General features: G+C 38.3%; 1 pseudogene; it reads left to right on the top strand.

Annotated features, from left to right (window-relative positions):
* Positions 1-31,815: 31,815 nt before the first annotated feature.
* On the top strand, positions 31,816-52,806 carry LOC138848737 (transcription factor IIIA-like; annotated as a pseudogene).
* Positions 52,807-72,089: the final 19,283 nt, after the last annotated feature.

The raw sequence follows: 72,089 nt of genomic DNA, 5'->3' as shown, positions 1-72,089 counted from the left end.
AATGCTATTCAAAAGACAAGCGAAATGAGGAAGTGGCTTTTTGGAAAATAAACAGCATTGATAAATCATTGTCCCAACTAACCCAAAAAAGGGGAGACAGGAAGAATACTCAAATTAATAAAATCAGAGGTTAAAAAAAGGAAATGTTATAATTGATTCCATAGAAATACCAAGAATCATTAGATATTATGACAAAAGGCTATATGCCAGAAAATTCAAAATCTAGAGCAAATGACTGGATTTCTGGATGCATAGATCTTCCAAAATGAAAGCACGAAGACATAAAAAACCTAACCAGATCAATAACAATGCTGAGATGAATCAATAGCAAACCAAGGATACCCAGAACCGATGGCTTCACTGCTGAGTTTTACAAACTGTTAAGAAATGCTGTTGAGGGAAACAAGTGTTTGGGGAATTCTCTCTGTCGTAAGTCTGAAGATGGGTCTTAGGAGGAAAGCTACAGAGATTTTATTTCCTGAGAGTATAATATGAGTACCCCAGAGGCTCAGCATCCTAAACAACAGAATTCTAAAACAACGGCAGAAGGTAAAGAAAAGGTCAAAATTAATTAAAGTGTTGGCCTTTCTACAAGATGATATTTTTAAGACACTACTGTTTAAATGGAAATAGTTTTCTGGAGCTGTTTTTCTAGGAGAAAGGTGCATTTATTGAATAACACATACATATCAGAGGTCTATAGTGAACAAACTATGCCCATGGAAAGAGATGAAATTTTATAAATACATGTATGACCATATAGGAAAAGGGATTTTGCAGCCAAAAAACTAGGTCCTGGAGGATATGGATTTCCACTTGCTGAGTGGCCTGATGTTTCAAGTAGCAGATTTTCCCACTGAGTCTGGGACTGTCATTCGTTCTCAGTGATGTATAGACATGACCTTTATTAGTGAGACAGAGTGAAGGGAGGGGCCTCAGGTAATCTAAGACAGACAAGTGGAAGCTCTGGTGCAAATTTTATAACTTCAACTTATTTATAAAATTGTCTTTTTAAGTTATTTGAATTCAAGAAGAGTGAAGCAATTATTATTTCTGTCATATGAGGAACCAAAGAATTCTTCATTAAGGTTCCAAGAGAACTTTGGTTCACATTATCAAGATGTTTTTAAAATGAAATGTATACTTCATTTTTCATTGAAAAATATTTTATTAAAGATTTTTTAAAAGATTTATTTATCATTTATTTGAAAGGCAGAGTTACAGAGAGGCAGAGGACGTCCATCTGCTGGCCCACTCCCCAGAGGGCTTCAATGGCCGGAGTTTGTGTCAATCCAAAGCCAGGAGCAGGAGTTTCTTCAGGGTCTCCCACATGGGTGCAGGGGCACATGGACTTGGGCCATCTTCTACTGCTTTCCTAGGCCATAGCAGAGAGCTGAATCAGAAGGGGAGCAGCCAGGACTCGAACCAGCGCCCAAAAGAAATGCCAGCACTGCAGGCAGCGGCTTTAGCCACTACACTACAGTGATGGCCCCTAAACAGATTATTAACATGAAGCACAAATAAAGGAAATTAAAGTAATATATATTACAATATGCTCAAAAGCTTGTGCATGTCCATTGGAAGACATAATGAAGAACTGTCAAATGTTTAAATTTTCTTTAATTACTTCAAATTTTTAAAAAGAAAAGCAGAAACTATTCTGTATATTGAAAAAATGGAAGAGTGAATAGATAATGGTATAAAAAGGAAAACAAAATCTAGTGATAGAATAAGTCATAACAGACAAAACTTTGCATTTTAATTTGAGAGGCAAACTAACAGAGGAAGAGCTCCTTTCTGCTTGTTCACTCCCCTAAATGTTTACAAGGGCTAGAGAGCCAAAGCTAGGAGCCAAGAACTCAATCCAGGTCTCCCACATGGTAGCAGGACCCAAATATATTTCAACCATCACCACTAACTAAACTAGCAGGAAGCTGGAGTCAAGATCAGGAGCCAGGACTTTAACCAAAATACTCTCATGTGCAACAAAGGTGTTCTAACCCATGTCTTAAATGATAAACCATATACCCACTTCAAGATGTATTTACATACAATAAAATAAAGGGCAAAATAACATTAATTGAAATAAGGTGGGGGTGAAGCCAAGATGGCGGAATAGTGAGGGCGCGCACTGATAGTCCGGGAAAATTTAGTTTAATAAAAGTGGAGTTACGGTAGCCTCAGAAAAAGGATCAGGAAAAAATTGCAGAGGAAACTCTTCCGGATCTAGTGGCTGTGACTCGGAGGACCTACTGGCAGAGCAAGTTCGCCCACCACGCGGAAGCCGAGCCGCGGGAGCCGCAGGTCTATGCACCAGTGCGGGAAGGGAAGTGGATGTCACACAGACACCAGCGGGGAGAGCAGGGATGCCCAGGGCTTCGAGTCCACACATCGGCGCTGAAAGGGGAGGTGAGCTCAGTAACCGGAGACATTGGCAGGGAACCGGCAGACAGAATTTAGAGGAAAGCGGGCTTTGAGGCGGGAAAGTTCACCAGACTGACTACAGGAGAGAAGGAAAAAAACAAAAAAAAAGGAGGGGAGGTACTGGTACAAACAAGTTTCTCTCTCTCCGCCAACCTTGCAAAGGCAGGCAAGAGACAAAGAGCAGGCCCCGCTCAGGATATACATAACAACAGGGGAGAGCTAAGGCTACAATTCAGTAGCCTAGGCAATCCAGTGGGAGTCCAAAGGAGAAACTGAGCTGGCACAGACTCTTTGGGTAGAAGCCAGAGATCAGAAGCTAAATACCATCAATTCTGCTCAGCTGTGTGGTATTACTTACCTCCTGAATAAAAAAATAAAATAAATAAATAAATAGAGAGAGAGAGATTTACCACGCATAACCTGAGGGTGTCGCCTTTGCACACTTGTAACCTGGAAGAACCAAGCAGAGCTCTCAGGCCACACCCATCTCAAGCCTCCAAGGCTCCCCCAACAGCAGGCAGTCCACTTAACACAGACAAAGTATATATATTAAAAAAAACACTCACAGTGAGGGAAGAAGAATTAACTATGCCAAGCAACAAACACAAAAATCGAGGGAACAAGATCAACGATGACACTATGATGCCTCCAAATAAACAAAACACCCCAAGCCAAGATTATGAAGATGATGAGATAGAAGAAATGCAAGATACGGATTTCAAAAAATTTAGGATAAGAACATTTAGAAGTATTCAAAAGCAAATCTTTGAACTACAGAAATCCTTATTGGACAGGATTGAAAATCTCTCTCGTGAAAATGAAATTTTAAGGAAGAATCAAAATGAAATGCAGAAACTAGTAGAACAGGAAAGTGTGATAGTGAAGAGAAATCAAAATGAAATGAAGAGCTCAATAGATCAAATGACAAACACATTAGAGAACCTTAAAAACAGAACGGGTGAAGCAGAAGAGAGAATATCGGACTTAGAAGACAGAGCACAGGAAAACATACAGTCAAACCAAAGAAAAGAAGAGGAAATGAGAAATCTAAAAAATATTGTTGGGAATCTACAGGATACTGTTAAAAAAAAAACCAACATTCGAGTTCTAGGAGTTCCTGAAGGCATGGAGAGAGAGAAAGGATTAGAAGGCCTTTTTAGTGAGATACTAGCAGAGAACTTTCCAGGTTTGGAGAAGGACAGAGACATCCTAGTACAGGAAGCTCATAGAACCCCCAGTAAACATGACCAAAAGAGATCCTCAACACGGCACGTTGTAATTAAACTCACCACAGTGAAACATAAAGAAAAGATCCTAAAATGTGCAAGAGAGAAATGTTAGATTACTCTCAGAGGATCTCCAATCAGACTCACAGCAGACTTCTCATCAGAAACACTATAGGCTAGGAGGGAATGGCGAGACATAGCACAGGTGCTAAGAGAGAAAAATTGCCAGCCCAGAATATTATATCCTGCTAAGCTCTCATTTGTGAATGAAGGTGAAATAAACACCTTTCATAGCAAACAGAAATTGAAAGACTTTGCGGCCACTCGTCCAGTCCTGCTAAAGATACTTAAAGATGTGCTATACTCAGAAACACAGAAACACAGCCATCAATATGAAAGAAGGTAAAGGAAGAAAAACCACCAGTAAAAGAGCATGGAAAGATCAAAGCATATACTAGAAAATATCTCTGGGAAAATGGCAGGGCAAAGTCACTATGTATCAATAGTCACATAAAACATTAATGGACTTAACCATTCAGTTAAAACACCAATTGGCTGATTGGCTTAAGGAACAAAAGCCAACTATTTGTTGCCTACAAGAAACACATCTCTCTAACAAAGATGCATGCAGACTGAAAGTGAAAGGTTGGAAAAAGATATTCCATGCCAACAGAAACCAAAAAAAAGCAGGTGTAGCCATATTAATATCAGAAAAAATAAACTTTAAAACAAAAAATGTTAAGAGAGACAAAGAGGGGCACTCCGGCGCCGCGGCTCACTAGGCTAATCCTCCGCCTTACGGCGCCGGCGCACCAGGTTCTAGTCCCGGTCAGGGCGCTGAATTCATTCCCTGTTGCCCTTCTTAAAGGCCAGCTCTCTGCTGTGGCCAGGGAGTGCAGTGGAGGATGGCCCTGCACCCCATGGGAAACCAGGAGAAGCACCTGGTTCTTGCCATCGGATCAGTGCAGTGTGCTGGCTGCAGCATGCCAGCCGTGGCGGCCACTGGAGGGTGAACCAACGGCAAAAGAAGACCTTTCTCTCTGTCTCTCTCTCTCTCTCTCACTGTCCAATCTACCTGTCAAAAAAAAAAGAGACAAAGAGGGGCATTATATAATGATTAAGGGTTCAATTCAACAGGAAGATGTAACTATTATAAATGTATATGCACCTAATTACAGGGCACAGGTCTATTTAAAAGATATGTTAAGGGACTTAAAGGGAGACTTAGATTCCAATACAATAGTACTGGGGGACTTCAATACTCCACTCTCAGAAATAGACAGATCATCCAGACATAAGATCAACAAGGAAACATCAGATTTAATCGACACTATTGCCCAAATGGATCTAACAGATATCTACAGAACTTTCAATCCTACATCTAAAGACTTTACATTCTTCTCAGCAGTGCATGGAACATTCTCTAGGATTAATCACATACTAGGCCATAAAGCAAGTCTCAGAAAATTTAAAAGAATTAGAATCATACCATGCAGCTTCTCAGACCACAGTGGAATGAAGCTGGAAATTAGCAACTCAGGAAACCCTAGAAAGTATGCAAACACATGGAGACTGAACAACATGCTCCTGAATGAACACTGGGTCATTCATGAAATCAAAAGAGAAATCAAAAACTTTCTAGAAGTAAATGAGGATAACAACACAACATATCAAAACTTATGGGATACAGCAAAAGCAGTATTGAGAGGCAAGTTATAGCAATAGGTGCCTATATCAAGAAATTGGAAAGGTACCAAATAAATGAGCTTTCAGCACATCTCAAGGACCTAGAAAACTGCAGCAAACCAGACCCAAATCTAGTAGGAGAAGAGAAATAATTAAAATCAGAGAAGAAATCTACATGATTGAATCCAAAAAACATTACAAAAAATCAGCCAAACGAGGGGCTGTTTTTTTGAAAAAATAAACAAAATTGACACCCCATTGGCCCAACTAACTAAAAAAAGAAGAGAAAAGATCCAAATCAATAAAATCAGAGATGAAAAAGGAAATGTAACAACAGACACCACAGAAATAAAAAGAATCATCAGAAATTATTACAAGGACTTGTATGCCAGCAAACAGGGAAACCTTTCAGAAATAGATAGATTCCTGGACACAGGCAACCTACCTAAATTGAACCAGGAAGACATTGAAAACCTAAATAGACCCATAACTGAGGCAGAAATTGAAACAGTAATAAAGGCCCTCCCAACAAAGAAAAGCCCAGGACCAGATGGATTCACTGCTGAATTCTACCAGACATTTAAGGAAGAACTAATCCCATTTCTTCTCAAACTATTCAGAACAATCGAAAAAGATGGAATCCTCCCAAATTCTTTCTATGAAGCCAGCATCACCTTAATCCCTAAGCCAGAGAAAGATGCAGCACTGAAAGAAAATTATAGACCAATAACCCTGATGAATATAGACACAAAAATCCTCAATTAAATTCTTGCCAATAGAATACAACAACACATCAGAAAAATCATCCACCCAGACCAAGTGGGATTTATCCCTGCTGTGCAGGGATGGTTCAACATTTGCAAATCAATCCATGACTGCAGAAGAAAAACCATATGATTATCTCAATAGATGCAGAGAAAGCATTTGATAAAATTCAATACCCTTTCATGAAGAAAACTCTAAGCAAATTGGGTATAGAAGGAGCATTCCTCAATATAATCAAAGCAATATATGAAAAACCCACAGCCAGCGTCCTATTGAATGGGGAAAAGTTGGAAGCATTTCCACTGAGATCTGACACCAGACAGGGATGCCCACCCTCACCACTGCTATTTAGCATAGTTCTGGAAGGTTTAGCCAGAGCCATCAGACAAGAAAAAGAAATTAAAGGAATACAAATTGAGAAGGAAGAAGTCAAACTATCCCTCTTTGCAGACGATATGATTCTTTACTTAGAGGATCCAAGGAACTCTACTAAGAGACTACTGGAACTCATAGAGGAGTTTGGCAAAGTAGCAGGATATAAAATCAATGCACAAAAATCAACAGCTTTGTATACACAAGCAATGCCATGGCTGAGAAAGAACTGCTAAGATCAATCCCATTCACAATAGCTACAAAAACAATCAAATACCTTGGAATAAACTTAACTAAGGACGTTAAAGATCTCTACGATGAGAATTACAAAATCTTAAAGAAAGAAGTAGAAGACGATACCAAAAAATGGAAAAATCTTCCATGCTCATGGATTGGAAGAATCAACATCATCAAAATGTCCATTCTCCCAAAAGCCATTTATAGATTCAATGCAATCCCAATCAAGATACCAAAGACATTCTTCTCAGATCTAGAAAAATGATGCTGAAATTCATATGGAGGCACAAGAGACCTCGAATAGCTAAAGCAATCTTGTACAACAAAAACAAAGCCGGAGGCATCACAATACCAGATTTCAGGACATACTACAGGGCAGTTGTAATCAAAACAGCATGGTACTGGTACAGAAACAGATGGATAGACCAATGGAACAGAATTGAAACACCAGAAATCAATCCAAACATCTACAGCCAACTTATATTTGATCAAAGATCTAAAACCAATTCCTGGAGCAAGGATAGTCTATTGAATAAATGGTGCTGGGAAAGCTGGATTTCCATGTGCAGAAGCATGAAGCAAGACCCCTACCTTACACCTTACACAAAAATCCACTCAACATGGATTAAAGACCTAAATCTACGACCTGACACCATCAAATTATTAGAGAACATTGGAGAAACCCTTCAAGATATAGGTACCGGCAATGACTTCTTGGAAAACACCCCAGAAGCACAGGCAGTCAAAGCCAAAATCAACTATTGGGATTGCATCAAATTGAGAAGTTTCTGTACTGCAAAAGAAACAGTCAGGAGAGTGAAGAGGCAACCGACAGAATGGGAAAAAATATTTGCGAACTATGCAACAGATAAAGGGTTAATAACCAGAATCTACAAAGAGATCAAGAAACTCCACAACATCAAAACAAACAACCCACTTAAGAGATGGGCCAAGGACCTCAATAGACATTTTTCAAAAGAGGAAATCCAAATGGCCAACAGGCACATGAAAAAATGTTCAAGATCACTAGCAATCAGGGAAATGCAAATCAAAACCACAATGAGGTTTCACGTCACCCCGGTTAGAATGGCTCACATTCAGAAATCTACCAACAACAGATGCTGGCAAGGATGTGGGGAAAAAGGGACACTAACCCACTGTTGGTGGGAATGCAAACTGGTCAAGCCACTATGGAAGTCAGTCTGGAGATTCCTCAGAAACTTGAAGATAACCCTACCGTTCGACCCAGCCATCCCACTCCTTGGAATTTACCCAAAGGAATTTAAATTGGCAAACAAAAAAGCGGTCTGCACCCTCATGTTTATTGCAGCTCAATTCACAATAGCCAAGACCTGGAACCAACCCAAATGCCCATCAACGGTAGACTGGATAAAGAAATTATGCAAAATTTACTCTTTAGAATACTATACCGCAGTAAGAAACAATGAAATCCAGTCATTTGCAACAAAATGGAGGAATCTGGAACACATAATGCTGAGTGAATTGAGCCAGTCCCAAAGGGACAAATATCATATGTTCTCCCTGATCGGTGACAACTGACTGAACACCAAAAAGGAAACCTGTTGAAGTGAAATGGACACTATGAGAAATGGTGACTTGGTCAGCATAGCCCTGACTGTTAATGAACAACTTAATACATTATCCCTCTTAGTAGTTTTTTTTGTCTGTTCTACTTAATACTACTGGTTTAATTCTGTAATTAATACACAGTTATTCTTAAGTGTTGAAATTTAACTGAAATGTGATCCCTGTTAAATATAAGAGTGGGAATAAGAGAGGGAAGAGATGTACAATTTGGGACATGCTCAAGCTGACTTGCCCTAAATGGTAGAGTTAGAAACATACCAGGGGATTCCAATTCAATCCCATCAAGGTGGCATGTACCAATGCCATCTCACTAGTCCAAGTGATCAATTTCAGTTCACAATTGATCATAATGAAAGGACTAAGAGTCAAAGGAAGCACATAAACAAGTCTAGTGCCTGCTAATACTAACCGATAGAATAAATAAATTGGAGAGCAATCCAACATGGGAAGTGAGATACACAGCAGACTCATAGAATGGCAGATGTCCTAAACAGCACTCTGGCCTCAGAATCAGCCCTAAAGGCATTCGGATTTGGCTGAAAATCTCATGAGAGTATTTCAGGCATGGAAAGCCAAGACACTCTGGCAAAAAAAAAAAAAAAGAAAAAGAAAAAGGACCTAAATGCAAGATCTCTTTAAGTGAGATCCCAGTGGAAAGAACAGTTCTTCAAAGAAGGAGGTATCTTTCTCTGAAGGGAGGAGAGAACTTCCACTTTGACTATGACCTTGTCTAAATAAGGTAAGAGTCAAGAACTCAAAAGGCTTCCATAGCCTTGGAAACTCATGACTGGAGCATAGGGAGATTACTGATGCCATAAACAGGAGTGTCAATTGGTAAAGTCAACAACAGGAGTCACTGTGTACTTACTCCTCATGTAGGATCTCTGTCCTTAATGTGCTCTACATTGAGATTTAATGCTATAACGAGTACTCAAACAGTATTTTTCACTTTGTGTTTCTATGTGGGTGCAAACTGTTGAAATCTTTACTTAATGTATACTAAACTGATCTTCTGTATATATAGTAAATTGAAAATGAATCATGATATGAATGGAAGGGGAGAGAGAGCGGGAAAGGGGAGGGTTGCAGGTGGGAGGGAAGTCATCGGGGGTTGGGGGGAAGCCAATGTAGTTCATAAGCTATACTTTGGAAATCTATATTCATTAAATAAAAGTTAAAAAAAAGAAAGATCACAGAAAACCTTGCAGATTTCAATTCTGCAAGCGTGAGGTGGAAGCAAAGAGGACCTATACTGGATCTGAAGGGATTTCTCAAGAGTGATCCCTTTGCACAGGGGAAGAAAGTGCAATGGAAAGCCACACTTCAAACTCTGAGGAACTGTGTAAGACATGAATCTTTCATGTCATCAGTGGAGTGAAGGGACTCTCCTCCACAATAAGGCAACTGTGATTTATTTACTATGAGGTTGTATGGGATTAAGTCAGATATTAAGTTGTGTTACAGAAATAAAGATATAAATGTAAAAAAAAGAAATAAGGTTCATATGACAAATTATACATTGCCAGAGAACAGAGTGATGGAGTATGACATTCCTTCAGAGAAACCAAAGGGCCTGCATGAAAGCCCATGGAATGTTTTCAATCTGTGTTGCATGCTGGATTATTCTTTGTTGTGCAAAGGTATCTGTGCATTGCAAGATATGCAGTGTCCTTAGCTCCACACTCAAAATGCTAGCGCGCCCCTGAAAATAGTAACAGTCTCAATCTAGACTTTTAATCTTTCCTTTTTATAATATTTTTAATGTCTCCATTGCTACTTGGAACCAAAGTCATTGACCATATACAAACTCTTACACATATGAGTTTTTAAAATTCAATAATACAGCATTTGTGTAGAATGTCTACCATATAGGAGAAATAACACAGAAGTGGTTTGTAATAAAATACTACAGGTTTTTCTGTATGTAAATGCTTCAGAACAGCTGGCTGGAAGCTGTCATGACCTAATCTGATATTTACTCCAGCATTAATGAGTCAACTTGAATTTATTTTTTTTTTTTTTTATTTTTGACAGGCAGAGTGGACAGTGAGAGAGAGAGACAGAGAGAGAAAGGTCTTCCTTTGCCGTTGGTTCACCCTCCAATGGCCGCCGCTGCAGCCGGCACACCGCGCTGATCCGATGGCAGGAGCCAGGAGCCAGGTGCTTTTCCTGGTCTCCCATGGGGTGCAGGGCCCAAGCACCTGGGCCATCCTCCACTGCACTCCCTGGCCATAGCAGAGAGCTGGCCTGGAAGAGGGGCAACCGGGACAGAATCCGGCGCCCCGACCGGGACTAGAACCCAGTGTGCCGGCGCCGCAAGGTGGAGGATTAGCCTATTGAGCCACGGCGCCGGCCTGAGTCAACTTGAATTTAAAAAGTCACTTGGAGGGGGAGTAGAGGAAAATGAAAGAGCAAAGATAAGGGTATGCACTCAAATAAAACCTAATTTGGGATAAGTCATAACAGAATGCACTTATTTGTACATGATGAAAGAGCAAAATGATCTTACTGAAAAATTAGATAACAGGCTAAGATAAATTACAGATGGTTCAGTAATAAAATATGAGTAGTATGGTTTTCTGACAGACAAATTGTACAACCAATAAAAATGTTTTACAGGGATTTAGAAAGTTATACAGAATAGGATCTAAGTTTTGATTGTGTGGAATTGTCCATGTATTGTAGCACAATTGTAATCCTCAGTTCCAAACACCAAGTGGTGGAAGCAATTCTGAAACACAGTAAAACAGCCTTGATGAGAAGCACTGACCTGGTCAATGCTTACCATCCTCAGATTAAACGTAATCACTCACCACCATAAGGAAGGTTAGTGTACTGGCTTAAATTCCTTCCAAATCCCTACCACTCTTCACTTCAGCTCGCTTGAAACCCAAGCTTTCTCACCGTGATGCTTGACTAAATTGAAATTAGCTTTTCAAAGTCTAATACTCAAGATTAAGAACAGAAGCTCCATGAGGAAAAGGACTATTTTGTTCACTGTGCTACATCTGCTGCCAGTACAGTACCTAATGCCTTCCATGAGTGTGATAAATACACTTGCACTTTATTCAGATTATTTACTTCAATGGAATAGTTGCAATCTTTCTTGCTCTTCTTTAACCTATATATAGACAAATTAGAATATAAAATATTTTAAATAATGCCAACACAGGGCATACCATGAAGAATAAGATGGGGTATGCATTTGGCACACACTGACTATAACAGGACTTACTGTGTAGCTTTAGTAGTGTTCTGTATTATCAGAGGACAGATGCATAGATCAGTAGACTAGAAGAGAGAATCCAAATAACTAAATAGCAATGAAAAGGAATCCATGATTGAGCTGCACAACAATTTAGATCTCAGAGTTAAAATATTCCATTTGTTTACTCAAGGCCAATCTGCAAAATAGATCAGTATCAATGACTAATAATGGTGGGACAGAAGGAGATGGGTGTGACTATAAAGGAATAATATGAAAGATGTGCATGGTGATGGAATAATTCTAAGCCTGATAATATCTAGAAATTCTGAATCATTTTGTACATTTGTGACAAATTGTGTATAAATACATATGAGTACCTATTTTAATTTCTTGTATTTAATGCTGTACTGTAGTTACATAATATGTCTCTACTGAGGAGAAAGGAGAATGCTCATGAATACAAGAGTTCACTGGAACTGCTGCAACCTCCTACACATCTATATTTTTCTCACAAAAACAAAACAACAACAAAAAAACATCGATTGGGACACCAGTGTCACAACTTGAGAAAACATATAACTCTAAAGAAAACAGTTACTAAAATGTTCACAGTGTATGAGGATATTTGTTTTTCAGTCACCTTACAGAAATAAAAGTTCAAGAAAACACTGTTGGACAAGGGGATAATTGTGACTTTTTTTAAACTATATAAAACTGAAAAGAACAAAGATACGGCACTTGAAAAGATGAAAAATTCTAAAGGCCATCAAAGATACTTTAAGAAAAATTTAAATTTCCTCATAAAGTTTAAAGTTATCAACTCAAGTTTACAAGGTAAACTTTCCACCTGACAGTAATTTGGCTCTGACACATGATTATTAATTAAGTCCACATATATCACTAACTAAAAGCCATACTTTACTCAAATTGCCTGAGCTTTTGCCTAATATCCCTTTTGTGTTCCAGGACTCCATCTAGGACAGCACAGCACATTCAGTCATGATGTGTCCTGAGGCACCTTTATACCAGGACAGGTGTCTGTGACAGTGTTGAGGAGCACTGACAAGTATTTCATAGAAGGTATCCGTATTTGGATGTGTCTGATGCTTTCCTCTTGATTAGACTGAACTGTGTGTTTAAAAATCAAGACCACAAAAGGAATGTGCCATTCATATCACATTATATCAAGATTACAAACTATGAACATGATTCATAACTGTGGGTGTCGACCTTTTGCACCTAGCTGGGGCGTGTTTGTCACACTTGTCCACTGTGTAGTTACTCTCCCTCCACTCTGCCTTTCTTTACTTGACAATTTGTAAGGAAGTTGCTAGGCAACACCCACATCTATATGGTGGGGAATTATTCTCCACATCCTTACGTACAAAGTTATCTACATAAATTACCTGAATTTCTTCTACAAAGTAGAGTTATCAATTCTCCCCAATTTATTTATTAAATCACTTATTTAAATCAGTATGGACTCCAAGATATTTGTATTTTATACTTTGTGATATAATCAAATATTATCTTGATGCTCAGCTCTTTCAGTTTTAGACATTAGAAGGTCTTTAAATTGCCTACTGTGACCTTTTGAGAAGCTTAAATTTTTCTTTTGTTTCTTGCATTTTTTATTCATATATTTGAAAAGGAGATGGGAGAGAGAGAAACTCCCACTTGACAGTTTTTTCCTAAATGCCCACAGTGGTCAAGGCTGAGCTGGGTCAAATCAAGGAGCCTGGAACTGAATCCATGTCTTCCACATGGATGGTAGGGATCCAACATCAACATCTACTGCCTTCCCAGGGTATGCATAAGGAGGAAGCTGGAATCAGGAGCCAGAGGCAGATTGTGGACACAATCATTCATTGTGATGTGTGAGTCATAATCAGCATCTTTATCTCCAGGTCACATGCCAACACATTTCTGGTACTTTCTTACTTCCTGGTACTGCAAGTTGCTTTAAGCTTATCTTGTACAGTCCTCTTTCAGTCCTAGAATCAGCCAATTATCCAAGACCTGGTTCATTTTATTGGACAATGGTATTAAAAATCCAGATCTGGGTATGTTCATTACTTACTACTGGGGTACATTGCTTCTAGGACATCTCACCTGGCAAGGAAATATGTGCACACTAAGTCATGTATAAAAATACATCTACAAATGTGTCTATATATGTCTGTATTAAGAAAAACATGAGTTCTTTATAATGTTTCCATCACTAATCCATTACCACTTGTTTTGTTAACAGCTTTCCCTCATTGTTTATCCACAGCCTCCTACTCCAACAGTGAGAATCCATTCACCAGCTCCTTTGTTGAGTTTAGTTCCAGGATATATGTATCGTCTTTCCAAAATTATTAACATGTACACAAAATGTATGTCAAAGAGCTATAACACAAGCAACAACAATTATATAAAAGTTCAAATAACCAATCAATACATTAATTAATATACAATTTATACTTTTATCATCAAAGTTAATCATTTACTTTAAAAAACATTCACATACTTTTGATTCAATCTTCAGTAGTTACCAATTTAGATTAATGCACTACAACTTTATGTATCAGCCAGGACCTAGAACCAGGCAATATTTTCATATAATAACAATTGTAATCACTACACCTTTAACTTAAATTTACAAGTTGCTGTTTCCAACAACAGATGTATAGATGACATTCTGATACATAAAGTCACTAATTATTCTCATCTTAAGATATTGGCTATTTTTCACATCTGAGTAGTACTCCAAAGTGTGAATATATCATAATTTCTTTATCCAGTCATCAGCTGATGGATATCTGGGTTGATTCCATATCTTAGCTATTGTGAATTCTGCGGCAATGAACATGGGGGTATAGATAACTCTTTCCTATGCTGATTTCTTTTAGTTTGGATAAATTCCCAGATGTGGGGTGGCTGGATCATATGGTAGGTCTATATTCAGTTTTCTGAGGTATTTTCATATTGTCTTCCACAGTGACTGCACCAGTTTACATTACTGTGAATTAAGGTATCTTTTTCCCCACATCATTGCCAGCATTTGTTGTTTCTTAATTTCTGCATGAGAGCCATTCTAACTGGGGTGGATTAAAACTTAATTGGAGTTTTGATTTGCATTTCCCTGATGGTTAGTGATCCTGAGCATTTTTTCATGTGTCTGTTGGCCATTTGAATTTCCTATCTTGCAAAATGCCTGTTTAAGTCCTTTGACCATTTCTTAACTGGATTGTTTGTTTTGTTCTTGATGAATTTCTTGAGCTTTTTATATATTCTGGATATTAACCTTTTATCAGTTGCACAGTTTGCCAACATTTTCTCCCATTCTGTTGGTTGCCTTTTCAACTTGCTGAGTACTTCCTTTGCAGTGCAGAAGCTTTTCAACTTGATATAATTCCATTTGTCAATTTTGGCTTTGGTTGCCTGTGTTTCTGAGGTCTTTTCCAAGAATCTTTGCCTGTGCCAATGTCTTACAGCATTTCCTCTATATTATCTAATAATTTGATGCTATCAGTTCCCTTTTCTTGCAACAAAATGGATGCAACTGGATACCATTATACTTGGTGAAATAAGCCAGTCCCCAAAAGACAGATATAATATGTTTTTCTGATCTGGGGTAACTAATAGAGTACCTAAAATGTAATGTATTAGAGTAAATGGACATTTTGAGATTTGATGATTGTAGCCCTTGTCTCTACTGTTGAGGAAGTGTTTTTTTCTTTATACTATTTGTTGAACTCATTACTTAGTGAAGGGTTAAACTTATGAGTATAAAGTAAACTGAAAATAGATCTTCGTAAAAAGTAAGAGTGGGACTAGGAGACAGAGGAGGAAGAAGAATTTGAGTGTGGGCAGGAGGGATGGTATCACTATGTTCCTAAATCTGTATATGTGAAATACATGAAACTTGTGGGCCTTAAATAAAATTTTTAAAAAAAGATATTTCTGTGCCGGCGCAGTGGCTCAATAGGCTAATCCTCAGCCTTGCGGTGCCGGTACACCGGGTTCTAGTCCTGGTCGGGGTGCCAGATTCTGTCCCAGTTACCCCTCTTCCAGGCCAGCTCTCTGCTATGGACTGGGAGTGCAGTGGAGGATGGCCCAAGTGCTTGGGCCCTACACCCCATGGGAGACCAGGAGAAGTACCTGGCTCCTGCCTTCGGATCAGCACGGTGCACTGGCTGTAGCATGCCAGCCGCGGCAGCCATTGGAAGGTGAACCAACGGCAAAGGAAGACCTTTCTCCTGTCTCTCTTTCGCACTGTCCACTCTGCCTGTCAAAAAAAAAAAAAAAAAAAGATATTTCTGGGGCCATTCAAGATGGTGGAATAGGGAGCTTACTGATAGTCCAGTAGAAGATTGTTTAAAAAAAGTGGAGATGGTGTAATAGTCCCAGGGAAGAGTTACTGAAAAAGCAGCAGAGGAAACTCTTCCATAATTAGAGGGAAACGATGGATCTACATGGAGGACATGGGCGCCCACAGCTTGGGACTCCAACTGCCAAGAGCCTCCACATCAGCACTGGAAAGAGAGGTGAGTTGGAACCACAGCAGCCCAAGATACTGCAGGAAAAAGTGGTAGGAAGAGCCTAGAGGGAACAAGGCTTGAAGCCCCGTGGGGGAAAGTACACCAGCCTAACTTGAGGAGAGAAAAAATAAAAGGGAAAGTATGGACACAAGTTGATAGCTCAAATAGTAGGGTCCCTGCCACCCACAAGGGAGATCCAGATGCATAGCTTTGGCCTAGGCCTTCCCTCGTTATTGTAGGCATCGGGGGGAATGAATCAGCGGGTGGAAGTTCATTCTTTGTCTCTCTCTCTCTCTCTTTCTGTTTGCTTTTAAAATATATAAAAATGCATAAACTTTAAAAAATTAATCTTTTGTAGTACTTCTATTCCTTTAAATGAAGTGATATGGGAAGCTTCTATTGATTTACATAGTAAGTGGCCAATCAATATTTATTGAAGGGTGGATGAATTGAATGTATCTGGTAAGGCTGAGTTCTGCTTTTCATCTATATTACTAATACAAAGATATTAGTCTTTACTGTAATTAAGAATTTAGTAGTGAACATATGTTTTTCCTTCCTCTAGGAATTAAAACCAGAGTTATGGTAGACACTGGAACTATTCAATATTATAGGTACTAGCCACATGAGACTATTTATACTTAATCAAAATTCAATTCCTGAGTAACAGTAGCTACAATTTCAAAGGCCCAGTACACTCATGGGGTTTAGAGACTGCCCATTTGCAGTTTGGGGCTTAATCCTTTTTTAAAATTGTTTTTAATTTACTTTTTAAGATATACAAATTTCATAAGTACAACTTTAGGAATAGAGTTATAGGACTGGTACAGAAACAGATGAATAGACCAATGGAACAGAATAGAAACACCAGAAACCATCTAAACATCTATAGCCAACTTATATTTGATCAAGGATCTAAAACCAATTCCTGGAACAAGGACAGTCTATTCAATAAATCGTGCTGGGAAAGCTGGATTCCCACGTGCAGAAGCATGAAGCAAGACCCCTACCTTACACCTTACACAAAAATCCACTCAACATGGATTAAAGATAGAAATCTATGACCGACACCATCAAATGTTAGAGAACATCAGAGAAACCCTGCAAGATATAGGCACAGGCAAAGATTTCTTGGAAAAGACCTGGGAGGCACAGGCAGTCAAAGCCAAAATCAACCATTGGGATTGCATCAAATTGAAAAGTTTCTGTACTGCAAAAGAAACACCCAGGAAAGTGAAGAGGGAACCAAAAGAATGGGAAAAAAAATATTTGCAAATTATGCAACTGATAAAGGATTAATAACCAGAATCTACAAAGAGATCAAGAAATTCCACAAAAACAAAACAAACAACCCACTTAAGAGATGGGCCAAGGACCTCAATAGACATTTTTCAAAAGAGGAAATCCAAATGGCCAATAGAAACACGAAAAATGTTCAGGATCACTAGCCATCTGGGAAATGCAAATCAAAACCACAATGAGGTTTTACCTCACCCAGTTAGAATGGCTTACACACAAAAATCAACGAACAACAGATGCCGGCTAGGATGTGGGGCAAAATGCACACTAATCCACTGTTGGTGGGAATGCAAACTGGTCAAGCCACTATGGAAGTCAGTCTGGAGATTCCTCATAAACCTGAATATCCCTCTACCACATGGCCCAACCATCCCACTCCTTGGAATTTACTCAAAGGAAATTAAATTAGCAAATAAAAGAGCTGGCTGCACCTCAATGTTTACTGCAGCTCAATTCACAATAGCTAAGACCTGGAATCCACCTAAATGCCCATCAACAGAAGACTGGATACAGGAATTATCGGAAATGTAATCTATAGAATACTATACAGCAGTAAAAAAAAAATGAAATCCAGTCATTTGCAACAAAATGGAGGAATCTGGAAAACATCATGCTGAGTGAAATAAGCCAGTCCCAAGGGAAAAATAACATATGTTCTCCCTGATCTATGACAACTAAATGAGCACCTAAAAGGGAACCTGTAGAAGTGAAATGGATACAATGAGTAATAATGACTTGATCAGCACTTGTCCTGACTGTTGAGGAACAGCATACTATTTTATTTCTTTTAGTATTTTTTTGTTTTACTTAATACCATTGGTTGAACTTTTTAATTAACACACAATTATTCTTAGGTGTGTAAATTTAACTGAAAAGTGATCCCTGTTAAATATAAGAGTGGAAATAAGAGAGAGAGGAGATGTACAGTTTGGGACTTGCTCAATCAGACTTGCCCCAAATGGTAGAGTTAGAAACGTGCCAGGGGATTCAATTTAATCCCATCAAGGTGGCATGTACCAATGTCATCTCACTAGTCCAAGTGATCAGTTTCAGTTCATAATTGATCATAAAGATAGGATTAGGTGTCAAAGATATCACATAAACAAGACTAATGTCTGCTAATAATAACTGATAGAATTAAAAAGGAGAGAAGGATCCAACACAGGAAGCGGGATACACAGCAGACTCATAGAATGGCTGATGTCCTAAACAGCACTCTGGCCTCAGAACCCACCCTTAAGGCATTCGGTTCTGGCTAAAAAGCCCATGAGAGTTTCTCAGGCATGGAAAGCCAAGACAATATGGCAAAAAAAATGTCCTAAATGAAAGATCTGTGTGAGTGAGATCCCAGCAGAAAGAACAGGGCCATCAAAAAAGGAGGTACCTTTCTCTGAAGGGAGGAGAGAACTTCCACTTTGGCTATGGACTTGTCTAAATAAGGTTGGAGCTGGTGAACTCAAGAGGCTTCCATAGCCTTGGCAGCTCATGAAAAGAGCCTTTGGTGATTACTGACGTCATAAATAAGAGTGTCAATTGTTAAATCAGCAACAGGAATCACTGTGTACTTACTCCCCATGTAGGATCTCTGTCCTTAATGTGTTGTACTATGTGAATTAACCGTAAAACTAGTACTCAAACAGTACTTTATACTTGTGTATCTGTGTGGGTGCAAGATGTTGACATCTTTACTTATTATATACCAAGTTGATCTTCTGTATATAAAGATAATTGAAAATGAATCTTAATGAAGAATGGGATGGGAGAGGGAGTAGGAAATGAGATGGTTGCAGGAGGGAGGAAGGTTATGGGCGGAAAAGCTGCTGTAATCCAAAAGTTGTACTTTGGAAATTTATTTTTTATTAAATAAAAGTTTTAAAAAAAGATATTTGCTATAGATACTTGGAAATGGGTAAAGAAATATGATATTTCTGTATGCTTCAACCATTTTTATGCCACCACTGAAAATTCATTTCAGAACTTTAAAAATAAACCCTTGAAAAATTTAGTCTTGTGCACTACTATTGGCTCAATGCCACTGTGTAAAGTTAATCTCTGTTAAAATAGCAACATTCCTTTACTATCACATATTTTTGTCCAGGCACTGTTTAGATAAAGATTTACATTTATTATGTACAGTCTTGACACCAGACCTAGGAGGTAAATAAACCTTCCCTATTTTAAAGACATATGAAAATAATTTCAACGAAATTAAATAATTTATCCAAAATTGAATACCCAGTAAAAAGCAGAACTAGGCTGTCTGATTTCAAAGGCTCTACCCTTTCTACTGTGGCAGGTGAAGCATTGCGAAAACTGTCCTGGGAAATCAATGTCCATGCATGCATACCCAACTCCTATTTGTATAAGCAAATAAACAAATTCAGAATAATAATAATAAAAAAAACACGTTCACACTTTTCCTAATTTCACTTGGGACTTTGTGCAAGAAATAAGCTCAGATCCCAAAAGGAAAGTAATTCTAACACAAGACTTTGGTAAAATCAGTGACCATATCAATATTCATTTAGGTCATCTCCAATTCAAAATAGAAAATAAATCCAGCGACACAATATAATGGTTCTCTATCAAAGCGGAGGCTTCATAATTCATTAACACTTGTCTCAGTACTGCTTTCTCAAAAGCTCTCCAATATAGTGTGAATAGATGAAAGATGATTTCAACATTTTTTAAAAAGTACAAATAATTCAGACAGATTTCTTTATTTAATGACTACTTGTTTACAGTGCAATCTAATTTTAATTTCCTTGTTTTTTTAATCCCTTGACAAACAGCTTGTGTTTTGCTTGGGCCAAAGCAAAAATACAAAGTGTTTAAATAACTTTAAATTGTTTCTCCTCACACATTTAGGACATACTATGTCCTCATAGTGCTGAAAACTTGGGATGAGGAAAGAGGAAATACATATCAACTATAAAACATGACACATTCCCCAAATTAGTTCAAAACATTTTTGAATTTTGTTGTTTTATAAATAGAAATTTTTATTTAAAACTTGCTTTAATACTACAAGTGTATCCTTTTCTTCATTTGAGAAGGGTAAATCAAGGAGATGCAATATGCATAAGGAAGATAGTATTTGTCTACCTGGATGTTGTGAGACTGCAGGCAATCTGGTTAAACACCCAAGGCTTGTGCACAATTTTAATTAGGAACAAAGACTTTATCAAAACAAATTTACACTCTTGGGTCTTTTATGACTATGCCAATATTGAATAAGCATCCAATTTAAAATGTCTAATGCAGGGCTTAGTAAAAACATTTTCTTGGTATAACCACATATCACATTTCTGAGAAATACGTTGTTAAGAATTTCCTCGTCATGCAAACATTAGAGCATATTTACACAGACCTCATTGCTCCTAGATTAGAAACCTGCACAGCATGTTACTGTATTAATGCTATAGGCAACTATAACAAGATGGTAAGTATATGTGTACCTAAAAATAGAAAAATTACAGTAAAAAATTGCATGTATAAGATTTTTAAAAAATAGTATAGCAGTTTCTGGCACGTAGTATGAATGGTGCTTATAAGGCTGGAATTCAGTGAGTGGTGATAAGTTTGGAGGCTTAGCATATGGCTGCAAACTACTGTGGGCTTCATAAACACTATAACCTCAGGCTACACTAAATTTATAAGAACAACCCTTCCTTCATAACTTATATTTTACTTTATAAACTTTTTAATAATGTTTAAGTGTTTAACTCCTTTATACTACTCTTACACAGCACTTGTATAATCCTCATATGACACTTAGCTTAAAACTCAGATTTTACAGCTATACACACTGATTTTTTTCCTTATAACCTTATTCTATAATTTCTTTATCTTACAATTTTTACTTTTAAAATTTTCTGTTAAAAACTATTACAGAGGGGCCAGCACTGTGGCGCAGCAGGTTAAAGCCCTGATCTGCAGTGCCAGCATCCCATATGAGCACAGGTTCAAGTCCTGGCTGCTCCACTTCCAATCCAGCTTGCTGCTATAACATGCGAAAGCAGTAAAAGATGGCCCAAGTCCTAGGGCCCCTGTACCCACCTGGGAGACCAGGAAGAAGCTCCTGGCTCCTTGCTTTGGATGGGCTCAGCTCTGGCTGTTGTGGCCATTTGGGGAAAGAACCAGTGGATGGAAGATCTTTCCCTCTTTCTCTGCCTCTGCCTCTCTGTAACTCTCTCTTTCAAATAAAAAAATAAATCTTCAAGAAAACTATTAAACACACATATTAGGCTAGGCCTACATGGGGTCAGCATCACTAATAATCATGGTCCTTTACTCTCATATCTGTCCCACTGGAAGCTCTGCAGGGGCAATAACACGCATGAAGCTTTCATGAAAACAGTGCCTGCTTGGGGCCGGTGCCGTGGCTCACTCGGTTAACCCTCCACCTGCGGCATCCCATATGGGCGCCGGCTTCTTGTCCCGGTTGCTCCTCTTCCAGTCCAGCTCTCTGCTGTGGCCCTGGAAGGCAGTGGAGGATGGCCTAAGTGCTTGGGCCCTGCACCCGCCTAGGAGACCAGGAGGAAGCACCTGGATCCTGGCTTCGGATTGGCGCAGCGCGCCAGCCATAGCGGCCATTTGGAGGGTAAACCAATGGAAAAGGAAGACCTTTCTCTCTGTCTCTCTCTCTCTCACTGTCTACAACTCTGCCTGTCAAATAAACTAATCAATGAACTGATTGAATTAAAAATGCCTGCTGAAATTTATCTGAAGGACCTGCTCAAGTTGTTTTACAACTAATGTTTTTAAATATAAGCAGAAGGAGTGCCCTGTAAATAAGGATTAAAGGTATAATATAGTATACACACAACCAGTAAGATAGTCACTTATCACTATCAAGTATTAAGTACTGTGCAAAACTATAAATGCTGTGTTTTTATATGACTGATGGTGTGGGTTTGCTTATATCAGCATCACCACAAAATCATGGATGACACCTATGCTATGACCTTACAATGGCTATGATGCCTCTAAGCAGTAGAACTTTTCAGGCCCATTATAATCTTAAGAGACCACCCTCATATATATGGCCCTTTGTTCACCAATTCGTTGTTGTGTGGTGCATGACAGTCTGTGTATAAATAGCCACATTTATAATTGGGTAATTGTAAAATACCCCAGGAATGAAACGCCATAATAGAGAATTCAATGGGCCCATACATTCAGATTCTGAATTTCCAGCATATTTAAAAAGCTCACTCTTCTGTGGTTGTACTGGACTCTTAGAGCAGAATGAGTAGTGGCAGAATCTAAAGAAATTCATTCAATATAACCAGATGCTTAAAGAAATAGACTGGCTACAAAAGTAACAATGGCAAATGTAGGTAGGGATTATGTCAATTGGGAAAACCATACAAATTTTTCCATATTTAAATATAACTAATCACATGTATATATACAGTCTTAGCCACACCAATATATAACTAATATATAAAACACCAAAAAAAAAAAGCATCTCACTGTCAGTAAGTACTGAGTATTGATGTTGATACTGCTTCATTAAGATTCCTTTTAATTTGCTATTTATGATTTTTTCATGACTGAGCACAGCCTAGAGTGGCCTTTTGTTCTATACACTTTTGGCAGCAATAGCAATGCCTAATGTTGGTGCTGTTCAGTGATGTAATGCTGATATTAATCTGAAAAGCTACAAAGTCAAACATCATAATCCTGAATACTTAAATCATCAAAGCTCTTAAACTTAGAATCTTGAGAGTTTAAAATCTCAAAAATCATAATTCCAAGTGCTGAAATCCTAATAACCAAAATCTTAAACATGATTCCCTAGAGGGGAAAGGTTATATAAGAGGGATAGGAAGCCAAATCCTTGGCCCAGAGAGGCCAAAGCACCATTTGTATTGGCTTTCCTTCCGTAGGTACAGTTCTAGGATATTTTAATGAATTAGAGCTGTATTTGCATGAAGAAGCCGGTGATGATACTGACTGGTTGGAAAATAATTATGTGCTCAGAAAAATAAGAATATATCTAGGAAATGGTGTTCCTGTTTGACTGACAATGTTTCTCTCAAATGTGTAGTTTCTTTTATATTTTTAATTTTATTTATGGTATGCAAATTTCATGTATTTCATGTGCATAGACTTAGGAACACAGTGATCCTTCCCACTCTACCCTCCCTCCATCTATGTATGAGTGCCCACAGAGTGGATAGCCACTGACCCAAAACAACACAGAAGTATGGCACAACTGATTAGAAATTTCAACAAGGATTACTCATGTATATCAAATCACAAAGAATTTCAAAAATAGCAGTGCTATCAAGAAAAGAGGTGTAAAAGTATTTTTTAAGGAGAACTAAGCCATAAAAGACCAAAAACAGCTATTCACCAAATAAAAGACTTAAAGATATAGCTAATAATCATGATAGTTATCGAGGTCTCATGGTCTGCTCTGGTGTAACTACCCAAAATTGATCCCTATTTCATACCTTTTCATACATCAGATTTTCTTTGTAGTTTTTCATAAATTGAGGAAACTTTCCATCTTCTTCTCAGTTCATTTCTCACTAGTTTCAAATCACTAGCATTATTTATTATAATTTGCTATGCCATCTTCAAATCCAATACAGGAGGTACACCTGGTGTAAAGACTTTTGGGGAGTGCTAATTTACTTTATGCATTTTTTGCAAGTTTGCATCAACAAAACTGTATTATCACAACACTGACTTTGTGTGTAAGCACTGTGCATGTAGACAAAATATTGAAACTTCCTAATAAATGATGAGTTTTTTGGTGATTTGCATTCCTGAAAGATAAAATTTCTCAAGATCTCTGCTCTTTGGGCAACAGCATATGTAGTGGTGACCCATCATAGTTTTGACTGATCTTATCAAAAGAATGAGTTATCTGTCACTTATTTCACACACCTCCAATTACAAGGCTGATGTTTGTAATTACTAATCATAATGATAAATATTTATATATTTTAATTTTGATCATTTTTTCAGTAAGAAAGTTTATCTGTTCATACCTGTTATGCCCAGGCAACTATCATCAGTATACCTAAGAGATTATGCTTACAAAAATACATATGCATGAGACTATTGCCTATTTTGTTGTGTAAAGAGTCCTATGAAACACTGTCATCTCTTTTTGTTTCTCAGATAAACCCTCTTTTTAACGTTTTTTAAGACTTTTATTTAGTAAATATAAATTTCCAAAGTACAGTTTATGGATTACAATGGCTTTTCCCTTCTATAACTTCCCTCCCACCCGCACCCTTCCCATCTCCCGCTCCCTCTCCCATTCCATACACATCAAGATTCATTTTCAATTATCTTTATATATAGAAGATCTATTTAGTATATATTAAGAAAAGATTTCAACAGTTTGTACGCACACAGAAACACAAAGTGTAAAATACTGTTTCAGTACTAGTTATAGCATTACTTCACATTGGACAACACATTAAGGACAGAGAACCTACATGAGGAGTAAGTACACAGTGACTCCTGTTGTTGACTTAACAATGTGACACTCTTGTTTATGGCGTCAGTAATCTCCCTAGGCTCTAGTCATGAGTTCCCAAGGCTATGGAAGCCTTTTGAGTTCACCAACTCTGATCTTATTTAGACAAGGCCATAGCCAAAGTGGAAGTTCTCTCCTCCCTTCAGAGAAAGGTATCTCCTTCTTTGATGGCCCTGTTCTTTCTACTGGGATCTCACTCACAAAGATCTTTCATTTAGGTTTTTTTTTTTTTTTCTTCCAGAGTGTCTTGGCTTTCCATGCCTAAAATACTCTCATGGGCTCTTGAGCCAGATCCAAATGCCTTAAGGGTGGGTTCTGAGGCCAGAGTGCTGTTTAGGACATCTGCCATTCTATGAGTCTGCTGTGTATCCCGCTTCCCATGATGGATCCTTCTCTCCCTTTTTGATTCTATCAGTTAGTATTAGCAGACACTAGTCTTGTTTGTGTAATCCCTTTGACTCTTAGACCTATCATTGTGATCAATTGTGAACTGAAATTGATCACTTGGACTAGTGATATGGCATTGGTACATGCCACCTTGATGGGATTGTATTGGAATCCCCTAGCACATTTCTAACTCCACCATTTGGGGCAAGTCAGATTGAGCATGTCAAAAAAAAAAAAAAAAGGAAACCTGTTGAAGTGAAAGGGACACTACGGGAAACAGTGACTTGATCAGCCCTTGTCCTGACTGTTGATGTACAATTTAATACTTTATCCTTTTTAGTATTTTTTTTTTTGTTCTAGTTAATACTATTGGTTGAACTCTGTAATTAACACACAATTGCTCTTAGGTGTTTAAATTGAACTGAAAAGTGATCCCTGTTAAATATAAGAGTGGGAATAAGAGAGGGAGGAGATGTACAATTTGGGACAAGTTTTTTTAATTTATATATTTAAAAGGTAGAATGAGAGAGAGATATCTCTACCCCTTGGTTCAATCACCAAATGGTTGCACAAGCTGTTAATAAGCAAGGCTGAATCCAGGAGCCCTGAACTCCATCCAAATCTTCCACAGCGCTGGCGGGGACCATCATCTGCTATCTCCCAGGATGTATATTAGCAGGAAGCTTAATCAGAAGCAGAGTAGCCAAGACTAAAACTAGAACTTGGACATGGGATGTAAGCTGCCCAAACAGCAACTTAACCTGTTGCACCATGATGTTAACCCAAAATATCTCATTGCAAAATACATGTTTTTAAAGATATTGTAATTCTTTTAAAAATTGTGTATTTATAACTTTTTCAGAACTTTAGAATTTAAAGATTCGGTCTTTTGAGACTTCAATTTTTGAGACTACTACAAGTAGGATTGAGTTTTCTAGGATTAAGTCCCATAACTATATCCCTAAAGTTGTACTTATGAAATTTGTATATCTTAAAAAGTAAATTAAAAACAATTTTAAAAAAGGATTAAGCCCCAAACTGCAAATGGGCAGTCTCTAAACCCCATGAGTGTACTGGGCCTTTGAAATTGTAGCTACTGTTACTCAGGAATTGAATTTTGATTAAGTATAAATAGTCTCATGTGGCTAGTACCTATAATATTGAATAGTTCCAGTGTCTACCATAACTCTGGTTTTAATTCCTAGAGGAAGGAAAAACATATGTTCACTACTAAATTCTTAATTACAGTAAAGACTAATATCTTTGTATTAGTAATATAGATGAAAAGCAACAACTCAGCCTTACCAGATACATTCAATTCATCCACCCTTCAATAAATATTGATTGGTCATTTACTGTGTAAATCAATGGAAGCTCCCCATATCACTTCATTTAAAGGAATATAAGTACTACAAAAGATTAATTTTTTAAAGTTTATGCATTTTTATATATTTTAAAAGCAGACAGAAAGAGAGAGAGAGAGAGAGAGAGACAAAGAATGAACTTCCACCCACTGGTTCATTCCCCCCAATGCCTACAATAACGAGGGAAGGCCTAGGCCAAAGCCAGACATCTGGGTCTCCTTGTGGGTGGCAGGGACCCTAGTATTTGAGCTATCAATGGCTTTCTTCAAGAGCGCACATTAGCAGTGAACTGGATGGGAAACATTGATGGGACTCAATCGCAGTCACACCAGTATGGGATTGGATGTCCCAAGTGTTGGCTTAACGCACTGTGCAAAATGCTTACCCAAGAAAGATCAAATTTTTTAAAATGTTGAGTTGCCAATTGAATGAAATGCAAGTTATTCTATTTGATACTATCACAATTCTAATTAAGATAGAAAATATACTCATTAGTTCTTTTTTTTTTATGTTGTTCTATTCATAGACTCTATGGCCTTTCTCCATAAAAATGTTATTGTTTCACAAAATTTTCCTTCCCCAGTGGCAAGCACTAGAGACAATCTATGTTTCTACAATGAGAGTGCCATTAAGATTATTGAAATTCAGCCTCACTTTAGTTCTATATCCACTCAATCCAAAATAGGTCATAAGAAACTCTTCCAGATTTCCATCATCTCTTGAAATATAAATATAAAATATTAGGGAAAACTACTTCACTAATGAATTTACCTCTCTCTTCTAGTAGGTGATCTTCTAGTAGGTAAGTACAGACTCTGTCAAAGCTGTGGCCTCAGTGGATTATACAAATTTGCTATTGTGAATGGAATTTTTCCAGTGAGACATTTATTAAGAAAAGGAGCTACTCAACAGTCTAAACAAAAAACTAGAGAGACCTTGACTGTAAGTTCTAACTATACATATTATTTTTCACTACTGAAAAAAATCTGACCCTGTGTTTTCTCATTTCAAACACAACTTTATCCAGAAATCCCACTAAGAGACTTCAGCATAAGAAGTTGCCTCATAAGAGCAAAATGTAATTTTAGGATGAAGAAATTCATAGCAGTCCCACTGTATGTATTGTTGAAAAGTTGAAACAACCTACATATAACTGAAATGCCAGCACTTGGTCTAGTGGTTGAGACATGGTTTAGGAGGCCCATTCACGTCCCACACTGGAGTATCCGTGTTCAATCCAAGTTCCAGCTCCTGATGCCAGTTTCCCACTAGTGCATACCCTGAGAGGCAGCAGTGACAATTCAAGTAGCTGCATTTCTGTCATTCAGGTGGGAAACTTGGATTGAGTTCCTGGCTCCTGGCTTCAGCATTCTGGCCATTGCAGCATTTGAGGAATGAATTACTAAATGGGAGTGTACTCACATCCATTCATTCATTCATTCTCTCTCTTTCTCCCTCTCTCTTTCAAATTAAACATACATACAGTGAAATGCCATGTAACACCCATGAGAGTATCTGTTATATAAAAGACCAAAGATATCAAGTGTTAAGGATATGAGGAAAAGAAAACTCTTCTACACTGTTTCTAGGAATTTAAGATAGTACAGCCATCATGGAACAGAGTATAAAGGTTCTTCAAAATTAAAATGAACTGCCATGTGATTCAGTAATCCCAATTATGGGAATATATCCAAAGGCAATGATATCAACATGTTGAAGAGATATCTATACTCTCATATGCATTACAATATTATTAATGATAGCCAAAATAAGGAATCTCCCCAAGTATTCATCAATGGATAAATGGATAAGGAAATATGATATATAAGTACAATAGATTATTATTATGTCACTTAAAAGAAGGAAGTCTTAGTATTTGTGACAACATGAAAGAAATCTAGAGGACATTATGGTAAGTGAAATAAATCAGCTGGGAAAGGCAAATACTAAGTGATCTCTTTTTTATAGTTGAATTCAAAAATCATAGAGTAGTATGGTGGTTACCAGTGGCTACAAAGGTGGAATAAGGGGAGTAGGGGGAATACATTGGGTGATATTGGTCAAAGACTACAAAATTACAATTAGGCAGGAGGAATAAACACAAGAAGTCTATTATACAGTGACTACAGTTGTTGAGAATATAAAAATGGGATATCAAACTCAAAAGGTTCTCTACAGCAAAGGGAATAATTATTATAGTGAAGAAACATCCAATAGAATGGAAGAAAATATTTGCAAGCTATGTATCTGACAAAGGATTAGTATCTAGAATATAACACCAACTCATTCAACAACAAAAAAGCAAATAATCAAATGAAGAAATGGGAAAAGGACTTGAACAGACAGTACTCCAATAAGGGAATACAGATAGCCAACAAATATATGAAAAAATGTTCAATAACACTAGCCATCAAGGAAACGTAAATTAAAACTACATGAGGAGCCGGCACTGTGGCATAGCATATAAAGCAGCTGCCTGCAGTGCCGGCATCCCATATGGGTGCCAGTTCGAGTCCCGGCTGCTCCAATTCTGATCCAGCTCTCTGCTATGTCCTGGAAAAGTGGTAGAAGATGGGCCAAGTCCTTGGACCCCTGCACCTTCATGGCAGACCTGGAACAACTTTCTGGCTCCTGGCTTCGGATTGGCTCAGTTCCAACTGTTGTGGTCATTTGGGGAGTGCACTTGCAGATGGAAGACCTTTCTCTCTCTCGGCCTCTCCTTCTCTCTCTGTATAACTCTGGCTTTCAAGTAAAAAAATAAATCTTTAAAAAAAAAACTACATGAAATATCACCTCACCCCTGTCACAATGGCTATTACCCAAAAGACAGAGAGTAACAAATGCTGGTGGGAATGTGGAGAAAGATAAACTCCTATATACTATTTGTGGGAATGCAAATTAGCACAGCTGCTATAGAAAATAGTATGGAGATTTCTCTAAAAACTAGAAATGGAGCTGCCATATGATCTACCAATCCCACTATTGGCTATATACCCCCCAAAAAATGAACTCACTGTATCAGAGATACCTGTTCCACCATTTTAATAGCAGCACTGCTCATAATAGCAAAAATACAAAATCAACCAAGGTATCCATCATCAGATGAATAGATAAAGAAAATAGATATATATACACAACAGAATATTATTCACCTATAAAAAAGAACGAAATTAAGTCATTTGCAACAAAAAGGATGGAACTGCAGCTAGCAACAAACAAAAAAAAAGCTAGAGAAATGAAATTCAAAAACAAGGCATGGGTAATGGAAGTTCAACAAAAATAGTTCTCCACAAGAACATAATTCAGTTTTGACTGAGTAGAAGGAGAATACTGTACTATATGTAATGTTGAGTATTTAGACAAATACACACTCAAAAAAGAAAACCGTTAAGGAAGTAGGCATAACTCTTAGAACTGCACAGGGTTTCTATCTGCAGGATCAGGATTTTAAGTCTCAAAAACCAAATCAAAAAGTTCCAATTGTTTTTCATAAAGATATTAATTGGCTTTGTTTTCAGTTCAATAATCAATCAATACTTCCATAAAATAGAGTGAGTGTCCCAATGAGTCCAGCAAAGGAAAGCTATTTTTATATGAGAATCAAAGCAACAGGGTCACAATTTGATAGAGATCTCAGAGCTCAGTTAGCTGAGGCCTGAGGTAAACAGTCAGGGAAACAAAGGGTGCAGAGACACAGAACTCAAGCCTGACATGAAGGACACAGGTGGAACAAAATGCCTCACAACTCACCAGGAAGGTACAGAAACTGAAAACACCTCAGCAATGAGGTCACTGGTGACTAAACATGCTTGCAGGACCCTGTACAAACTTCCTCATAGCCCAAAGAACATGAACTCTCCCTTAACCACACGCTGCTCAGGGAACCCTCCCACAAGGGGAGTTTTTCCTTGGCGTTAACAAACGTTGCCTCTTGGCTAGCCCTTCTTTAGCCAAGCCCCCTCATTCTTCATGGTGTACAAGACACAGACCTGAATGGCTAGAACTAGACTCTTGAAACATTTCTGGGTGCTCATCTGGGATTGTGAGTGAAGACAGACTGCTCCTGCTTCACTTTTTTGAAGATCCTTGCTCTCCTTTTCAGTCCTCTATCGATTAAATACACTGAGCCTCTGGCTGTAGTTAAAGGCAGTTAGCATGGCCTCTGGTTTTAAATCCTCAAGGTTAGGATTGCTAAGCAGGCCTGATCATTTCTGCCCTCCCAGTACCCCCCAACTTCTGGCACTGGGAATGTTGGACTTATTCTGCCTCAGTTTCCTTTCATGGAAAGGAACACATGAGACTGGAATAAAGGCTGGGAGCAACTGAAGGTTTGGGACTGGTGCAACACCCTGGCATTACCCAAAGGTTCCAAGACCACACCCAGATGCCAACTCCCCACTAGACTATCAGGACTGATTTCTGTATTCTATTCTCTGTCATTCTTACTCAACCAAGTTCTCACAGTGCTCTACTCATTTCCACGCCTTTCACTCCTCATGACTTATGGTCACTCTCTGCCCTGAAACTTCTCTGTTCTCCCTTCTCACGTTCCCTTGACCCAAATCTATAAAGTAGATCTGGCACTTTTATCACAAGTTACTCATAAGATGCTAGCTGCCTCCCCATCTTCAACTGCTGTGGTGCCCGCTGCACAGACTACACCAATATCTCTACCTACCACTCCTCTTCCCTCATGCTCCCCACCCCATCCTGAACTAAATGTTAACAAGCAGGATACCAGACTACTAACTTATATTTTACTCCTCTAGGAGATTCCTGGAGGGCTCAGTGGCCCCAAATGTGTTCAGGTCACCTTTTCTCTGCAGGACCTTAGACAAATAAAGACAAACGTAGGCAGATTTTCAGATGACCCTGGTAACTACATAGAGGATTTCCAGACTTTAGCCCAAGTTTATGAACTCTCCTGGAAAGAAGTAATGTTACTCCTAATTCAGACTCTAATAGGGACTGAAAAACAGGCTGCTCTTCCAGCAGCAGGAACTTTGGGGGATGAACTTTATATGGTTTTGACATCCTCCCCTGACCAGAGAAGCCAAGGGCTGCTGAATCCTACAGGAAAGTAGGCTATTCCTCAGGAGGAGCCTTACCCTAAATGGAAACCAATGATCCTATTAATGCATTTCATTGCTTGTGTCTTTGAATGACTGAGGAGGCTACTAAGATGGCGGAGTAGGGAGGGAGCATACCGATGGTCCGGGAAGGGAAGGTTCAAAGAGGGGTGAGAATTTGTAGTTTTGGGGAAAGGGAAGCTCTTCTTAAATGGGGGATTAAACAGGGTGGACCTGCGAGGAGGACGCGGACTCCTCCGCCTGAGGAGCAGGACACCAGCAGGAGTGTGTACGCACCAGCCCTGGAAGCCGAGGTGAAACAGGGCGCTCACCCAGCACCGCTGTAGCAGCTGCCACCACCCCTCCCCCAACTCACCCTGGAACGGACACTGAGACATGCACAACTGAGTGGGGGAGGAAATAGAAAACGGAACAGAGTGAGTAGCGCCTGCGGAAAGAGTGAGCAATTCAAGGGGTCTAATTGAGGGACTGAACAATCCAGGATCCCTCCCCCAAGTCGGAGCTGCAGCAGGCGGGAAGCAGCCATCTTGTTTGTTTACATTCGGGCTTAAAAGAGAACTGCCTCTGCCTCCACACTAACCTTCGGAGGCGGAGCCCAAAGATGGAGTGGAGTGACACAACACCCCTCACGCAGGGGCAGGCAGCCAGGGAGGGCAGCTCAAAGCCCTGACACCAGTCTACTCAAGTTACCAGAAAAAAAAAATTGAATAGCACCCGCAGGAAGAGGGCAGGATTCAGGGGGACGAACTGAGGGATCAATAACGCCAGGATCCTTAGGACTGCCCAACCCACAATCAGAGCTGCAGCTGGCAGAGTGCAGTCATCTTGTTTGTTTACATTCGGGCTTAAAGGAGGCTGGCCTCTGCTCCAAAGGAGGAAGCAGCAGGGGCGGAGTCCAAAGATGGTCTGGAGCTACTTGACACTCCCCACACAGGAGGTGCAGTGAAAGAGAGTGGCTGACCAATGAACCCCAGGCACAGACACATAAGGGCAAACATAGGAATAAGGAAACCGGCCCCCCAAGAGGCAGAGATTGGCACCTCAAAGCCCTGACACCAGCCCACTCAAGTTACAAAAAATAAATGAATAAATAAATAAATAAGTAAAAAATAATCAAACAAACTCTAAAAGGCAGAGCAGCCTGCTTACACTGGATATTGGTACAGACTAACAGCAGCCCATAGCAGAGGGAAATCAACCTGAAAAACCACCGAGACAGAATGCCAAAAAAAACAAAACAAAAGTCCACAATAAGAATATAGAAGAACATATAAACTCGCCAATGGAGCAGGCTAAACCAACCATAACAGAGGCTGAAGAAGAATAATAATTTGAAACTATGCAAGAAAAAGAATTCAGAAAATTAATAATCAGAATACTTAGAAATAATGAGAAACAGTGTCAAGAGCTGAACGAAAAACAAGCCCAAGGATTAGAGATCCTAGAGAGAAGCCAGAATGAAATACTGGAAATAAAAAACTCAATTGACCATATAAAAAACACTGTGGAATCCCTTAGAAATCGAACAGATGAAATTGAAGACCGAATATCAGAATTCGAAGACAAACTTCCAGAAATAATACAGTCAGTTCAAACGAAGGAAGAAGAAATTAAAAAATTAAAAAATATGGTCAGAGAACTGCAAGATTCAATGAAACGGTGTAATGTTCGGATAATAGGAGTCCCTGAGGGGGTGGAAAGAGAGAATGGATTGGAAGGTGTTTTCAATGAAATAATATCAGAAAACTTCAAACAAAGGCAGCTGGATAACAACAGGCAAATTCAACAGATAGCCAGGACTCTGAACAGGGTAGACCAGAAGAGAAATTCACCGCGACACATTGTGGCAACATTCAGCTCAGTGACACACAAAGAACAAATCCTAAAATGTGCCAGAGAAAAATGACAAATCACATTCAGGGGTAAGTTAATCAGACTCACCCCAGACTTCTCACTGCTAAACACTACAGGCAAGGAGACAATGGCATGATATATTTCAAGTTTTAAAAGACAAACAGTGGCAACCTAGAATACTATACCCTGAAAAGCTATCATTTATGAATGAAGGGGAAATAAAGATCTTCCAAGACAAACAGAAACTGAAAGAATTTGTATCTACGCGTCCAACCCTACAACACTTGCTCAAAGACATGCTGCACCCAGAAATACAAAAACAAGAACTTCACTAAAAAAAAAAGCGAATGTAGAGTAACCTACAAAGTTCAAAATACATAAACAGCTCGTTTAGGAAACATGAATGGGAAAAGACAGTACTTAACAGTAATCACACTGAATGTGAATGGTCTTAATTCTACTACCAAAAGGCATAGACTAGCTGATTGGATCAAGAAGGAGAATCCATCTATATGCTGCCTTCAGGAGACACACATTATCAGCAAACATGCACGCAGACTGAAAGTGAAAGGATGGAAAAAGATACTCCAAGCTAACAGAAATCAAAAAAGAGCTGGTGTGGCCATCCTGATATCAGACAAAATAGACTTTAACATAAAAACTATCAAAAGAGACAGAGAAGGGCACTATATAATGATTAAAGGATGTATCCAACAGGAAGACATTACTATTATAAATGTATATGCACCTAATTACAGGGCACCTGGCTACCTGAGAGAATTACTAAAGGATTTAAAGGGAGATATAGATTCAAATACAATAGTAACAGGGGACTTCAATACCCCACTCTCACCAATGGACAGATCAACCAGTCAGAAATTCAACAAGGAAACAACAGAGTTAATTGACACTATAGACCAAATAGACCTAATAGAGATCTTCAGAACCTTCCACCCCACAGCCACAGAGTTCATGTATTTCTCCCCAGTACATGGAACGTTCTATAGGATTGACCATATGCTAGGCCATAAAGGGAGCCTCAACAAATTCAAAAAAATTGAAACTATACCATGCAGCTTCTCAGACCATAGCGCAGTGAAACTGGAAATCCACAACCCAAGAATCTCTATACCATATGCAAATATATGGAGAATGGACAACACGATCCTAAATGAACAGTGGTTTGTTGAAGAAATTAAAAGAGAAATCAAAAGATTTCTAGAAACAAATGAAAATGATAACACAACCTATCAAAACCTGTGGGACACAGCAAAAACAGTGCTAAGAGGGAAGTTTATAGCAATTGGTGCCTACATCAAGAAGCTGGAAAGGAACCAAACAAATGAACTCTCCATGCACCTCAAGGATTTAGAAAAACAGCAGCAAATCAAGCCCAAATCCACAAGAAGGAAAGAAATATTAAAGATCAGAGAAGAAATAAACCGAATTGAAAGCAAAAAAAACAATACAAAAGATCAACAAAACCAGGAGCTGGTTCTTTGAAAAAATAAACAAAATCGACACACCATTGGCCCAACTAACCAAAAAAAAGAGAGAGAAGACCCAAATCTGTAAAATCAAACATAGTAATGGAAATGTAACAACAGTCACAACAGAAATAAAAAGAATCATCAGAATCCACTACAAAGAGATGTATGCTAACAAATTGGGGAACCTGGAAGAAATGGATAGATACCTGGACACATACAGCCTTCCCAAACTGAGCCGTGAAGATATTGAAAATCTAAACAGACCCATAACCATGCAAGAAATTGAATCAGTAATAAACGCACTACCGAAAAAGAAGAGCCCAGGACCGGATGGCTTCACCGCCTAATTTTACCAGACATTTAGAGAACAACTAACCCCCGTTCTTCTCAAGTTATTCAAAACGATTGAAAGGGAGGGAATCCTCCCAAATTCTTTCTACAAAGTCAATATCACCTTAATTCCTAAGCCCAGAAAAGACACAACAGAGAAAGAAAACTACAGACCTATCTCCCTGATGAACATAGATGCAAAAATACTCAACAAAATTCTGGCAAACCAAATCCAACTGCACATCAGAAAGATCATTCACCCAGACCAAGTGGGATTTATCCCTGTTAAGCAGGGATGGTTCAATATTTGAAAGTCAATAAATGTAATACATCACATTAATAAATTGAGAAACAAAAATCATGTGATTATCTCAATAGATGCAGAGAAAGCATTTGACAAAATACAATACCCTTTCATGATGAAAACCCTAAGCAAATTGGGGTTAGAAGGAACATTCCTCAAAACAATTAAGGCAGTCTATGATAAACCAATGGCCAGCATCATATTGAATGGGAAAAGTTGGAGGCATTTCCATTGAAAACTGGCACCAGACAGGGATGCCCAATCTCACCATTTCTATTCAATATAGTCCTAGAAGTGTTAGCCAGAGCCATCAGGCAAGAAAAAGATATTAAAGGGATACAAATGGGAAAAGAGGAAGTTAAACTATCCCTATTTGCAGATGACATGATACTTTATATAGGGGACCCGATAAACTCCTATAAGAGACTATATTGGAACTCACAGAAGAGTTTGGTAAAGTAGCAGGATACAAAGTCAACGCTCAGGAATCAACAGCCTTTGTATACACAGATAATGCCAGGGCTGAGGAAGAACTTCTAAGATCAATTCCATTCACGATAGCCACAAAAACAATAAAGTACCTTGGAATAAGTTTAACCAAGGATGTCAAAGACCTCTATGATGAAAATTACAAAACACTAAAGAAAGGAATAGAAGACGACACAAAAAAATGGAAAAACCTCCCATGCTCATGAATTGGAAGAATCAATATCATCAAAATGTCCATTCTCCCAAAAGCAATTTACAAGTTCAATGCAATACCAATCAAAATACCAAAGTCATTCTTCAAAGACCTAGAAAAAACGATGCTGAAATTCATATGGAGAAACAGGAGACTGAGAGTAGTTAAAGCAATCCTTTACAACAAAAACAAGGCCGGAGGCATCACAATTCCAGACTTCAAGACATACTACAGGGCAGTTATAATAAAAACAGCCTGGTACTGGTACAAAAACAGATGGATAGGCCAATGGAACAGAATAGAAACACCGGAGATCAATCCAAACATCTATAACCAACTCATATTCGACAAAGGACCTAAAACCAACCCCTGGAACAAGGACAGCCTCTTCAACAAGTGGTGCTGGGAAAACTGGATGTCCACATGTCGCAGTATGAAGCAAGACCCCTATCTTACACCTTATACAAAAATCTACTCAACATGGATCAAAGAACTAGAGATGCGCCATGACACCATGAAACTAATTGAGATCATAGGGGAAACCCTTCAAGATATTGGAACAGGTGAAGAATTCCTGGAGAAGACCCCAGAGGCATAGGTAATCAAAGATAAAATAAATAAATGGCATTACCTCAAATTGAAGAGTTTCTTTACAGCAAAGGAAACAGTCAGGAAAGCGAAGAGGCAACTAACAGAATGGGAGACGTTATTTGCAAACTACACAACAGATAAAGGATTAACAACTAGAATCTATAAAATGATCAAAAAACACCACAAAATCAAAACAAACAACCCAATAAAAAAAATGGGCCAAGGACCTTAACAGACATTTTTCAAAAGAGGAAATCCAAATGGCCAATAGACACATGAAAAAATGCTCAGGATCCCTTGCCATCAGGGAAATGCAGATCAAAACCACAATGAGGTTTCACCTCACTCTGGTTAGATGGGCTTACATACAGAAATCAACCAACAACAGATGCTGGAGAGGATGTTGGGAAAAAGGGACACTAATCCACTGTTGGTGGGAATGCAAACTGGTAAAGCCACTATGGAAGACAGTCTGGAGAGTCCTCAGAAACCTGAATAGAGCCCTACCATAGGACCCAGCCATCCCACTCCTTGGAATTTACCCAAATGGAATTAAAGGGGAGAAAATAGGAGCCATTTGCACCTCAATATTTGTTGCAGCTCAATTCACAATAGCTAAGACATGGAATCAACCTAAATGTCCTTCAATGGATGACCGGATAAAGAAACTATGGGATATGTACTCTATGGAGCACTATACAGTAGTAAAAAACAATGAAATCCGGGCATTTACAACAAAATGGAGGAATCTGGAAAACATCATGCTGAGTGAAATAAGCCAGTCCAAAAGGGGCACATATATGTTCTCCCTGATCGATAGCAACTAAACAAGCATCTAAAATGATACCCTTGTATAGACTGTTGAAGAACAACTTACTATTTTATTCCTTTTAGTATTTTAGTTGTTGTTATTTTTTTTGCTCTGTTTGTTCTACATAAGATCACTGGTTGAACTCTGTAATCAATGCACAATCATTCTTAGGCGTATAAAATTAACAGAAAAGTGATTTCTGTTAAATATAGGAGTGGGAAGAAGAGAGGGAGGAGATATATAGGTTGGCACATACTCACTCAGACCTACCTCCAATGGTGGAACTAGAAATGTGCCAGGGGATTTCAACTCAATCTTACCAAGGAGGTAGGTGCCAATGCCAGCGCACTTGGTAAAGTGATAAGTATAAATACACAACCGATCAAAAAGATAGGGTATGTGTCAATGAGATTTCACAAATAAGACCAGTGTAAGCAAATAACGAAGGATAGAATTAAAAGGGAGAGAATGATCCTGCAGGGGAAACAGGACACACAGCAGACTCACAGAATGGCAGCACTCCTGCCTCAGAATCAACCCTTGGGACATTTGGATCTGGCTAAAAGGTCCACGAGAGTCTCACAGGCATGGAAAGCCATGACACGGTGGCAAAAAAAAAAACAATCTAAATGAAAGATCCTGGTGAACAAGACCCCAGCAGAAGGAACAGGCCATCAAGGAGAGAGGCGCCTTTCTCTGAAGGGAGGAAGGAACCTCCACTGTGATACGGCCTTGACTAAACAAGTTCAGAGTCGGTGAACTCAAGGGGCTTCCATAGTCTAGACAGCTCATAGCAAGAGTCTCAGGTGATTGCTGACGTCATAAATAAGAGTGCCAATTGTTAAATCAACAACGGGAGTCACTGGGTACATGCTCCCCACATAGGATCTCTGTCCTTAATGTGTTCTACTATGAAACTTAAAAAACAACACTACTAGTCGAACAATACCCTGTACCTTGTGAGGTTGTGTGAGTGCAGCCTGTTGAAATCCTTGCTTAGTATATGCTGGGTTGATCTTCAGTATATGAAGGTAATTGAAAATGAAACTCGATGAAGGGCGGGATGGGAGGGGGAGTGGAAGAGGGGAGGGCCACGGGAGGGAGGGAAGTTGCGGGGGGGGGGGCACAACAATACAAATTTACAAAGTTGCACTTCGTAAATTCACATTTATTAAATAAAAAAAAAACTATATAACAAACAAAAAAAGAAAAAAAAAGAACTTAATACTATACCCTTTTAGTATTTTTTATGTTCTACGTAAAACTATTGGTTGAACTCTGTAATTAATACACAATTACAGGGTGGCGCCGCAGCTCAATAGGCTAATCCTCCGCCTGGCGCCGGCACACTGGGTTCTAGTCCTGGTCGGGGCGCCGGATTCTGTCCTGGTTGCCCCTCTTCCAGGCCAGCTCTCTGCTGTGGCCAGGGAGTGCAGTGGAGGATGGCCCAAGTGCTTGGGCCCTGCACCCCATGGGAGACCAGGAGAAGTACCTGGCTCCTGCCTTCGGATAGGCGCGGTGCGCCAGCTGCAGCGCGCCAGCTGCGGTGGCCATTGGAGGGTGAACCAATGGCAAAGGAAGACCTTTCTCTCTGTCTCTCTCTCACTGTCCACTCTTCCTGTCAAAAAAAAAAATACATAATTACTCTTAGGTGTTTAATTAATGCTATAACTAGTACTCAAATAGTATTTTATACTTTGTATATCTGTGTGGGTGCAAACCATTGAAATCTTTACTTAATATATGCTAAATTGATCTTCTGTATATAAAGATAATTGAAAATTAATCTTGATGTGAATGGAAGGGGAGAGGTGGTGGGAGAGGGGAGTGTTGTGGGTGGGAGGGAAGTTATGGGGGGGAAGCTATTGTAATCCATAAGCTGTACTTTGGAAGTTTATGTTCATTAAATAAAATAAAATATAAATAAATATATATATATATATATAAAAGAATGTCTGAGGATAACCGAGACCAAGCCCTTAATTTACTCCATGTTATCTATGATAGACCAGGGCCCTAAAGAAAATCCCTCAGTTTTCTTAGAAAGATTTAGAAAGGCTTTAGTCAAATATACCTTCCTATCTCATTTCAGTAGAAAGGCAGGCAATCCTAAAGGATAAGTTTATTACCATGTCAGCCTCAGATATTAGAAGAAAGCTTCAAAACAGTCTACTGGACCTGAAAATGCATTAGATAATCTCCTAAAGATCACTACTTCAGCCTTTTATAATCGGGACCTGGAGGAGACCCAACAATGAGAGAGAAGGGATAAGAAAAAGGTCACAGGTTGCAGGTCTGGTAGCTGCCTCATAGCCAACCTGACCTGAGGGTCCCCAGGGGTCTTTGAAGTGCTATGGTTGTAATCAGATGTGAGACTTCCAGAAGCAATGTTCACACTCCCATCTTCAGGAGAAAAAAAGAACCATAGCACTGTCCTATTTGTATTGGGGATCACTGGAGGGTTGACTGCCCCAAGAGACTAAAGCCTCTGGGGTCAGGCTCTCCTCCTTGGATGACCCAACAGGGCTGAAGGGGCCCAAGGCTTCCCCCACAGGCTCCTCCCACACGAACCATCAGCACTCAAGAGACCTGGGTGGTCCTAACTCTCCAAAGCAAAGAAGTTGATTTCCTCTTGGATACTGGAGCTGACTTTTCTGTTCTTTCAATCGCCCCCCCGCCCTTCCCATAGCATGACTGAGAGTCATCTCAGGAAAGCCCCTGGTAAGATATTTTACCAGACTCCTAATCAGTAACTGGGATAACTTTCTTCTTCTTTTTTTTTTTTTTTTACTCATATCTTCTTAATCTTTCCAGAGAGCCTAACTCCCCTTCTGGAGAGAGACATCTTTGTTTGACTGAAATATCACCAAATCACCTAATTGGTCCCATATTCTATCCTTAAGTATTTCCAGAATCACAGCCCCCCATGGACATGTCTAGTGACATGGCACCCCCTAGTAACTAGTTACAGCTCCATGAGGTATTTGCTTTCTCTCAGTTGGATAATTCTCTGATGAGAGAAGAGTGAATCTTGTGGACAATCATCCCAGGATGTGTATTCATTTTTAAAAATATCAGTTCCCACCAGTGTTCCTGGAGAGTTACTGGTCTAATCATAGCCAGAGCAGTGCTGCTGTTGCCACTGTCTTCTCATGGGGAGGATTTGCATGAGACGACTCTTCAAGCCCTGACTCAGTCTCTGGAGTGGACATTCCAAAAATCTGGTGATGTCCTCACTGGGTTGTCTCACTTACAGCTCTTTGGCAGATGTGATCATGAACAATCACTCACCTTAGACTATCTACTAGCAGAATAAGGAGCCTTTCTTCATGTAATTAATAAAACCTGTTGCACTTACATCAACGATTCAGGTCAGGTTGAAACTAACATCAGCGAGATCTATAAATAGGCTACCTGGATACAAGAACTCAATAATGAAAGTAAATAACATTTTCTGGTCCCTATATTTCCTAGACTTTCCTGATCACTTCCCCTCTTAGGGCCACTTGCTGTCATCTTCATACCTCTGCTCTTCACCCCTCTAATAAGCAATCAGCTCACCTGTTTCATTTATTCTCATATAGGCAATTCAGCTATAAATGATACTCTGACTCACAGGAAAACAGTTCCTTCCACTGAGGTCAGTCAGACAGATCACTCTGAGGGGCATCCCTCTGCCAATTCCCCTCACCAGCAGGAAGCAGTTAGGGCAGTCATTGTCCTTGTTTCCCAATGGCAGTTAGAGTCACCCCTTGGGGGTGGGGGAGATTGAGGTAGGATATAGCTGAGGCCTGAAGAAGACAGGGAAACAAAGGGTCCATGAGATAGGAAACTTAAACCTGACATGCAAGAGACACGCCTGAAACAAAATGTCTTACTACCCAAAAACAAGATAGAGAAACTGAAAATACAACAGGATGCAGTTACACCTGGACCTGTCCAGCTCCACATATTGACTCCCCAGCAATGAGAAGGTCATCCATAACTAAGCAACATGTTTACAAAACCCTACAAATCTTCCTCATAGTCCAAAGAATATAAACCCCTAGACAACTTCCCCTTAATGGCATCTCTGCTCAGGGACCCCTGCTACTGTGGGTACTTTTCCTTCATTTCAATAAACTTCGATTCTCTGCTCACCCTTCTTTGTGCTCCTCAATCATAGTGTAATGAGACAGGAAACCAATGGCTAGAGCTAAGGACCCCTATAACAAACTGACATAAGAATAAGCAGAGACACAGACTAATACCCCAGATAAGAGTCTAAACTGACTGGCAATGATGACTTTGTCAAACATTCAGGACTCTAACAACAGTGAGGCTAACAACATTTGGGAAATCATTCCAATGACATCCAGGTCTTTACTAAAAATTATTAAAACTGAATCCAGAAACTTTAATTAATGAATGGAAAATCCATTCATGAAGGAACAGGGAATTTTCCCCCAGGATACATTCTTCCCTTGCAAATAAAATCCATATTGATAACATCACTGAGACTCCTTACAACTAGATAAATCCCTGTAACTAAATTTGGTCAGTGGACTTGTGGTATGATTAAAAAAAATTGGCATTGGTCCCCAGTGCCTCACACATATCTCCTAAAACCCTTGGAACTTCTGGAGTGATAAGATTATCTTATCTTAGTCATAATGAGCTCATTTCCACTACATATAAGTTTATGCTAATGAAGTCATAGGGTGGGGCCCTTAGATAACCTCAGGATAGGGTTTGTCACTAAAAAGCCCAAACTTTGATTAGAGAGTTGGCACTGTAAGTACCATGGAATTCTGGGAGACTAGATGATCTGAAGACTGAGCTCTATAAAAACTTAAACAATGAAATTTGAGGATCTTTGTTATTAATGAACATATCCATATAATAGAAGGTTGTGAACCTCAACTCCAAGGGGGCAGAAACTCTTGCATTGGGAACCAGGCCTTGCTCTCTGTACCTCTTTATCAATAATATTCATGTGTATCCTTTATAATGACCTGGCAAACATAAGTAGTTTTCCTGAGTTCTGTGAGTTGCTACAGAAAATTATCAAAACTTGGTGGTGGGAGGTGAGAAAGCCAAAATTTGATGTCAGTGAGGCAGAAGTGTGGACAACCTGCAAAATAGGTATCCAAAGTAGAGGATGTCTTGTGGGACTAAATCATTTAAATTGGGGAATCTGACACTAACCACAGGAAGACAGTACTGGAATTGAATAAAATTGAATTGTTAGACCCCAGTTGTTGTCAGAGGATTGAAGAACTGATACTGAACAACATATCTGGCATCAGAAAGAATCTTGAGTGTTTTAAATCAAAGAGCCACTAGAATCTTTCAGAACGTATTCTTACAGTGCTAGGCATGCTCTTTCCTAAGATTAGGGAAGCAAATGTAATTTCTTGAGCTCCAGAAACCATCATGGGTCTAATTCTTAGAAGTCAAAGTAACACATAACTGAGCCGCAGGTGGAAGGACCTGAAGTCTAAACTCTGAACTGACTATCCCCAAACTCTACATGAAATGGAAAAAAATAATCTCTTACTTAAGCCAGTGTATTCTTGATGTCACAAATAGCCATTTCTAAGCCCTAATGATACAACAAACTGTAGAATGAAAGCTTTGAGTTCCCAATATGTGATTTTTTTTACTACCTATACTATACTTAAATAATTCAGTATAGAAAAAAATCTATAATGGGACATGTACTCTATAGAATACTATACAGCAGTCAAAAAAATGAAATCCGGTCATTTGCAACAAGATGGAGGAATCTGGAAAACATTATGCTGAGTGAATTAAGCCAGTCCCAAAGGGACAAATATCATATGTTCTCACTGATCGGTGACAACTAACTGAGCACCAAAGGGGAAACCTGTTGAAGTGAAATGGACACTATGAGAAACAGTGACTTGATCAGCTCTTATCCTGACTGTTGATGTACAATGTAATACTTTATCCGTTTAAGTATTTTTTTTTGTTTTGTTCTAGTACTATTGGTTGAACTCTGTAATTAACACACAATTATTCTTAGGTGTTTAAATTTTAACTGAAAAGTGATCCCTGTTAAATATAAGAGTGGGAATAAGAGAGGGAGGAGATGTACAATTTGGGACATGCTCAATCGGACTTGCCTCAAATGGTGGAGTTAGAAACGTGCCAGGGGATTCCAATACAATCCCATCAAGGTGGCATGCACCAATGCCATCTCACTAGTCCAAGTGATCAATTTCAGTTCACAATTGATCACAATGATAGGTCTAAGAGTCAAAGGGATCACATAAACAAGCCTAACTGATAGAATCAAAAAGGGAGAGAAGGATCCATCATGGGAAGCGGGATACACAGCAGACTCATAGAATGGCAGATGTCCTAAATAGCACTCTGGCCTCAGAATCAGCCCTTGAGGCATTCAGATCTGGCTGAAGAGCCCATGAGAGTATTTTAAGCATGGAAAGCCAACATACTCTGGGAAAAAAAAAAAACTAAATGAAAGATCTTTGTGAGTGAGATCCCAGTGGAAACAATGGGACCAGCAAAGAAGGAGGTACCTTTCTCTGAAGGGAGGAGAGGACTTCCACTTTGACTATGACCCTGTTGGAATAAGATCGAAGTCAGCGAACTCAAGAGGCTTCCATAGCCTTGGCAACTCATGACTAGAGCCTAGGTAGATTACTGACACCATAAACAAGAGTGTCACATTGTTAAGTCAACAACAGGAATCACTGTGTACTTACTTCTCATGTGGAATCTGTCCTTAATGTGTTGTCCAATGTGAAGTAATGCTATAACTAGTACTGAAACAGTATTTTACACTTGGTGTTTCTGTGTGGGTGCAAACTGATGAAATCTTTACTTAATATATACTAAATCAATCTTCTGTATATAAAGATAATTGAAAATGAATCTTGATGTGAATGGAATGGGAGAGGGAGTGGGAGATGGGAGGGGTGCGAGTGGGAGGGAAGTTATGGGGGGGAAAGCCAATGTAATCCATAAACTGTACTTTGGAAATTTATATTTACTAAATAAAAAATCAAAGATAAAAAAGTCTATAATCAAATGTATATTGAAAGAAAAAAGGACACTCATAGAATCTGCCTGAAACAAGAGTATGCTTTCTTTTGATTTGATTCGGTTTTTGTTTAATGAATTGACCCATTGTTTCCATCTCTTCATTCTATTCTATTGACCCAAGAGTCCCTACAGCCTAATTCTCTCCTGTTCTTCGATTTTGCACTACAGAAATCAAGAGAACAAAATCTAACAAGTAGCATAAAAGAATCCTTGACTAGCATAGATTCACATATTGTCAATAACTCATTCCCTAAATATCTCTTCCTCTTAAAGCAATGCCCAATACCAAGGAGACTCAGGAGCCCAGAAAAATTTATCAATATTAACAATTTGTAGTTAACATATATTGAGTGATACTGTGTACCAAGACTTCTGTTTAATTCTTCACTTCCAATTTATTGTTTAATTCTCAAAACAACCTGGTAACTTAAAATATTGCTATCTCAAGGTAGAGAGGAAGAAAATAAGAAAAACAAGAGGCATTAAAACAGTTGTGCATATGATATAGCCAATAAATCAGCCCCTGGCTTTGAGCCTCAGGCAACTTATCTCTATAGATTACACTAACCATTGTATTACATTGTTCCCTTAAAGGAGTGGAGATCATATTATATGTTCATATTTCGTATAAGTACTCAGGAGTTTTAGGAATTGTTTTTAGGATCGACCTCATTTTCTAGACAAACATTTTCTCAAAATATCATCCATGGACATACTGGTGGTCCCAAGCAGTCTGCATACTATTTATTTCAAAGACCAAAATAATGCAGCAACGTTGTTCACATTTATTTAATACATTTCACAATGTGGATTTAGACAATTAGAACATATTTGACATTTCTCTCATCGAGAAATAGTCTAACTTCCCTGCCCATGAAACCAGCCTCACGTTGGTGATTTATTTGATCTGTAGAATGCAAAAGTGACTTTGAGGACCTCCATATTTTATTTAAAACCTTGAGGTATACACCTGGGTCTCTTGGGAAGTTGCTTTTGGATGACTAAGTTACTAATCCACATACCCTGTTTTACATTCCGCACGAAGATATTTCAAGACTATCTGGATGAGCAGAGAGAGGAAGCTCCAGGCTCCAGCTGATCTCAGCTTTCCAGTCATTGCCGCTACATCAACAGGAATGTGAGGAAAGCCTCTTGGAACTTTTGCTTCACCCTAACCTTTATCACTGATTACGACTAACATCTGTCAATGCCAAGGGGAGCAGCAAACCAACCAGCAAAGTCCTGCCCAAATTACAATTCACAGAATGATGAGATACAGCTTGATCATGAAGCTTTCATCACAGAGTTTTAGGATAGTCTCCTAGTCCATTTTATGTTCCTAAAACAGAATAACGCAGATCAGATAATATGGACAAAAAGAAATTTATTTCTGAGCACTCCGGAGACTTGGAAATCCAAGATCAAGCGTCTCACATCTGGCGGGGACCTTTATGCTGCATCATCCCCTGGTAGAAGACATAAAGGCAAGAGAGGATGAGAGGGTGAGAGCAAGAGAGGGACAAACTTGCTTTTAGAAAAAATCTACTCTCCTGACAACTAACCCACTCCTGTGGGTGATAACAGTATTAATACACTCACTAGGACACCACCTCTTTTTGGGCCCCATCGTCCAACACTGTTGGCTTAAGGATTTCATTTGCAACACATGGACTTGGGAGGACACACTCAAACCATAAGAAAAAAGTCTGTTACTCAGCAACATGTAATCAGAATAAGGTTAACTATGTTTGCCAAAGAACTCTTGTGAGATTTGTACTAATCCTTGTCCATAAATGCCATCTAAAGCGCTGTGAAGGCAGTATTCATTAGCCTATGTTGGCCAGCATATCATCTATCTGAACCAATATATTCACATTCCTATACGATTTTTTACACTTATACTTTTGATGGTACTACAGTCCATCATTATGCACCAATCCTCCAAAGTGAAACAATGGCTCTAATGTCATGAATGAATGAGTAAAATTAAGGTTTAAAACTACAAGGTAAGAAGTACCACCCTGAAGAATGTCATAAACATAGTTATACCTGACTCAGAAAGACTACAGAAAGTGAACCTGTAAAGCTCATCCAAGTGAGTCAGTGACTGAGAGAATTTATCATAGACCATCACAACGACAGAATAGGAGTACAAAGTACAATGATAATTATCTGAAAATTGAGTTTTCCTGGACTGGTGATTCATTCCCCTGTGCATTGTTTGTAATGAAATGTCAAAGAGTAACATGCAACCATTTTAGCAATTTTCAAGCAAAGCAGAATGACCTTTCTGTCAAATCAATGAAGTTTGTCTAGAATGAGGACTAAATGATTGTATTGGTTATGGTGTTTGGTTTAAAGCACCCGTAACTGACTATCTACAGCAAGTAAACCGTGAATTTAGTTGAATGACAATTCAGTGCTTATACAGAATCAACACAAGGCTGAGCAAACAGGCTTCAAAATGGGGAAAAAAAACAAACACATCTCTGAGGTTCTGCATTAGAAGCCAAGTCTAGAATGACACTTGAGTCAGAAACGTAGGAGCAAGTTATCAAAGTTATTATCGAAAAGCTGGGTTGCTTTATGGTGATTCAGGCAAAACCACTTCCCTCCACGTATGCCACAGGTAGGCAGTCACCAGTCTTCTTTGAAAGAGGCAAGAGCATTACTCTAAGGCAGGAGCCCTTTTGTAGACAGGCAAAAGCAAAGAGAAGATAACACTAAGCTAAACATATGTACTTCTTTCCTCCAAACTCACAAATTACTAAGGCCCTTTTGTTTCCAAAGGGGGTGGGAGTAAATACAATGGAATAAGAAAAGTTGATGCTGCTTCAGCTACTGCCATGCATCTTAACATCTAACATCATGCCTTGGGTACCTATTTAAGAATATGAAGCCCTGGACTCTCAGATCATCTCCATGGACTTTTACCTCTGTACACCTCTGTACAGTATCTTGTATGGACCAGTTTGTGTGACCCTCATACCCCAAAATTTCTCTTAGCAGGACAAAATATAAATTCCTTATCATCGTACATAAAACCCTACATAATCTGGTCCCTGTTACCTCTTTGACCTGACTGCCTACCCTTGCCTCTCCATCTATTCTGGCTTCAGAGCTATCTTAAGAACAAATCAAACATATCCAATTAGACTCCGTGATTTAACTATTTCTTAGATGTAACACCCTTTCCCCAGACAATTGAAAGACTCTAGTTTTCATTTAAATTTCTGCTCAAATATCACTAATAAGAGAGCTCTTTGCTGTCCACCTTGTCTAGAAAACTTCTAGCAGTCATTCTAACCTCCATTTGTCTTCATAGTATTTATTATCTGACACGTAATACATTCACTTACTTTTTGTTATCTGCAGCCTTCTACTAGATGAAAAACTTCATGAGAACAAGGACTTTGATTACTGTTGTATTCTCAGTGCCTAGTATGGTACAAAAAGGTCTTTGGATAAATGAGAGAAAATGACTGATTGAAAACTCCATGTCCTAAAAGATAGTACCTGATTGGTTGAACTAAGTCCTGTACCTGCTCCTAAGTATGCTAAGTTGGCATATAAAAATATCTCACCCTTTCGACTTTCTTGTAGGAAGATGGAGCACTATGTACTAGCAAGTGCCTATAGAAGCAGAGAAGGTCCATTAGAGTTAACAGTTTGGGAGGGAAGTAGGTGGAGATTTCCTGAAATTTATCAGCCATAAAAGGAGCGAAAAATGGTGGCAAATAGATTTCTTGTCAGTGTTGCGGTAGGTGTGCCATTTAGCATGTTAATGAGCATGTAATGAATTATAGGTCAATCTGGGTGAGACTTGGCACCCTAAAACAGTAGGAGCCTTGTCCAGGCAGGGGCTCTGTATGTCTCCCAAGCAAAAAAAATCAAACCATACTCTGTAAGCCTTGAGATAACAGGAAACTACCATCTCAAAGCCACTAAGACCATTAACAGATAAGTGGTCTCTCAGAACAAATGAGTATGAATAAAGTAGTCCCCCATTATCTCTGGGGGATATTTTCCAAGATCCTAGTGGATGCCTAAAACTTAGATAATCGTGAACTGTGTATATGCTACATTCTTTTCCTATAAATCCATACCTTTGGTAAAATTTAGTTTATAAATTTTAGTTTATAAATTTAGTTTATAAATATATTTATAATTTAGTTTATAAATTAGGCTCAGAAAAAGATGAACAGCAGCAATAACAAAATATAAAAATCACAGCAATACACTATAATAAAATTATGTGAATAAAATTACAACTGTTCACTTAAAGGAAGAATTTTTCTGGCATATCCAAATTGACAGCATCACTACCCTCACACTTTGGGGCAATCATTAAGTAAAATGATGGTAACATAAACACAAGCACTACAGTACCATGACAGTGTGACTGATAAACAGGATGGCTTTTAAGTGACTAAAGGAGGTTGTGTATGCAGTGTGTATACACTGAGTAAAGGGGTTGCGATCCATGTCCCAGGCAGGACAGAGTAGGGCACTATGAGATTTCATCACACTACTAAGTTCAGCACGTAAATTAAAATTTATAAATTGTTAAGCTGCTCATAGGATATCCACATCTCATATCAAACTGCCTAAGATTAAGTCCCACCTACACTTCCTATCCAATTTCCTGCTAATGCACACCCTAAGAGGCAGCAGGTGATAGTTTCTGCCACCCATATGGAAGACCTGATTCAGTCCCAGCTCTTATAGACATTTGGAGATTGATCAGAGAAAATATAAAAATAGTTCTTTATAGCATTATTAACTAAATAATAACTATATTCTATGTGACTTAATAAGTAGTATATCTCAGTAATATATTAAATAACATTTAATAGCCCTAACCTAAGTATTTTAAAATATTACATTTTTTAAATACAAAGGATAATATACTGGACTTGGATAAAAGGACCAAACTTAGATATAAAAGACTCAGTCTAAGATAATTTTATTCTTCCCTAATACTTTTATTTATCTACTGGACTAAGCAGATAATACTGCATTATTGGACATATTTTTAAGGTATAACAAAATATTTCAACAGAATGTTAAATTTTGCAAAAGTAAAAAGAAACCAGAGGCTGAATATCATTTGCCCTCTATTCTAAAAACATCCAGTCTTTCTGCTTTCAGGGGTGATGTGCTCATTACAATGTCTGAGCATTTGACCAAAAGCTGATGCCTTTGTTGAATGAACTCCCCATAATTTCAGATTCAGATTTTATCTACAAAGTGCTACCACATGACAGTTGCCCTTTTCAATGATCTATAATAGTTGGTGGGGTTTTGATGTAGAAGAATGGAAGGAATAAAAATAAAAACAATAAGTGTGAGATGTGATCTTTGGCCTCAGGTACCTATGATTATAAGCCTATACACATTACTCAAAAGCTGAAATGATATCATCCCACTAACTGAATAGCGTTTTAATTATATAAATATTTTTAATGCCACAAACCTGGTTTTTCTTTCAATTTTTCAAAAATCAATGATTTGGTTTTATATTAAAACAAGCATTATGACCACTAACCAGTATGTGGAAGGCAAAGATTTAAGAAATATTATTCTATAACTTAAGCCAATTTTGTAATTCTGCCCAATTCTACCAATTTTTTTTTTAAAGAATCAACAGCACAAAGATGTTCTCACAGTGAAGGTATTGTCCAAAATATGATCACCTGCAGCACCATGAATGCTTGTAGAACTGATTCCAGTATCTCCCATCTTCCTCAGCTTTCCTATAATAATGTTGAGGATGCCCTGCCATACATTCTCATTGAGATGTGGGATTCCATGACTTCCATTCAATGAAGCACAGTTGGTTACCTGTCCAGCTCTGCCACTGGCCTTTCTTCTCTTCATTCCAGATAATCACCCTCACCTGTATGTTTCCAAAATGACCACAGCAATATTTCTAGTTCCACATACTTCTCTAGAACCTGTCAAGGTATGTAACCTATTTCGCTTCTCTTTGATCATGGGTGGGTTTTTATGACAGCCTCACTGGATAAATCTTATATGAGGATGCATGACTTGCTAGCCTACATCATAACATTAACTGGCTTCCAAGAGCTTCTTGCTTTGTAAAGCTTGCTCTTAGAACAGAGTTGCCATTTGCTGAGAAGTCTAAACTAGCCCATTCAGAGAAACCACATGAAGAGACCTACATGGTGAGGATCTGAAATCCCAGTTCATTGCAGTCATCATGTGAGTAAGCAAGGCTTTAGTTGATTCCAGTCCCTAATTATGAGTGGGTCAGCTGACATATGAGTAAGTAGAGTAGAAATGAGCTGTCACCATGGAGCCTTGCCTGAATTAAAGCTTCATGAGCAAAAAAGAGAAGTCATTATCTGAAATCAATGAATTTGCTAATGTTTAATTATACAGTAATAGTATTTGGAACATATTGAAGAGATAACTTGAACTAAGAAAATGAATAAGCACTCAAAAACCTTACCATCTACCGGAGAAATACCTGTTTTTGCTGAGAGTCTAGGAAAAAACAACACCCTGCACAATAACAAAAAGATAGCTAACAGACTTGAAAGGTTCCAGTAATATGAAAAACAGCAAGAAAGAAAATATTCAAAGTAACACAAATACTCCATGAATAATAATCAATAATGATCTTGGATTTTGTCTGCAAATAAAATTCACAGGACAAAAGAGATTTAACCAAGGACCAACCTTTCTTACCTATTGATAGAATACAGTTCAGGAAATATGGGGTGTAAGGCATTGGTGTTTTTATCAAGAAATATTTTGGTGGCTGCACGTGCCTTTGCATGTGGCCATGTACTTGGCCCCTGGCTCCTGGGGCTGAGGGCCTTGGTCACGGAGGCCATGTTGTCTCTGACCATCATCCTTGAGCATCACCGTCGCGTTTGACGCCACCAGTGAGAATTCAGCACCACACTCTAGGAGGTTCATCTGCTCTTTCCCTGACTGCAATGCCAGTTGCAACATGGCCTGCAAACTAGACGTGCACCTGTACAAGCACATAGGGGAGAGACCGTTTGTTTGTGATCACTGGGCTTGTAGCAAGGCCTTCATCACAGACTACCATCTGAGTCACCATGCACTGATCCATCCTGGAGAAAAGCCGTTTGTCTGCACAGGAGTGACTGTGATCAAAAATTCAACACAAAATCTGATTGAAGAAACATTGGAATGCAAACACGAAAACCAGCAAAAGCACTATGTAACTAACAGACGCTTCCTACACGGTGCAGTTGGGAAGATTGCCAGAAGACCTTTAGGAAACACCAGCAGCTGAAGACACATCAGAGCCAGCACACCAAGGAGCCACCCTTCAAGTGGGTGCCTCTCATGGCCAAAAACCTTCCAAGTGCCAGGTGTGCCCAGGAGGGATGTGGTAAACACTTCACCTCACCCGGCAGGCTGAAACGGCATGCCAAGGTCCACCAGGGTTACACATGTCAAAAGGGATATCCTTTTGTGGCCAAAACATAGTCAGAGCTCTTGAAACACACAAGAGAAGCCCACAAAGTGTCACAGATAGGGAAGATGGTTAATTTGTCTGCTCCACCAGAGGAAATAACCTGTAAAGTAGGCCAGAAAACGTTTAAGCTCAAAGATTAGCTTAAGCAACAAAGGAAGACCCACACTGGGCCGAGGGATGTGTGTCACCGTGTTTAATCTGCCCAGCCACATCCTCTCCTTCCATGAGGAAAAGCGTCCTTTTGTGTGTGAGCACACGGGCTGCGGCAGAATGTTCACCGTGAAACAAAGCCTCACTCGGCACACTGTTATGCAGGATCCTGACAAGATAAAGCTCAAAGTAAAAGACCGCATGAAAGACGGATCTGGGCCTCCCACCTCAGTGGCTATATCCCTGCTAAGAGGAACCAGGAGCAAGAGTTGCCTAAAAATGGAGAGTTGCGGGACTGTGTTGAAGACAAGGTGCTTGCAACAGTTGCACTGCTTACCCTCACCTAATTGGCACTCTGCTTTGTTTAAAGGACCAAGGACCAGTGAGCTTATTTCTGCCCCAATATTAAAGTCACTGATGTGGATCACTTGAAAAAAAAATATTTAACAACCCAAGAATAGCTTCAAGGCTCTTCCCACTTTCAATGAGCAATGTTGGTTGCAAGAGATATGGCTGACATGGGTTCACAAACTCCACAAAAAAAGTCTACCAAATTTATTTCCAGCTTTTTTTTTAAAGATGTATTTATTTATTTGAAAAGCAGAGTTACAGAGAGGCAGAGCCGGAGAGAGAGAAGAGAGAGGTCTTCCATCTGCTGGTTTACTCCCCAGATGGCTGTGACGGCTGGAGCTGAGCTGACACGAAGCCAGGGGCCAGGAGCTTCTTCTGGGTCTCCCACACAAGTGTTGGGGCCCAAGTACTTGAGCCATCTTCCACTGCTTTCCCAGGCCATAGCAGACAGCTAGTTCCAAAGTGGAGCAGCCAGGACTAGAACCAGTGTCCATATGTCCAAAGGCCATGGCTTTACCTGCTATGCCACAGTGCCACCCCCTCCAGCTTTATATATATATACATATATATATATATATATATATATTCAGAAATACTACTGTAAGAAGTTAACATAAGTTCACCTTATGAGGCATTTCAGGATCTGAGAAAAAATATGCAAGCCTATTATTAACCCATTAACATGTGTACATACAAGGAAAACTTTCTCAAAAAGGAAGTAAATATAAAATTGCCAATAATTGAATAAATATATAAATCCCATACTCTCCAAAACCCAAACAAAACAGATTTAAAAAAAGGTATGAAAAAGAGCTGAAGAGCTGAAAGAAACTGAAGAAAAAGAAAAAAAAATCAGCTTGAAAATGAAAAATAAATTAAAAAATGCCCAAGGGAGAACAGCAAAATTGAACAGTGAGAGGTAAAAATGACAAAAATGAAACAAATCAGACTAAAAATGATACAAAAATAGAGGCAAAAAATCTGAAAGAAAGAGATAAATATGGAAGAAAGTCAAGATGTTCCAATACATGTATGTTAAATAAATAATGATCAATATTTAAATCGATAATCTTCAAATTTTTCAGAAATAAAAGACCTGAATCAACACAGTAAGAGAGTAAACATTCCAGTTATACATGAAAAGAATGTTTTTAAAATCTTTAGAATGAAATTTTCAGTATCTCTGATAAGCAATAAGATAATCTCACAAATTTTGTTTGTTACAAATAATATTTATTGAAAATTCAAACAATGCAGAAATGTGTAAGATAAAAATTTCAAGTCCTCCTCATACTGTTCCCTCTTCAATCACTGTTTACAGATAACTACTATAGATTGTTTGATTTATATTCTTCTAGAGCTTTTTCTTTGCATTTACATATAAACAATATATAAGTACCAATGTACTTACTGATAGATGTATCAATGTACACTTTTATATAGGTTTGTTTTTTGTTAATGGGTTGATAGTATATGTATTACTTTTTAAGAAAGGTTTTATTTAATGAATACAAATTTCACAGGTAGAGCTTTATGAATACAGTGGTTCTTTCCCTCATACCCACCCTCCCACCCCCATTCCCATCCCACCTCCTATTCCTTCTCTCATCCCATTCTTCATTAAGATTCATTTTTAATTAATTTTATATACAGAATACCAACTCTATACTAAGTAAAGATTTCAACAATTCGAACCCACTTCCCACACACACACACACAAAGTATTAAGCACTGTTTGAGAACAAATTGTACAGTTAATTCTCATGGCACTACATAAGGACAGAGATTCTACATGGTGAGTAAGTGCTCAGTGACTCCTGTTGTTGATTTAACAACTGAAACTCTTATTTTTGACGTCAGTGGTCACTGAGGCTTTGACATGAGCTGCCAAGACTATCGAAGCCTTTTGAGTCCATAAACTCTGTCAGTATTAAGACAGGGCCATAAGCAAAGTAGAAGTTCTCTCCTCCCTTCAGAGAAAGATACCTCTTTCTTTGATGAACCCTTCTTTCCAGTGGGAACTCATTCACAGAGATTGGTCATGTAGAACATTTTTTTGCACAGTGTCTTGGCATTCCATGCCTGAAATGCTCTCATGGGCTTTTTAGTCAGATCCGAATGTCTTAAGGGCTGATTCCAAGGTCAGAGTGTTGTTTAGGGCATCTGCCATTTTATGAGTCAGCTGTGTGGACTGCTTCCCATGTTGGATCATTCTCTCCTTTTTAATCTTATCTATTGTTATTACCAGATACTTGGTCTTATTTATCTGATCCCTTTGACACTTAATCCTATCTATATGATCAATTAAACACTTAATATGATCAGTTTAACACATCACCCAGCTTAGTGGGATTTGGAGTTCCATAGTAAGTTTTTAGCTTTACCCTTAGGGCTAAGTCCAAATCTCACAAATTTTTTAGGATTAAAATTTAAAAAACTTATTTTTTAACCACAGGATACTGATTTGAAAATATAACAAATTTATAACTAGAAATTTTTTTTCAAAATTAATGTTTAAAGGAAAAAAATCATGTAAAATAAGAAGCATTCTAAAATGAAAAGATATAAAATCTATAGATTTTCTAAGGTAAACAGAAAGATAAAATCTGTCTTAAGTATATGGATTCGCTGGAAAAAATAGATAAAAGTCTACAAGGCAAGCATTACTTTTAAAAAGTTAGGGAAAAAAATAAAATATACTCAAAGAAACTGGAAGAATAATAATCAGGTACAAGTGCAAAATAATGAAACAGAAAACAAAAATATTTTCCAAAATTCTCCCAGAGGAAAAAAAAATAGGAGATATTTTTACACATCTTAGCAAATAAAGATAATTGTTATGGTAAAATTCAACAAGAGCATACAAAAAAAGAATGTTATAGGCTATTTAAGTCTTAAACAGATGCAAAATCCCTAACCAAACATTAGCAAAACTACTCTAACATTATAAAACAGGACAGTATCAGGGCTGGCGCTGTGGTGCAGTGGGTTAATGCCCTGGCCTGAAGAGCCAGCATCCCATATGGGTGCTGGTTCGAGACCCGGCTGCTTAAACTTCCTGTCCAGGTCTCTGCTATGGCCCAGATAGCAGAAGATGATGGTCCAAGTCCTTGGTCCCTGCACCCACATGGGAGGCCCAGAAGAAGCTCCTGGCTCCAGATTGGTACAGATCTAGCCACTGTGGCCATCTGGGTAGTGAACCATCTGATGGAAGACTTCTCTCTCTGCCTCTCCTCTTTTTTTTTTTTAACTTTTATTTAATGAATATAAATTTCCAAAGTACGGCTTATGGATTACAATGACCTCCCCCTCCCCCCATAACGTCCCTCCCACCCGCAACCCTCCCCTCTCCCAATCCCTCTCCCCTTCCATTCATATCAAGATTCATTTTCAATTCTCTTTATCTACAGAAGATCAGTTTAGCATACATTAAGTAAAGATTTCAACAGTTTTCTCCCACACAGAAACATAAAGTGAAAAATAATAGATGATTTTTTAAATGATGATGAAATCAGATCAGACCTATTGTCATGTTAAATCCCAGTGAGAGTCAAGTTAGGAATTGATAATTTCTTTCTTTCTTTTTTTTTTTTTTTTTTTTTACAGAAGATCAGTTTAGTATACATTAAGTAAAGCTTTCAACAGTTTGCACCCACATAGAAACACAAAGTGAAATATACTGTTTGAGTACTCGTTGTAGCATTAAATCTCAATGTACAGCACGCTAAGGACAGAGATCCTACATGAGGAGTAAGTGCACAGTGACTCCTGTTGTTGACTTTACAAATTGACACTCTTGTTTATGACCTCAGTAATCTCCCCATGCTCCAGTCATGAGTTTCCAAGGCTATGGAAGCCCCTTGAGTTCTCTGACTCTTATATTGTTTAGACAAGGTCATAGTCAAAGTGGAAGTTCTCTCCTCCCTTCAGAGAAAGGTACCTCCTTCTTTGAAGACCTGTTCTTTCCACTGGGATCTCACTCACAGAGATCTTTCATTTAGGGTTTGGTTTGGTTTTTTTTTTTTTTTTTTTTTTTTTTTTTTTTTTTTTTTTTTTTTTTTTTTTTTTTGCCAGAGTGTCTTGGCTTTCCATGCCTGAAATACTCTCATGGGCTTTTCAGCCAGATCAGAATGCCTTTAGGGCTGATTCTGAGGCCAGAGTGCTGTTTACGACATCTGCCATTCTATGAGTCTGCTGAGTATCTCACTTCCCATGTTGGATCACTCTCCCCTTTATTTATTCTATTGGTTAGTGTTAGCAGGTACTAGACTTGTTTATGTACTTTCATTATGATCAATTGTGAACAGAAATTGATCACTTGGACTAGTGAGATGGCATTGGTACATGCCACCTTGATGGGATTCAATTGGAATCCCCTGGTATGTTTCTAACTCTACCATTTGGGGCAAGTCAGCTTGAGCATGTCCCAAATTCTACATCTCTTCCCTCTCTTATTCCCACTCTTATGTTTAACAGGGATCACATTTCAGTTAAATTTCAACACTTAAGAATAACTGTGTATTAATTACAGAATTAAACCAGTCATATTAAGTAGAACAGACAAAAAAAAAACTACTAAGAGGGATAATGTATTAAGTTGTTCATTAACAGTCAGGGCTATGCTGATCAAGTCACCATTTCTCATAGTGTCCATTTCACTTCAACAGGTTTCCTTTTTGGTGTTCAGTCAGTTGTCTCCAATCAGGGAGAACATATGGTATTTGTCCCTTTGGGACTGGCTTATTTCACTCAGCATGATGTGTTCCAGATTCCTCCATTTTGTTGCAAATGACTGGATTTCCTTGTTTCTTACTGCGGTATAGTATTCTAAGAGTACATATCCCATAATTTCTTTATCCAGTCTACCGTTGATGGGCATTTAGGTTGGTTCCAGGTCTTGGCTATTGTGAATTGTGCTGCAATAAACATTAGGGCACAGACCACTTTTTGTTTGCCAATTTAAATTCCTTTGGGTAAATCCCAAGGAGTGGGATGGCTGGGTCGAACGGTAGGGCTATATTCAGGTTTCTGAGGAATCTCCAGACTGACTTCCACAGTGGCTTGACCAGTTTGCATTCCCACCAACAGTGGGTTAGTGTCCCTTTTTCCCCACATCCTCGCCAGCATCTATTGTTGGTAGATTTCTGTATGTGAGCCATTCTAACTGGGGTGAGGTGAAACCTCATTGTGGTTTTGATTTGCATTTCCCTGATTGCTAGTGACCTTGAACATTTTTTCATGTGCCTGTTGGCCATTTGGATTTCCTCTTTTGAAAAATGTCTATTGAAGTCCTTGGCCCATCTCTTAAGTGGGTTGTTTTGTTTTTGTGGAGTTTCTTGATCTCTTTGTAGATTCTGGTTATTAACCCTTTATCTGTTGTGTAGTTCGCAAATATTTTTTCCCATTCTGTCGGTTGTCTCTTCACTCTCCTGACTGTTTCTTTTGCAGTACAGAAACTTCTCAATTTGATGCAATCCCAATAGTTGATTTTGGCTTTGACTGCCTGTGCCTCCCGGGTCTTTTCCAGAAATTCTTTTCCTGTGCCAATATCTTGAAGGGTTTCTCCAATGTTCTCTAATAACTTGATGGTGTCAGGTCATAGATTTAGGTCTTTAATCCACGTTGAGTGGATTTTTGTGTAAGGTGTAAGGTAGGGGGGTCTTGCTTCATGCTTCTGCACGTGGAAATCCAGTTTTCCCAGCACCATTTATTGAATAGAATGTCCTTGCTCCAGGAATTGGTTTTAGATCCTTGATCAAATATAAGTTGGCTGTAGATGTTTGGGTTGATTTCTGGTGTTTCAATTCTGTTCCATTGGTCTATCCATCTGTTTCTGTACCAGTACCATGCTGTTTTGATTACAACTGCCCTGTAGTATGTCCTGAAATCCGGTATTGTGATGCCTCTAGCTTTGTTTTTGTTGTACAAGATTGCTTTATCTATTCGAGGTCTCTTGTGCCTCCATATGAATTTCAGCATCACTTTTTCTAGATCTGAGAAGAATGTCTTTGGTATCTTGATTGGGATTGCATTGAATCTATAAATTGCTTTTGGGAGAATGGACATTTTGATGATGTTGATTCTTCCAATCCATGAGCATGGAAGATTTTTTCATTTTTTGGTATCCTCTTCTATTTATTTCTTTAAGATTTTGTAATTCTCATCGTAGAGATCTCTAACGTCCTTGGTTAAGTTTATTCCAAGGTATTTGATTGTTTTTGTAGCTATTGTGAATGGGATTGATCTTAGCAGTTCTTTCTCAGCCATGGCATTGCTTGTGTATACAAAGGCTGTTGATTTTTGTGCATTGATTTTATATCCTGCCACTTTTCCAAACTCCTCTACGAGTTCTAATAGTCTCTTATTAGAGTTCTTTGGATCCTGTAAGTAAAGAATCATATAGTCTGCAAAGAGGGATAGTTTGACTTCTTCCTTCTCAATTTGTATTCCTTTAATTTCTTTTTCTTGTCTGATGGCTCTGGCTAAAACTTCCAGAATAGGATGCTGGCTGTGGGTTTTTCATAAATTGCTTTGATTATATTGAGGAATGTTCCTTCTATACCCAATTTGCTTAGAGTTTTCATCATGAAAGGGTGTTGAATCTTATCGAATGCTTTCTCTGCATCTATTGAGATAATCATATGGTTTTTCTTCTGCAGTCTGTTAATGTGGTGAATCACATTGATTGATTTGTGAATGTTGAACCATCCCTGCATACCAGGGATAAATCCCACTTGGTCTGGGTGGATGATTTTCCTGATGTGTTGTTGTATTCTATTGGTGAGAATTAAATTGAGGATTTTTGCGTCTATATTCATCAGGGATATTGTTCTATAATTTTCTTTCAGTGCTGCATCATTCTCTGGCTTAGGGATTAAGGTGATGCTGCTTCATAGAAAGAATTTGGGAGGATTCCATCTTTTCGAATGTTCTGAATAGTTTGAGAAGAAATGGAATCAGTTCTTCTTTAAATGTCTGGTAGAATTCAGCAGTGAATCCATCTGGTCCTGGGCTTTTCTTTGTTGGGAGGGCCTTTATTACTGTTTCAATTTCTGTTTCAGTTATGGGTCTATTTAGGTTTTCTATGTCTTCCTGGTTCAATTTAGGTAGATTGCATGTGTCCAGGAATCTATCCATTTCTGATAGATTTTCTTGTTTGCTGGCATACAAGTCCTTGTAGTAATTTCTGATGATTCTTTTTATTTCTGTTTTGTCTGTTGTTACGTTTCCTTTTTCATCTCTGATTTTATTGTTTGGGTCTTTTCTCTTCTTTTTTTAGTTAGTTGGGCCAATGGGGTGTCAATTTTGTTTATTTTTTCTAAAAACCAGCTCTTCGCTTGGCTGATTTTTTGTAATGTTTTTTTTGGATTCAATCATGTAGATTTCTTCTCTGATTTTAATTATTTCTCTTCTCCTACTAGCTTTGGGTCTGGTTTGCTGCAAATTTTCTAGGTCCTTGAGATGTGCTGAAAGCTCATTTATTTGATGCCTTTCCAATTTCTTGATATAGGCCCCTATTGCTATAAACTTCCCTCTCAATACTGCTTTTGCTGTATCCCATAAGTTTTGATATGTTGTATTGTTTTCCTCATTTACTTCCTGAAAGTTTTTGATTTCTCTTTTGATTTCTTGAATGACCCAGTGTTCATTCAGGAGCATGTTGTTCAGTCTCCATGTGTTTGCATACTTTCTGGGGTTTCCTGAGTTGCTAATTTCCAGCTTCATTCCACTGTGGTCTGAGAAGCTGCATGGTATGATTCTAATTCTTTTAAATTTTCTGAGACTTGTTTTATGACCTAGTATGTGATCAATCCTAGAGAAGGTTCCATGCACTGCTGAGAAGAATGTAAAGTCTTTAGATGTAGGATTGAAAGTTCTGTAGATATCTGTTAGATCCATTGGGGCAATAGTGTCGATTAAATCTGCTGTTTCCTTGTTGATCTTCTGTCTGGATGATCTATCTATTTCTGAGAGTGGAGTATTGAAGTCCCCCAGTACTATTGTATTGGAATCTAAGTCTCCCTTTAAGTCCCTTAACATATCTTTTAAATAGAACGGTGCCCTGTAATTAGGTGCCTATACATTTATAATAGTTAAATCTTCCTGTCTGCCTCTCCTCTTTTTGTGTAACTCTGACTTTCAAATAAATAAATCTTAAAAAAAAAAAAAAGACAGTATGTCCTAACCAAGTAAAGTTTATACCAGGAGATTTAATTCTGGTGTAATAGGGGGAAAAATCATGTAACTATCTCAATGAGTAAAGAACATCTGAACATCAATCTATGATTCAAAAAGAAAGGAAAAACAGCTTAGTTCTCTAGTGAAGAACTTCTTTAACCTGATAATGGCTATTTACAACAAAGTCACTACAGAAAAGGTAACATTTGATGATGAAATACTAAAGTTACACTTTCAAGACCAAGAAAGTGCCCTGAGCTCTGGTCTCTCTGTGCTTTCCCAACCAGTCACACAATTACGACCCTTACACTAACAACAGCAGCCATGTTCATAATCCACATTTCTCCCCTAGTTTTCCCATTGATGTATCCAACTACCTACCCAAGAGACACTTGGATGGCAGTTTTAACATGTCCAAACTGGCTTTGGTTCCCATCATCGCCAACAGCAAGCATGATGCATCTGTAGTCTACAGAAGTCATCCCTTCTGTCCACCGTTACTGCCCATTGGGTCCAAAACAATACCCTTTCTCAAATTGATCACAATAGCCCCTTAATTAGACTCCTAGCTCTAGCATTGCTCCCTGTAGAAATGCAGCAAATCCTAGTAAGATGTAAGTCAGAGGATGCCCTGTGGCTCCTCATTTCACTCAGAGAAAATGTCAAAAGAAATTTTTATCTCACCAGGCCTTTCACAATGTCCCCCACCACACACACCTCCCGCCTAATCTGCTGCTCTTATCTTTGTGCACTCTTTGGCGACCAATCAGCACGCTTTTTGCTGGGCATACTTCTATCTTGGCCAGTTTGGGAAGTTACTTTTCTCTGCTGGGTCATGTTTTCCCTTAGATATACACAGATGTCACTCCTGAAATGTATGCTCAAATGTCATCCAAGTGAGACCTTGGATCTCTAAGAATAACACTTTCTAAAATACTGTAAAGGGTATTTGTATGCTATGGCTATTTTATTCGTCATCCCCACTAGCATGTTAATTTCATAAAGGGAAGTCTTTTTTTTCTGCTTTAGGGGTAGATTTCTGATTCCTAGAAGTTATTCTAGCACATAAATAGAAACACAATAAATATTTTTAAATGAATGTGTGAATGAATAAGATTAAGATGCTTTAAGTCACATACAAAAATTATTTCACCTGAACATCTGAGTTAAGGTTTCTGAATTGCTGCTAATCTTTACCAGTTATTTCGTTAAATAGCTATATCTGGAGTGCGTTTCAAAAGTTGGGCTAACAGAATGTTAAGGCAATAAATGTCTATATTAGTATTGAAGCTTCAAAAAAGTCATTCAGTACTAAATCCTTGTGTCATAAAAGACAAATGAAAATGATATGTTTTTAACTTCATATAACTTTATTTTTATTTATTTATTTGCATGCATTTCAGAAATACAACTTTAGAAACACAATAATTCTTCCAACTGTACCTGCCCTCCCATCCATGCTCCTACCCTTCTTCCTCCTCCCTCTCCTATTCCCAGTCTTATATTTTACTAATATCTACTTTAAATTAACTTTATACACAGAAGATTGACTCTGTTCTAGGTAAAGAATAAGAAAGAAAAAGAATAAAAGAAAATGTTCCTCAACAGTCTAGACAAGGGATGTTCAAAGTCATTGCATCTTGAAGTTAATGTCACTTCTTTTTTATTACCACTCCTTTTTTGAAGAAAAAGAAGTATCTTTAAAGAACCAAAGAATGATACATCTTTTGTGAGCATTTATATATAAATTACTTATGAGACATAAGAATATCCTCCACTGAATACACTAAAGCAAAGCAATTCTTTGTGAACAAGTTTTACTATTAACTTTCATAATACAACTCATTGAGGACAGAGGTCCTGCATGGGAAGTTAGTGTACAGTGACTGCTGTTGTTAATTTAACAATTAACATTCTTATGTATGACATCAGTGATCACCCAAGGCTTTTGACATGAGCTGCTAAGGCTATGCAAGCCTTTTGAATCCACAAATTCTGTCAGTATTTAGACAAGGCCATTAGTAAAGTAGAAGTTCTCTCCTCCCTTCAGAGAAAAGTACATCCTTCTTTGATGACTACTTCTTTCCACTGGGGTCTCACCCACTGAGGTCCTTCTTGTAGGGCACTTTTTGTCACAGTGTCTTGGCTTTCCATGCCTGAAATGCCCTCATGGGCTTTGTAGCCGGACCAGAATGCCTTATGGGCTTATTCTGAGCTCAGAGTGCTACTTAAGGTAATTGTCATTCTATGAGTCTGCTGTGTGGACTGTTTCCCATGTCTGAGCATTCACTCCTTGTTAATTTTGTCTATTATTATTATCAAACAGTCTTATTTACATGATCACTTTAACACTTAATCCTATCCATTTGTTCACTATATATATATATATATATATATATTTTACAGGCAGAGTGGACAGTGAGAGAGAGAGAGACAGAGAGAAAGGTCTTCCTTCGCCGTTGGTTCACCCTCCAATGGCCGCCGCGGCCGGCGCGCTGTGGCCAGCGCACCGCGCTGATCCGATGGCAGGAGCCAGAAGCCAGGTGCTTTTCCTGGTCTCCCATGGGGTGCAGGGCCCAAGCACTTGGGCCATCCTCCACTGCACTCCCTGGCCACAGCAGAGGGCTGGCCTGGAAGAGGGGCAACCGGGACAGAATCCGGCGCCCCAACCGGGACTAGAACCCAGTGTGCCGGCGCCGCTAGGCGGAGGATTAGCCTAGTGAGCCGCGGTGCCGGCCTCATATGTTCACTATAACACTTAAGATGTTCTTTTTACCACCCAGCTTAAGGGAATTTAGGGTCCCATAACAAGTTTTTAAATTGTACCCTTAGAATTAAGTACCTAGGAATATATGCAGAACTATACAGAACTATACTGCTTTACAGTTATAAACTACATACATTTCACAATCACAACGTTAGGAACATGGAGATTCTTCCCACTGTGCCCTCCCTCCCACCCTCATTCCCACCCCCTTTCCTCCTCCATCTCTTATTCTCACTTTTTTTTTACTAACATCTATTTTCAATTAACTGTATACACATATGATTAACTCTATGTTAAGGGTTCAAAAATTAGTATGAAAGCAAAAAATAAAATAAAATAAAGTAAAAAAAAACTGTTCGTCAACAGTCAAGACAGGACTATTCAAAGTCATTGCTTCTTAAAGTATCAATTTCACTTCTGCAGGTTGCCTTTTAGGTGCTCTATTAGTTATCACAGGTCAAGGAAAAATATAGTATTTTTCCCTTTGGGAGTGGCTTATTTCACTAAGTATGATGATTTCTAATTTCATCCATTTTGTTGCAAAGGATAGGATTTCATTTTTTTACTGGTGTGTAGTTTTCCATGGTGTACATATCCCATAATTTCTTTATCCAGCCTTCCATTGACAGGCATTTGGTTTGATTCTATGTCTTTCCTATCATGAATTGAGCTGCAATAAACATGGGGTACAGATAGCTATTTCATATGCTGATTTCATTTCCCTTGGTGAAATTCCCAAGAGTAGTATCGCTGGGTTATATGGTAGGTTTATATTCAGATTTTCAAAAATATTTAACCAAGGATGTCTAGGATCTCTGCAGTGAGAATTACAAAACAGTAAAGAAAGAAATAGAAGAATATATGAAAAATCCATGTTCATGGATTAGAAGAATCAATATCAAACTACTGAAAGAAATTTACAGATTCAATGCAATGACAATCAAAACACCAAGGACATTCTTCTCAGATCTAGAAAAAATGATGCTGAAATTCCTATATAAACGCAGGAGACCCAAAACAGCTAAAGCAGTCTTATACAACAAAAAGCCAAAGGCATCACAATACCAGATTTCAAGACATACTATAGGGCAATTATAATCAAAACAGCCTGGTACCTGTACAAAAACAGATGGATAGACCAATGGAACAGAATAGAAATGCCAGAAATCAATCCAAGCACCTAAAACCAACGTATATTTGACAAAGGAGCTAAAATTAATCCCTGAACCAAGGACAGTCTCTTCAACAAATGGTGCTGGTAAAACTGGATTGCCACATGCAGAAGCATGAAGCAAGACCCCGACTGCACATTTTTCACTAAAATCCACTCAAAATGGATTAAAGACCTAAATCTACAACCCAACACCATTAAATTATTAGAGAACATTGGGGAAACCCTGCAAGACATTTGCATAAGAAAAGACTTATTGGAAAAGACCCCAGAGGCACAGGCAATCAAAGCCAAATTAACAAATGGGATTACCTCAAATTGAGGAGCTTCCTACATGTGCTGCAAAAGAAACACTCACGAAAGTGAAGAGCCAATCAAGACATAATGGGAGAAATCATTTGTAAACTATACAACTGATAAAGGATTAATAACCAGAATACCTAAAGAGATCAAGAAACTCAACAACAACAAAACAAACAACTCAGTTAAGAAATAGGTCAAGGACTTAAACAGGCCTTTTTCTTTTTTTTTAACTTAAATTTAATAAATATAAATTTCCAAAGTACAGCTTTTGGATTACAGTGGCTTTTTCCTCCCCATAACTTCCCTCCCACCCACAACCCTCTCATCTCCTGCTCCCTCTCCCATTCCATTCACATCAAGATTCATTTTCAATTATTTTTATATACAGATCAATTTAGTATATACTAAATAAAGATTTTAATAGTTTGCAGCAACACAGAAACACAAAGTGTAAAGTACTGTTTGAGTACTAGTTGTAGCATTAATTCACATAGTATAACACATTAAGGACAGAGATCCTACATGGGGAATAAGTGCACAGTGACTCCTTAAATAGGCCTTTTTCAAAAGAAGAAATCCAAATGGCCAACAGACATGGAAAAATACTCAGGATCACTAGCTGTCAGCAAAACGCAAATCAAAACCAGAATGAGGTTTCATATCACCCTCTTTAGAATGGCTTTCATACAGAAATCAAACAACAAATGCTGGTGAGGATATGGGGAAAAGGTAACCTAATCCATTGTCATTGGGAATGTAAACTTGTAAAGCCACTATGGAAGACTGTGGCGATATCTCAGAAATCTGAATACATTTTTGAAATGAGAAATTTCCAAAGCATTCTAGGCAAACATCAAAGATGTCATAGCACTATGTATTCACTTTCAACTCCATTATTTATTAGTAGGGGAAAAACTTTCTAAGACATTAACTGTTCTAAAATTTAGTGTCCTATAGAAATCTCCTTGGTGGAGATTAAATCTTTTTTTTTTCTTTAAAACAAAAGTAATATTTCCCAGTTTAGTGTTAAAGGATATTTTATTGAATTGTTTTAAACAGTGAAATGCACATATTTTAACAGAATACATGAAGCAGTTTTGAAAAATGGAAACATATGTGTAGCCCAAAACCCTATCAAAATATAGAACTTTTCAACCATCCCTAGTATAACTCTCCCACTGAATTCCTATCCTTATTCTGATTTCTTTCACTAGTAGTTAGTTCTGCCTACCCTGGACTTCATATAAAGAGAATTCTTAGCATGTACTATAAGGTATCTACATTTTAACTCAGTGTGTTTTAGAAAATCGTCCACAGGTTTGCATCTACACTCATTTTCACTGGTCAGTAGAATTCACTGTATGAATATTCTACAGTTACCTACTTTACCTATTCTCCTGTTGATAGATTTTAGATCTGGTTCTGAGTTAGTCTGCATAACCTACTAGGTGTATTCTTTCTTTCTTAACAATTTCACAGAGATATAAGTAACAAACAATTGAACCATTCAATAGAGAAGTTTCAACTTGTGCCCAGCTCAGTGGTTTCCAGTGTATTGAGAATGGAGCAATAATCACCACAATCAATTTTAGCACATTTCACAATTCCAAAAAGAAAATTCATTCCCATTGGCAGTCACTTGACATTCCCTCTCCAATACCTCCATTCCACACCCACTGTCCCTGCCTTAGACAAACACTAAGATCCTTTCTGTCTCCATAGCTTTGCCTAATTTGTATATTTCACATAATGTGTAATGTTTTATAACAGGTTTCTTTCACTTAGCATATCATTTTCAGGTACATCCATGTCACATCATGGATCATTCCTTTTTATGGTCAAATAATTTGCCATTGTGCAAATACACCACATTTTATCCATTGATCAACAAATTTGTATATTATTGTGGGTTGCACTTTTTTATTAATATTTAATAATGCTATTGTGAATATTTTGTTTACAAATTTTTGTGTATAACTATCTGTTTATTTTTTGTGAAAAAGTACCTAAGAGAAAAATTTCTTGGTCACATGGTACCTTCAAGTTTCACATTTTGAGGAACTACTGTACTGTTTTCCAAGGTAGCAGCAACACTTCATATTTCACACCAGTAGTGTATGACAATTCCAGTTTACCCACAACTCTTGTCTATTGTCCTTTTATCATAGTCATCTGATTGGGTACAAAATTATGTCTCATTATGGTTTTGATTGCATTTTTCCATAATGACTAATTATATTTAACATCTTTTTATGTGCTTGTTAGCTATCTGTACATGATTTCTGAGCAGAAGTTTATTCAGATCCTTTGATCACTTTTAATAAGATTATTTATTACCATGTATTATTTTATTATTGTCTGGTTCACTCTCCAATGGGCTGCAACAACCAGAGCTGAGTCAGGCTGAAGCGAGGAGCCCGGGACCCCATCCTGGTCTTTCACATGAGTGTCAGGGGCCCACGCACCTTGGCCACCTTCTGCAGCCTTCCCAAGCACATTAGCAGGAAGTGGTTTGGAAGCTGAGCAGCTGAGGCGCAAACCCATGCTCCAGTATGAAATGACCAGTGTTGCAAGCAGCAGCTTAACCCTTTACACCACAACACCAGCCTGTGTTGCTTTTGATATCATATCTAAGCAACCATTTCCCAACTGAAACTAATAAATATTTACTCCTGTGTTTTCTTCTAAAGATTTTATACTTTCTTTTTTATTTATTTATTTTGACAGGCAGAGTGGACAGTGAGAGAGACAAACAGAAAGGTCCTCCCCTGCCGTTGGTTCACCCTCCAATGGCCGCCACAGCCAGCGTGCTGCGGCCGGCACACCGCACTGATCCGATGGCAGGAGCCAGGTACTTATCCTGGTCTCCCATGGGGTGCAGGGCCCAAGCCCTTGGGCCATCCTCCACTGCACTCCCGGGCCACAGCAGAGAGCTGGCCTGGAAGAGGGGCAACCGGGACAGAATCCAGCGCCCCGACCGGGACTAGAACCCAGTGTGCCGGCGCCGCAAGGCGGAGGATTAGCCTAGTGAGCCACGGCGCCGGCCAAGATTTTATACTTTCAACTCTTAAATGTGGGAAACTAATGGTTCATTTTGAGTTAATTTTTATGTATGGGTTAAGAAAAGACAGACAACTACATTCTTTGGCATATCGATATCTATTCACCCCAGAAATGGTTATAGTAAAGATGATTCTTTTCCCCTATTGAATAGTCTTAACACCTTTATTAAAATTAACTTACCATAACTGTTAGAGTTTATTTCTGGACTCTCCATTATAGTTCATTAATCTATATGTCTATAGTTATTCCAGTACCACACTATTATGATTACTATACCTTAAGCTTTCAAATCAAGAAAGATGACTTCTCCAATTTTGTTCTGATTTTTCACAATAATTTTGGCTATTCTGAATCCCTTGAGTTTCAATATAAATTTTAAAACCAGCATATCAATTTCTGCCCCTTAAAACAGCATCTGGGATTTGATTAGTTACTTTATTGAATCTATGGAGGGACATACTATCTTATCAATTTTAAGTCTTGCTATATCTGACCAAGCAATGTCTTTCCATTTATCCAGGTCTTTCATTTAACAATATTTAGTAGCTTTTAAAATATGTCTTATACTTCATTAATTTTATTCCTATTTTGTTCTTTTTATGCTACTGTAAACAGCATTATTTTCATTCTCTTCCAAGTTGTTCACAGCTTGTACACAGAAATACTACTGCTTTTGCATATTGATATTTTATCATGCAACATTGATGAACTCTTTTATTGGTTCTAATACTTCTCTACTGAGGTTTCTAACATGTTATACCTAATGTTATATCACCTGAAAACAGAAAATTTTTACTTCTTTTTGTACAAGACAATTTGTGGCCATACATATTAATTTATTTTGGATAAATAAGTAAAATTGGACTGCTAGGGCAAAGAGTGTGTTTAATGTTATTAAACTGCCAGACTATTTCCCAAACCATGTTCTGTTTTATTAATATCATGTATTCATTTTATATTTACAGTGTATGAGAGTTCTGATTATGTACCTACTTCCCAAAATTCTATTTTTTGTTGTTTGCAGCCATTCCAGTGGCCGTATGCAGCAATTTCTCTTTTGGCTCCTATTTGAATTTCCTTGATGAACAATAGTGTTGAACTCTTTCCATGGACACATAGGTCATTTATTTAGCATCCTTTGTGAAGTGTCTGTCTAAATCTTTTGCCCACTTTTAATTGGGTCATAACAATTTTATTATGAAATTATGGCTTATTATATAATGAGAATACTAAGTGTCATCATTCTTTACTGTAGGACTTTTTTCTAATCTGTGGCTTTTATGTTCATTTTCTTTTTTCTTTTTCTTTTTTTTGATAGGCAAAGTGGACAGTGAGAGAGACAGAGAGAAAGATCTTCCTTTTTCCGTTGGTTCACCCTCTCCAATGGCCGCTGCGGCCGGCGCACCACGCTGATCCGAAGCCAGGAGCCAGGTGCTTCTCCTGGTCTCCCATGCGGGTGCAGGGCCCAAGCACTTGGGCCATCCTCCACTGCCCTCCCAGGCCACAGCAGAGAGCTGGCCTGGAAGAGGGGCAACCGGGACAGAATCTGGCATCCTGACTGGGACTAGAACCCGGGGTGCCAGCGCCGCAGGCGAAGGATTAGCCTATGGAGCCGCGGCGCTGGCCCTTGTGTTCATTTTCTATGAAGACTTTTGATGAGCAAAATTTTTCAGAATTGCAGTGTATTACTTTTAGTAAGGTTAGTGCTTTCTGAATCTCATTCAGTCAATTTCTAAAGTCATTAAAATATTCTCCTATGTTTCATTTTCTAGACTTTACAGTTTTGAACTTCATGTTTAGGTCTATGATAATATCAAATTAATTCTTATGAATGGTATGAGATAAGGGTAGTAGTTTATATTTTTCCATTTGGATATCCAGTTGTTTCCTCACTTTCTGTTGAAAAATTATCATTTTCCCATGGAACTGATTTAATGTCCTTGTCTAAACCTTTTCAGTATAAATTTCAGATTTTTAAATTCTGTTTGAATTTGTTTTTGCATAGATACTGTCTTTATTACTATAACTTTATAATAAATCTAAAATAAAGTAGTGACAATATTCAAACTTTGTTTTGTTAAAATAGTTTTAGATATTCTAGTTTTATCAATTTCCAAATAAATGTTAGAATTGTTGTTCAATTCAAAAGCAAAAATTGTTCTGAGGTTTTGATTGAATTTGCATTAAATCTAAAAATCTGCCTATAGATAACTTGTATCTTAACATTATTGATTTTTCCACACCGTAAACAACTGTATACTTTTCTATTTATTTAAGACTTTTCTGGTTCTCAGATACCTCTTGTAGTTTTCAGTGTAAATTTTTTACACATAATTAAAGTTATCCCTTAGTATTATTTTTGTTGCCTTTATAAATAGAAATGGTTTTTACTTCTTTTCCACTTATACAACTTACATTCTGGGGGAGTGAAGAAAAAAGTGACAATAGTATGAAAATACAACTGAATGGGATTTATTTTTTCCTTTTTAATTCCTCTTCTTTATGAATAGACAATTTCACTTCCTTTTTTCCAATCCTGATGCTATTCATTTCTGTGGCTTTCTATAACTGCCCTGGCTAGACCCTTTAATAAAATGTGAAATTGCAATGGAGAGAGCAAACATCCTTGCTTTCTTCCTTGATTCAGGGGGAAGAATTCAGTCTTCACCATTCAATGTGATGTTAGCCACACCAAGTTCAGAGATTGCACTTGTCAACCTAGGAAATTTCCTCCCAGCTGCACATTTCCAGGATGTTTGTCATACACTGGTGGCGAATTTTGTCAACTGACATGTGTGTGTGTGTGTGTGTGTGTGTGTGTGTGACAGAGAGAGAGAAAAAGATAGTCTATTGAGATTATCACATGATTTTACTTCTAAGTTTATTTCAAAATGGCGACATTACTTTTTTTTTTTTATTATTTGACAGGTAGAGTTATAGACAGTGAGAGAGAGAGAGAGAGAGAGAGAGAGACAGACAGAAAGGTCTTCCTTCCATTGGTTCACTCTACAAATGGCCGATGCGCCGATCCAAAGCCAGGAGCCAGGTGCTTCTTCCTGGTCTCCCATGTGGGTGCAGGGCCCAAGCACTTGGGCCATCCTCCACTGCCCTCCCAGGCCACAGCAGAGAGCTGGATTGGAAGAGGAGCAACCAGGACTAGAACCAGCACCTATATGGGATGCCTGCGCTGCAGGCGGAGGATTAACCAAGTGAGCCATGGTGCCAACCCCGACTTACTACTTTTTGAAAACTAAATCAGCTTTGTATTCTTTTGAATTAAACTACATTGGTTAGGCTATGTTATTGATTCAATATGCTAATATCTTGTTAAGTATTTTGGCATCTGTGTTCATGTGAATGTGAATCTATAATTTTCTTATCTTACAATGCTCTATTATTGGTAGGTATCAGGGCAACACTGATCTCTTAAAATGTCTTCTCTATTTCTATTTTCTGAAGTTTAAAGACATGGTTTCTCTCGTAAACACTCAAAGAGATTCAATGCATATTTCTACTTCCATTAGACCTCTTTTTATATTTAAATTCCACTGTCCAAAAAGTGACTCCAGGCAAAAGTTGGAGCCATCCTATGGGATTATATTCTCTCAGAGCTCAAAGGCCTACACTGCCTGTTTACCAACATCTTGAAAACCATTCTTTCATATATTTGTTCCACTTTTATATATGTTTAGATCTATTACTAGAATACTTCATCATGGCCAGTAGTTGAAATCCATTAGTATGCTTTAATTTTTATTTAATTCTAAAGTAACTAATATAATATCATTCAAAATTTA

Source organism: Oryctolagus cuniculus, chromosome 2 (assembly GCF_964237555.1).
Source record: "Oryctolagus cuniculus chromosome 2, mOryCun1.1, whole genome shotgun sequence".
NCBI lineage: Eukaryota > Metazoa > Chordata > Mammalia > Lagomorpha > Leporidae > Oryctolagus > Oryctolagus cuniculus.
This window is presented reverse-complemented; position numbering and strand designations above follow the sequence as displayed.